The sequence below is a fragment of the Triturus cristatus genome, chromosome 4_2, assembly GCF_964204655.1.
Source record: "Triturus cristatus chromosome 4_2, aTriCri1.1, whole genome shotgun sequence".
In the NCBI taxonomy this organism is placed as follows: domain Eukaryota; kingdom Metazoa; phylum Chordata; class Amphibia; order Caudata; family Salamandridae; genus Triturus; species Triturus cristatus.
Window position 1 is genome coordinate 276,238,768 of NC_140586.1, and position 72,089 is coordinate 276,310,856.

A 72,089-nucleotide genomic window follows, 5' to 3' on the forward strand; every position below is an offset into this window, starting at 1 on the left:
GCCAAATTTGGTGTCATTCCGTTCAGCGGTTCGGGCTGTAGCTGCAACAACAGATCCTATGGGAAATTGCATGGGAAAACCGTGTTTTGGGACACCCCTTTTTTTTCGGCCCCCGCTTGACGAATCACCACGAAACTTTCAGGGTAGGAGCGGAGAGGAGCTGGCCAAAAGTTTGGAACATTTCGCGAGGATTCATCAACCGGCACCAGTCTTATTGGGAATAGAATGTTGCGGATTTCCTATGGAAAATAGGTCCTAACTATAACTATCTACTGGCGACCGCCAGTAGATAATATATATATATATCACACGAAAACTCCTGTATGCCACTCGATCTGACAGAGCCACCAGGCACAGACCTCAGGCACTCCCAAAGAACTTGCGAATCCCACGCAATGTTGGTGGATAAAGCAGTGAAATTTATTAAATAAATAGTCCACAAGAATTGAAACGGGCATAATGCCTGCCATGATGCGTTTCACTCGACACAGCAAGCTTGGTCACATAATGCGTCTCCTTTCCGGGAACTCATTTAAAAACCACAAATGTGCACAATTGCCTGTAAAAACAAGCTCACTTGGTTCATGTGTATAGACAACAGACTACATTGTACTCTAGTAAGTCACGGTTTCTTCATACAATATGTGTCAATTTCAAAGTAAGCTGATGATTAGATTAAAAATAATAATAATACTGTTCAAATTGTAACATAAAAAATAGTAATGTACAATGAAACAACTTACAAATGGTTTTGTGTTTTAAGTCATCAATAACACTCATTGTTGCTATCTTAGCACGAGATTGAGCAAAAATAATGGGGTGACCCGGTGTCCCTCAGAACCTGGGTGGGTGTATTATATAAATACAATGGTTCTGTCGGGAATTTCTAATTTCTTTTAGAAAGTTCAAAAAATATTCATTACATGTAACAGATATCAGATAAATGAGGAAAAAAACACACACCAATAAAAAGTTTGCAATTTGATCATTTAAGGGAATAAAGTATTATGGGCTGTCGTAATACATAAGTTCAAAAGACCAAAATATTGGTGTCTTGTGGTGATAAAGTGAAATGTGATGATAAATAGTATATACAATATATTTCAAATGCGGTAAAAGTGAATAAGTAGAATAGAAAGGTACATTATTTCTTTATATGTCTTTATGGTTTTTCACATATGCTACAAGATCCTAGGTGAATTAATCTGTGATCAGAAGCATTGTGTAGACATATAAGGGTGCGTTGAAGTTTTGACCCCATGTACTGCGCAAAATATAATAAGCGTCACGGCGGGTCTTCCTCAGGACAGTGCAGATGGGTATACAGCCCAAGCGCAGATTTTGGTTAATATCTGCGGGCGAGAAGGTTTTCTCAGTCAAAGTTGTAGTCCTGGTGAATCAGGAGGAGGCCTTGAAGATTTTTGAGGTAAAAGGATGATGTCTTCAATAAATTTGGGGTTTTAAGTCAGTATTCCACCAGACTGAGAGCTGACAAGTCGTGCTGAACTACAGATCGCTTAAATGATGCGACTGGCTTAAAACCCCAAATTTATTGAAGACATCATCCTTTTACCTCAAAAATCTTCAAGGCCTCCTCCTGATTAACCAGGACTACAACTTTGGGCTGGCTCCTCCTCCTTCGTCCTGCTGAGTACATTGCTGGCCCAGAAGTCAGTGGTACCCTCTTCATATAAAAAAGACATGCTGTCATCCTTGGGTCTCTCTAGCCATTCCATGTCCTGTTGAGTGACCATTTCTGTCCCAGCCAAAACTTCATCATCCATTACTTGGAGTGTGGCTCTGGGAGGTTAGTCTTGGAAGCTACACTGTATTTGTCTGAAGTAGCTTTTAGAATGCAACATTCAAGGAGACTAGAAGCTTTAAAATGATATGGGAGGCACTTGTGAAACTGACTAATGATGCTAGGACAAGGAAGGGCAAACAGCTTCCTAAATTGCTTCCTTAACCTAAATATTTTAAGTGATAGGTTCCTTCTAGGCCTTGTAGCATCCACTCTAAAAAGCCAATTGTCATTAAACAAAGTATTTAGAGGAACAGTTTTCTTGACTATTGGTGAGGTAGCTTCTGAACTAGTAAAAAATATCTCCTGAGACGCTCTATAGTACATTGGCTGATTCCTTCATGGAAATTGTTCCTTGTTCTCCAAGCCCTTCAAATGTCCTCCTTTAGCGCCTCTTTGAATGGTAGAGCTCAAATTTCTTTCCGAAAATATATTATTTTAGTAGCTATTTAATCAGGTTGTTGTGTGGGATAACGTGCAGCTCTATTTTTCAAAAAGCCTTAATTAATGTTCTTCCTTGATAATGTTGTTTGACGTCCCTCTCCTGTATTTTGTTTTTTACATAAAATACATTCCTGTTCTACTTTTCTCTTGATTTTCTTTCCTTCTCCATTGTCTACATCAGAACAAAGGTTACACTGTGTGGATGTACGTAGGGCTCTCTCTCATTACATAGAGAAAACTGCTATTTTCAGGAAAACATTTTTTTATTATTCACTCACAGTGCTGCAGTTCTAGGGAAAAGTCCCTTTTCCAAGACACTAAATGGATACGTTTTGCTACCTTTGCAGCCTATCAAGCAAAAGGTGTTCAATCAACAGGTGTAGTCCAGGGTGCTCAACAAGAGGCATGTCAACCTCCTGGGTGACATCTAATGGAAACATTGGTATACGACGTAGAGTGCTTAATTTGAGCCGATGGTTTCTAGTGCTCAGCATTTGTTCTTAATTGTCAACACTGGCCATATGGCTGCTGCCACATGGTGGTGCTGTTTGTGTGATTTAAAGGTGAGTATAACAAGTTGATTATTATCCAAATATGCATTTAAAACAACTAATACCAGCCACAAAGAGTTTTTTATAGCTTTGAGGGCCTCGAACAGTCTGAATTGTCATACTTGCAGCAGGTTGATGGTTAGTAGTTGGGTAGGTACTGTCATTGGCAGTGCTGGCAGGAGCAATGGGTGGTGGAAGCTGTACTGGCCTGCGGAGGAGGGCCCTGGCACTTACTTTGTTTTAAAAAATTAAGCACTGAATATGTAGTGCAGCAACCTGAGCCACCCTCACACATTCATAAACCATTATCATCTACAGAAGGAGCAGGTCCCAGCTGATTTTGCAGCAAATGTTGTGAGTATGACTAACTTTTAATTTCAGATTTGAAGATATTTTTATTATTTATTAATACATTTATCATTATGAATTCATAGCATTTTTTATAGCTCAAGTCAGGGGCGTACAGAACCCCCCGCTTTAGCAGCTTAAGCGGGGGCTCCCACTGGGACTCATAAGCTGGTGAACCGGGTCCACGAAAACATTAATTATTTGTTTATGGTCCTCTTATGTCTGCAGGTTTGCAGACAAAATGATGCTAAATAGCACTGCTACCAAATACCATGATAGAGGGTTGGGAGCTGTCAGCTGGCATGCACAAGGATACAAACACATAAAGCAAAGAGTTAAATAGTAGAAAACACAGAGAGAGGAATAATTAGAAAACAAGGAGTGAATAAGGCAAAGTGAAGATATGAAAGAAAAAGTAAGGATGAGTAAAAAAAGATGAGTGGATTCAATGGGAAAAAAGAATGAAAGGAAAAAAAAGGGTGACAGGAAGTAAGGAAACGTGAAGTAAAAGATGGAAAAAGGTAGGATGAAAGGGTTAATGAATGACTCGATGGAAAAGGCAGAGGATTGACTGGTGAAAGTGTGAATGGATGGGAGAATTGATGAATGCACATATGAAGAAGAGAGAATGAATGGATAGTTAAAAAATGGTGGGATACATGAACAAATTAAAGGGTGGATGGTTGAAAATATGGATGGATGGGGCAATAAGTGGGTATCTGTAAAGGTGAAAGTGTGGACAGATGGATGGATGGATGAATCGATGGAAGGATAAATGGATGGATAAATGAAAGGAGAGTGTAAGGGACCCTTCTTAGGAAGATTGCATTTGTTTGGTATGAGCGCTCAGTCTGATTAGAGGTATATATCAAGGGGTGGGTATTTTAATTTCCTGGCTACTCCATTTGCTCAAGTAATTAAAACAGCAGTGAGGAATACAAGCAAGGAACAATGACCGAGATTCCTACTGGTAATCTTTCTTGCTCAAAGTCAAAGTCTTCATAAAATTCCTCTCCCTATGATTGTCACAATGATGTGGAACATTCAATAAACTTGTTAATGTAAAAAAAAGTGTTAATTTGGGTACACATCGGGTAGTGAATTGGCCTGCACTTGCTCACTCACATCCTCCTCTTCCTGGATGCGGGTGGGTCTTGCAGCCAGAGGTGTACACCGAGCACATATCCTTTTCCAGACTTTGCACACAACACCTCGTCATTCCCCCCACTCCCTTTGGCAGGACTGTTGACGTTTGCTTATGTTTTGTTTGGTTATTTGAGCGCCAATGTGATTGAGATGCGCAGTTCCCAGATTAGGGTGCTTTGATAGTTTGACTTGACTGTGAGGGTGATTGTGTGCATCTGCCTGGTTTGTGGTGACCTGCTGGACTTCTGGGGACTTGTACTCACAAATGTAATGTATATGATATTAATGGTTAAAAAAAGAAGTTTACAAAATAAGGGGCATATTATCAACGGCCAGCGATAATTATCGCTGGCCGTGCTTAGCGATAATGATATTATCGCAGGCTATCTCTGGAATTTATCGCCCTGGTAGTGCGTTATTAACAATGCGTTTCTTCAGTGCGATAAAAATTCCAGAGATAGCGAGGTTATCGCCCTTTTGCAGGGAACATCGCTGGTTTTCCAGCAATGTTCCCTGCAAAACGGCGATAACCTTGCTGGTACGACCCACAGGGTCGTATCAGCATAATCCACCCCTTATGTTAGGGATGGCTAAATCTTGATTTTAGCAGACATTAGATTTTGGCGAAAACTGCAGTTTTTGCCAAAATCTAACGTCTGCTAAAATCATGTGGGCTGCCTTGTAAATATTGCGATGTAAACATCAGCGATATTTGCAAGGTAGTCCATCCGGGGTACGCCCAGTAACACCCACTTTGCATCTCATTGGAGGGAGGCTATTTACTTCCTAGATGCCGTAAGCATTTCTAGGGATGCCATGCCTATTGGTAGTCTAAGGGAGGATATTTCAGATTTACTTAGGCTGAATAATTATTTTGGGAACACAGAATGTGCGAGGAAGACCTGGACTCCAAGTAATGAAGATTAACGGTAAGTAACCAGGTCATGCCTCGCTTTCAATTACTGGAAGCCACAACTATCATCTCTCTGTATTTTTAGCCACTGGCAAACGTCATTTTGGACCTATTTCTAGTCATCGAACCAGCGTCCTTTTGTGCCTTCCATTGCCAAACTGGGCATTCTGTCCCTCCTTTATTTTCCTAATGGGCTGCCAGTTTAGGGACTAGTTGAGAGCTTTGCAGAGTGCCATCGGGGCCAGACTGGCCGTAACGGGCACCGAGCGTTTCCCCGGTGGGTCACCAGGGATGATCCACCCTGGAAAGCACACCTACCTCCATTTTAATATGTCATTCTCAGATTGGTTTTTGGCCGTTTTTACCTGGACGTGATTTTGGTTTGTAGTAATCCAGGCATGACGCCTTCACCACATAGATCAGCAAATGTATGTTGCGGTCGCTTTGGTTTGTTACACGTCAGTTGCTGTCCCTGTCACGCTACTGGAGTAGCGCAACGATCCATTTATCACCGGAGGAGCCGCTGGGACGCCGGCACCAACTGCCCAGCAGCCGAGGAGGGTGAGGCACAGGCCCCGGGACTGCGAGGACCAGCATTCCATAGCTCCAGCTGGTCCTCTTCCCGCGTGAGCCGCGCCCCCTCACAGCGCCACGCCCCCACAACCTACTTCCCTTTAAAGAGCGCGCTTTGGACCGCGTAACGCGGGACGCGCGCGGGACGCAGCCCGGGGCGAAGACCGGGCAAAGAGCGGGCCGTTTAAGGCCGTTCAAGGACGGCTGAGGTCGGCCCTGGCCCTGAACCCCTGCCTTATTGCCTATATTTATCATCTAACGACTAAGGTAGGCGGAACTGTATACTGTTTCTTCGCATATCAACATTAACGGCCACTACCTTGTACATCATTTATTGTTGACTTTGTGCTCAGATGTCGGCCATGCGCAACAGAACTAGAAGTTGTGCGAAAAAAGCTGCGGCGGTCACACAGGTGACAGGACCTATAGACCTCTTTATTTCCCGTGTAAATGAGACTATTGATCAAAGCATTGTTGTACTGGAAAAAAGAGTCTCCATGGATCTTGCAAATGCTAAGCGTTCATCCTTGGGTTCCCTTGCCAATGCCAAATCACCCGCATTGCAGCCTTCGAATGTCTGCTCCCTACCCTTAACCATACCCACCAATAGTGCTCCGATTGTGCCAAATATTGTTGATTTATCGGTTGCCCTATCAGACTTGGACCCGTCTTTTTCGGACCTAGAGGTTACTCCAGACCTAGAGGCCTGTCAGTCTTCCGGCATAGCGGCCCCATGTCTGAGTGGGTCTAATGAGGTGGTAACAGCTCCTGTACCTATAGCTTCTCGGGGAAGGGCCACCAGTCTCCCAAAGGCTATATCTAAGAGAAAAAGCAAAGCTAAAGTTACAGTTAGGAATCATAATTTGATTTCCCCTACCCCACAAATGACTTCAGGTATTCCTTGTTGGGTGCAAAACTTGGTAATAGATTTAAAACTAGACCTTGAAGCTACAATAGCAGCACAAATCAAGCCTCTAATTTCCAAACTGGATAGGCTTACGTCTTTAATACATTCGAAATGGCCACAAAAAACGAATGGGCAAGGGCCTGATCAGCCACAAGGGAGTACAGAAGCAGCCCCTAAATGTTCACCATGTATCCAGCCCCCTAAAGATGTATTAACTAACGTTCAAGTAACTGTAGCCCCCGGGAATCCAGTTATACCTCATTTGTTGCAAACCGGGAGTAATTCTGCTCAATCCACATCAATACCCACTCCGAGGGTGGTGGGACCGATTTCGACTTCTCAACACTTTGTTGTTGGCAATAATACTACCACTACACAAGTAAAAGATGTTGTAGGGAAATCTAATACCCCTTTAGCACCTTCCCTTTCCACGAACATATCTGAAGGTCCTAAGCCAAAGCAGGCACGCTTTAGGTCAATCACTTTACCACCAGAGGTTTCCCCTTTTGTGGTCGTGTTGACAGCAGTCCCCCCGTTGAAGGAGGGAGTAAAAGAAAGTCATGTCGAGCTAAGAAACAAATGTGCCCAATGGTTCCACCTACATAAACCTCTACCCAATGGTATGAATGGTGAAATTCTTACTGTACGTAGAGGGGACTGGGTGGGCAGAAGCAAGAAAACAATAGTAGGGGATGTAATTACAGTTAATTTTAGAGATACAGGGACAGTTAGTTATATATGTAATGTTCCCAACAGTGGTCCTGCGACTCAAATTAACCCACTCCCCCTATCTTACTTTTTACCGATGCCTTCAAGATCAAACCCTCCCTGCTCCACTTTACAAAGTAACAGAGGATCTGTGTATCCCCCGCAGCATACTACCAAACCATGGCAGCAACCACCATATCCCTCTTCTTCTTTTTTTCCACATTTTGTCAATTTTCACCAGCAGCCACTACATGTTCCATCTTTTCCCCAGCACCATGTTAATTCTCATTGGTCACATCCTCCCCATTTTCCACCACCTTCATTTCAGTCTGCCCATCAGTGGCAGCAACCCTTTCAGCCACTACAACCAGTTAAACCCCAGTGGCAGCAAGCATGGCAGAACCTGCCCCCTTCCCAAGACTTATTGTATTCACAATTTGCTCGCCCCAACAGATATGCTGTGTTGGATGAGGTAGATTGACTGAGCTCTACTGAAGCTTTGGATTTAAACATCTCTTTGTCCTGTTCAGATATGGCGAGTGCTTCTCCTGCTACACCTTTAATCGCACTCCCCGAATCCCCAATGGTGTCATCAGTAATACCCCACTCGTGTTTAAAAAACAGGGATAGCTATGATGCATGCACAGATACTGTCATACCCAGATTAAGCCCAGATATCATCTCTCGGGAAGATGGTCCTAATCTATCACGAGCAATTCAGCCAGAGCCATTTGTAGTTGGTGATTCTGGCAAACCAGCAGGTCTCTCCCTTGTTTCCTGGAACATAGCTGGCCTTGCCAGTAAATTAGGTACACCCTTCTGGACCAGTTTTTTTGGGGGAGGGATTGGACCTAATTTTGTTACAGGAAACTTGGTGTCTGGATCCTATTAACATCGAAGGGTACATATCCTACTGTCTTAGAGCCACCAAATCTAGCTCGGGTAGGGCTAAGGGGGGCCTTTTGCTGCTTATATCTACCAAGCTGTGCGATTGTACAGTTAAATACAGCACGACAGTTGGGGCTCATAGCCAAGTTATAAGGTTGGAGTGCAAAAAGAATATCGATTTAGTTGTGATAAATTTTTATAACAATCTCTTTGATGCTACTAGAGGGGATATTCTACCGCCTCTAGAAAGGGAAATAACCAAAGCCCTCGGTATCTCGAAAAGAATGGCCGAGGTTGTCTGGGCAGGGGATTTTAACTTGCAACCCTGCCATTTGTCCAACGGGAACATCTGTGGCTTTGGTGCAGCAATGAGTAGTCATTGGGGGGGTTTGGGCGTGAGGGAGGATTCCCCTCATTTCCAACATTGCAGTTATGGTTCCACCTTAAATAATATGCTAGTCACATTAGACATGACCCTGTTAAATTGTAATACAAACAATCAGGCGAAAATATGCCCTACATTTACAGGCAGAGATGCAGGATCATTTATAGATCATATTCTGTTGTCTAGCAGTGGAGGTTTCACCGATTTGCATGTAAATGAAGAAAGTCTCAGTGACCATAATAGCCTTCGTGTTACCCTTTTGAGGCATGGTACCTCGACGGTTTCAGGTGGGAAATGTTCTACTGACTTAGTACCTATTAGACCGAAGGGTCTAAGGATCAAATGGACTGGTCTAAATTCTAAGGTTAAGCAGAAGGAGGTTATCACCAGATGTAAGAACCAAATTAGTTCCTGCTTGGAGGATGATTGTGACCTAGGCTGTTTATTAGTTCACTTTATCTCCATGAATAGTATTATTGATGGTATTTTTACTAAGACCTCGTTATCCAATAGCGGTCCGAAGCAGGGGTGGTTCGATAAGACCTGTATAGTCGCCCTCCATGATCTAAAGAATGCCTTAGGCACTAACCCACGTGTTAAGACGGACATACAATTTTTTAGGGCAAGATATAAAACAGCAATTAATACCAGGAAAAGGGTATTACAGACCGAAGCATGGGATAAGCTGAAGGAAGCAGCCGAGACCAAAAACTGCAAACTGTACTGGGAAACCATTAACAGCCCATTTCTCAATAAGGAAGATGTTCCAGAATTAACATCTTATGTGGCATGTAGCGATTGGGTCAGTCACTTCTCCAAAATCTTTAATCCAGACGGGTTACCTCTTGAGCTAATGTTACCTGAGTCTATCTCATGGCTACCCCTCTCGTTGGGTATTACATTAGAAGAAAGCCATGAAGCAATTTCTTCAAGCAAAGGAGGTAAGGCCCCTGGCCCCGATGGGGTCCCGCTGGATCTATACAAAGACGAACCAGCTCTATGGGCTCCCATCCTGGCGAGGTTATTTAATTGTGCGGCAGAAACTAATCCCCCGCCCACTTGGGGTCAATCAGTCATTATTCCTCTACACAAGAAAGGTGACAAATCAGAGGCCTCTAACTATCGTCCAATTTCATTATTGGACGCCTCTGTGAAGGTGATGAGTAGGATTTTGCTCAAGAGGCTGGAAGATTGGGCAGCCGATTTTAACATTTTAACTAGAGTCCAATATGGCTTTCGGAAAGGCCTAGGCACATTGGACCAATGTGTAAATTTGAACCTTTTAATTAATAAATACACTGTGGCTAAAAATGGCAACCTTTTTTTATGTTTTGCTGATTTGAGCAGTGCTTTTGATTTGGTTAACCACACTATTCTTTGGGAGGTTTTGCTAGATGCAGGGGCTCCGAGGGAAATAGTCCACTTTTTAGCTAGACTTTACGAAAAACTTTCCTGCAAGGTCCGCTATGGCACCCTCGGCGAATGTACCCCGTTTTTCAAAGTGTCTCGGGGCATACGCCAGGGATGCGTTTTGGCCCCGTTGCTATTTTCCCTCTTTATTAATGACGTCGACCGTTCACTGGTTGACATCCCAGCAGATGCCCCCTTGATTGGTGGTAAACCTGTTCCGTTGTTACTTTACGCGGACGACGCTGTTCTCATATCCCGTACACAGTTGGGCCTTCAGCGCCTAATTGATAATTTTATGCATTTTATTCAAGCTAGGCGGCTACGCGTGAATAAAACTAAGACGTATGTTATGTCATGCGGTCGGGCAGCTAAGCAGGTAAAGCATACCTTTTTTCTGGATAAGGAAAAGTTGACTCCTGTCAAGTCCTTTTGTTATCTAGGAATTACATTTAATAATATCGGGTCTTGGACCTCGGAATTTGATTCCATAAGACTAAAAATGCTGCGATCTACTGGCAGTATTTTTCGTTTTGCCTCTAAACTCGGCTCACGAAGCATTTTAGACATGATGAACATATACAATGTTCGTTGTGTCTCCTCTGCACTGTATGGGGCAGGTGTATGGGGCCATAGTGTGGGTACATCTCTGCAGAAGGAGGAAAATAAGTTCTTAAGAAGGTTGTTATGTGTTCCCCCTTCTGCCTCCACTCTGCTGATTCATGAAGAAGTTGGGATCGAGTTTATCTCTGATTTAGCAGCAGTCCGGCCACTTTTATTGTGGCGTTCTATTTGGGCTAAACCAGAGACTCGATTTACTCAGGATATCATTCTTGATTGTATAGGCCTGGACCACTCCTCACGCATACAGTGGTTGAGATACATCCACCGCTGGTATCTCCTTCTTTTCAATATAGATGCATTTCGCGAGCCAGAGGAGGTTGTTTCTATTTCAAAAAAAGAAATCAAGACAACGTTTTTAAACTTTCGAAAGGCAGAGCGAGATAAAATTTCCGGCAATCTTGTTACCGTGAAATTTTATAAAGATTTAAATTTAACTTCGGGGTTCCAATCCTATCTTGCGTATGTGACCCGTCCCTCCCATCAGTATGTTTTAACACGCGTCAGATTGGGTATTGTTCACCATCTGGTTGCATTTCCAAAAACAAGAACCAGTTCAGATATACCCTGTCCGTGCGATAGTATTTCCCGACAGAATAGTCGCCACTTTTTACTTCTTTGTAAATTTTATCATTCTCTTAGGTTAAAATACCTTAAGCCAATTTTTATCAAATATAATACTCGTAATACAGAAACAGCAATGATACTTTTATCCTCATTAGAGAACGAAGAGATTTGTTTTTTCCTGGCTACTTTTATCTTGAAATGTACAGCTGCCAGGGAAAGTATTGTACTATAAGATTTTTATACTTACCTGTCTGTACTTATGTTATACAGCCGCCAGGCATTGTATTATGCTGCTATTACTGTTTATATTTTTGCTTATATATATAAGTCCCAAGTTTTATATCTTCTTTGTAATTAGGGTATTATTTTTGTTTTTTGACCACAGTATTTTACGACTATTTATAAATTTTGATGTACAGCTGCTAGGATAGGCCCATTGAGTAACTTCCACTGATCACCTGTTTGTTCATTCATTTACGTTTTTCTTTTATAACAGTATGTTGACCCAAACTGGCATGATTTCCTAATTGTTGCACTTTAGCCTTTTGTACAATGTCTTCTCATTGTTTCTTATAAGAGGTCATATGGTGATTTTACACATTTTTAACTATGTATTCTTTTGCTTGTATGATTTGTATGTACAAATCGAATAAAAGCTTTAAATTGTATGTTGCGGTCATAGTTTCCACATAATCCGCACATTCTTTGCGGTATTAATTTCATGACAGACTTGAAAGCGTCTTAAATCAAACTACCACGGTTAATGGAAAATGGACAAGAAGTTAACACTGGATAAGCAGTACGACATGTTAAAAATACATTTAAATATAGCGAATATCCGATTTGCCTGCTTATTGCTATATTCGGGGATGGTGAAGTGGGGGCTGCGTGGGGGAGCAGAATGTGTTGGAACACACAGACGAGGACCCCTCCAAGTCAGAAGCATCTCACAAGCGCTCCTTCGGTGACCTTGCGCAGCGACGCTCGAGGCACATTTTAATTTCACCCGTCTCCGAATGCCTCCGAAGCATACTGTCACTCACACATAAATGTGTGGTAATAGGTTTGTGGGGAAGAGCAGGCCTGCCTTCCCATCTGCACCTTCTGCCGGCTGGAGCCGAGCAGCCCTCGGTGCCATCCCACATAACATTTAATTATTTAGCCTGCTAAATCTTTCTCTTCGGCGCATCTCTGGTCCATCTGTTAATCCGGAGCGCCTCCTTCTGAGGAGCTGTTTGTTGCATCTGCCAGATATGAGATCCCCCCTCAGAACGCTCCTCTCCCCTCCTTCCGTTGCGCCATTGCGCGCCTTTTCTTTATTCATAACCTTCATTGGGATGGCGCGCGGCGGGGGTGGGGCGGTAATGCTTCTGAAACATCTTGTTAAAATAATGTGATGCATCTAAGCGGAAGGTGACATGACTGTGCGACACATGTGACCTTTGCTGCCCGCATGTTCATCCTTCACGGGCCATGCCAAGCGTTGTCTACTTCAGCGCTCGCCCGACAGATTACCGGGAGCAATACATCACAACCATGTATATTTGTATCGACTAAATGGAGCCAGAGAGCATTGTTGGTCGGGGCGATGTGAAAGCAAAATGCCCATTTGTGTATTACATGATGAGAAGTGTGATACTTGTCGCCAGGGGTCAATGTGGCAGTGTAAGTACTGTTAAAGCTTATTTTACTGGGTCGATGTCATTCACTAGGATGTTAATTTTTGAAGTTTGATATCGGGATGAAAAATCGTGCAATCCCATTCCTATTTTTTTTATTTTTATTTTACAAATATTTCAGTCAATTGATTTCAGGAATTTCAAGTTTTATCTCAAACTTTTTTTTGTGTGTTCAAATACTTTATTGTATTTGGATAAAAAAAGATGTACAGTTTCAAAACAGCTGCGATATATAAATAGCAGAAATTGATGCTTACAAGTAAGAAGTTAAAAAGTTAAAAAGGGTTACATGACAAACGGTACCTAAACCGGGATGGAAAAGGTAAAAAGGTATCATAGCAAAAATGGCAATGCATATATCATGAAAATTAGCAGGTATTTGAAGTTCATGGAGTAGAAAACATGGTCCCAAAAAAGATGAGTCAGATAGAAGACCATCATTTATCTTCACTTTTTGTTATTTTATTCTCTACTTGGAGATCGGAAAAACGCCCTCCAGCGTCTCATTTTCTTTTCTAAACCTAACCTTCACCTCTTCCTTTTAGATCATCCATAACCTAGCCATAAACTAACACTCACCTTACTCCTTCCTACACCTTACCCTAGCCCTTACTCCAAGTATCATTCGCCCCAAAAGTAACCCTAAAACAAAGCCCAAAGTTAGTGCTTAATTTGCAAGAAGAATAAAATAAAATAAATAAAAAAAGTGCAGAGGTCCAAAGTCTTTCTGCGGGGTTCACCGCTGGCTCTGCCGAATGTAGGGGTGCTGAATGCAAACACTGTTAGTCTTAATTCTTCCTTTTGCCTCTATCGTCCATCAATATACACTGCATGACTCCTAATCTCACTCTTGCACGTTCTATTTCAGCCCCGCTAACTCCAATTTCACTATTTTCCTTTCTTTTTCTTCCTCCTTATTCCCTTTTTTCCTTCTCTGCCTTTCTCGCTTTTACTCTGGCTCAAAATCTGATGATGAAGCATACATCCTTGTAGGAAGGTCGAGTATTTTGTCATGATGCTGGTTAGGCTTCACCATGCAATACTCACACAATACCCCAAAGACGGTCCCTGGATTCCCAATGTTAAATCCCCAACGCTGCCCTGGTGGCAAAGAGCAGTCAGGCTTTACTAGAGGAACATGTGTTAAGCGTTTCAGAGTATCAACATGGAAGATAAGTAATTGACATGACTCGAAACAAGTTCAACATCAATTTATAAAAATACAGCAGATGTTTATATAATTTTAGACACCAAAGCGAAGTGAATCAGATAAGTATAATCAGAGTTATGGGTTTTAGAAGCAATATTAAATCAGTGCAAAACAGTGCTGCAAATCTTTTATATTGTGGTCAATGGGAAAAAGCACCAGTGACAATCGGTCATTTGCAGGGCAAGTTATGTGGAACCCAAGGAGGGTAAAGGTGATGCAGGTCCCAGGACCAAGCCACAACAGTCAGTTAACTATTACCTGGTTTGGGAAGCCCCAGTGCAGTTGTCCTGGCTGTCTTTGGTGCTGAAGAGGGAGCTACAGGAGAGCTGGTGTTACCACTTACACAGTGCTGGTGAGAAAGAGGGTGCAAAAAGTCATCAACGAAGCCACTGCTGATGTCGGATGAAGGTTTTGTGGCATTCCTTCGAGGTGCAGCATCAAGTAAAGGGGGTGGTTGCCGGACTGGTGACCAACAAGCCTTGGCAGCGGGAACGTCAGCAGAAAGTTATTTCGCCATCCAGTGGAACAAGCAAGCCACCAGAAACTTCATGGAGTTCAGGACTGTGTTTCCCACAATGCACTGGACCATCTACTTTTGGGCAATCCCTCAGAAGGCCCAATGGCCATTGATTCTTTAGGTTTGGTACACGCTTTTTACCTGTGGCGTGCAGAGGACTAGTGCCACTAGTCTATGGGAGTCTGGAGTTGCCTTTGACTCTCAAAGGGGTCCCTCTGTCTGGGGGAACTGAGCTTTGGTCCAGAAGAGTCACCGTTCTGCAGGTCCAGGAAGGTTGTCACAAGTGCAGTATATCACTCCTTTGGTTTGTGAAGCTCCTGTTGTTGCAGACCCGGGTGTCTTCTTGTGTCCTTTGTTGCAAGTCAGATCAGAACTGAGGTTCTGGTGCCAGGGGTAGTTATTAAATTCTAGATTTAGGGGTTTTAGGGATGTGGATGCAAGTGGCCAATGGACAACTGACCCCAACGGCTAATCTGTCCCTGAGGTGACCACATCTGAGGGTGTAGGTCACCTTTTCTGCCCAGAACCCTCTTTTAAAAAATGGCAGAAGTCTTCTTTAGCTGTACAGACCAGATAGCCTTCCCTAGAGGTGTGGTTAGTACTCCCAGGGTGTACACCTCCTGAATCCCTAATGTTCCCACCTGCCTGGGTGAACATTTGCCTGGGGGCCTGGGAATGGCTGTTTCCATCTTTGGGAGGCAGCCTGGTTGCATATCACAGGCGGTGCAGCCTTTGAATCTCACCGCCTTGATGTGCCACTTCACTAGCCATCCTGTGAGGGCGTGAAATGTGCAGCCACGGCCCGTATAGGGCGTGCTAGCGGGGTGGTGACATAGGGCGGGGGAGGGGCAGGGTGGGGGGTTGTAAGATGCGGCATAGGGCCGATTTCAGGTAAGTAATAAAAAAATAAATAAAACGAATTTTGTTGCGTGCACTGCATCGCCAAATGCGATGAAGCGCGTGTAACACATTTTTTTTTCTTTTCGTTACTTTACTGAAATCGGCCGTATGCCGCATCTCACAACCCCCCACCATGCCCCTCCCTGCCCTACGTCACCGCCCCGCTAGCACGCCCTATACAGGCCGTGGCTGGAAATGTGACCTCCTTCCCTCCCAGCTGATTGTTTCTGACTCCTGGGAGAGTTCACGCCTCTTGGCAGGGGTCAGATTCCTGGATTGGTGGCAGCTGCCACGGGCTGGCAGCCACTGCACAAGAAAGGCTGGGGCAACTAGGTGGGCAACCTGTAAGGTAGTCACTTGGATGCATGCCACATCGTCTTCAACACACGATTTGTGTCAGGGGTGATGAGACACATTATTTGATACTAAATATGACATATTTTGGCAATACCATAATGGAGCTGCCAATCTCAGGTTTGCCCAGGGGCCAGACCATGCTATCTTATGGACCCCCTATCCCTTATAGTAGCCTTTAATGGTAAATGCCACTATAGGGACATATAAGCCTGCACTTACATGTCCACACCTTCCATAATGCACCCTGCCTCCTGGGATTAGGAGGCCTTCTTTAGGGTTGACTGGTATATTTTAAAAGTAGTGCATTGACTATACCACACATGGTTAGAGCAAAGTCGAATTTGAGCAGTTTGCACTACTCATGCAGTCTGCAATGACCTGCTGTCCGTATTTTACTTGGATCACTTAGGGTGATACAAACAGTGCTTCAGGCCCTGGTGACCCCTTTAACACCCATGCCCTGGGTACCACAGGTACCATATACCAGGGACTTATAAGGGGGTTAAAGTCATTGCCAATTGAGGTTACCAATTCACACATATCAGTTTTAGGGAGAGAGCACTGGCACTGGGACCTGGGTAGCAGGCTTCAGTGCACTGTCTGAGTCGAACAGCAGCATTTAGTTGTCCACATAGGAGCAAAATATGGGGGAACATCTGTAAAAAAAGACCTGTTTTCTTGCAATCCTGCTCTACAAAAATTAGTGCTGTGGCCACCAGCACAAGTCAAGTACTGGGTAAAACTGATATCTACCCTAAAAGTATCTACCCAAACAGTAACTCAGACCTCAACTCTTTCACAAGACTACTATCTATGCCTTGGGACAGACACATTATGCAATGGTAGCCACATACCATGTGTTTTTGAATGGAGACAGTTTTCCTGTTTAGTGTGACAGTGGTGCTTATCGGCCCCACTCTTGTAAATATTTGTTTGAATATAATACCCAAAGCCTGTGCTGACATCCATAGTGAATGTGCGATGTGATGAAGATCTGGTGCAATGAAACAAAGATGGTGTCTTTTCTTGATGGGACACTATGTGGACGGTAACAGGCCCTGCAACACGCTTTCTGGTGATGCGGCGGCATCTGATGCGACATCGATCCTCTTCTCCGGCGATGCGAGGTGCTTCGGCAACGATGCAAGCCACGGCAGGCCCAGCGACACGCTTCCCGGTGATGCGGCGGTGTCTGATGCGACGTCGAGACTCTTCTCCAGCGATGCGAGGTGCTTCGGCAACGATGCAAGCCACGGCAGGCCCTGCAACACGCTTCCCGGTGATGCGGCAGCGTCTGATGCGACGTCGAACCTCTTCTCCAGCGATGCGAGGCGCATCGGGGACCCTGTGATGACTCAACGGTTCTTCTGGGCCACGACAGGCCCTGCGACACACTTCCCGGGGATGCGGCGGCGTCTGCTGCGACGTCGATCCTCTTCTCTGGTGACGCGAGGCGTTTCTCATTGTGAAGCGACAGCGGCAGTGCGGCGACACACTTCTTGCTCGTGAGTCGCGCTTCCAGCTCCTTGCGACACGCAGTCCCTCAGAAAGCCTCGCAAAACAGGAGGCACTTCCAAAGAACTCTTGGGGAGCTGGTTGGAGAAGTCTGCTGTCCCTGAGACTTCAGCAGGAGGCAAGCTCTTTTCTCAAGCCCTTGGAGATCCTTCACAAGTTGAATAAAGTACACAAAGTTCCTTCCTCCTCTCTTTGGCAGTCAGGCAACCACTGCAGGCCAATCCCTCAAGCTTAGGGATAGTATCTCCTCAGTCTCTCTGGTTCCTCTCCTCAGCAAAGGTTTCTTCTTGTTTCCCGAAGTGATCTAAAATTCTTGGGTTTGGGTCCCAATATTTATACTAAGTTTCTCTTTGTTCTCTGAAGGCAGAGGGGCCTTTGCCTAGTGCAAACCAGTTCTGGTCAGTCCTGGAGCACTTTGTTTACATGACTCCCTCTTTCCTTTCAGAGAACAGGGCAGAGACATCAGACGCACCACAGGAGGTGGAGCCAGCATTGTGGAGGGAAGGCACAGCCCTATTCAAGTCCCAGGTGCAACTCCTCCCACCCATCTGCATGCAGATCTCTCTTTTCAGTCCTGTGCTGACTCACCCTGTCTCCTGGAATCCCCCAGCCCCTGTCACTCAAACTCCACACAAGGAATACACAACCTAGCAGAGGCAGGCTTGGATGGTTAGACAAGAAAATACCTACTTTCTAAAAGTGGTATTTTCAAACACAGAACGTTAAAACCAACTTCACTAAAATATGCATTTTATCATTCTGAGTTCTGGCATACTAAACTCGAATTTCTACCATGTTCCCTGAGTCAGTTAAGATTATAAGATGGAATAATCAAACTGCCCATTCTGGCCTATGGGGAACAGGTAGCCTTGCAATAGTGAAAAATGAAAATGGCTGTAATTCACTATTGGACATGCCACACACACCAGGGCATGTCCTACCTTATACTTACAATGCACCCTTCCCTTGGGCCTACCATAGGGGTGTCTGATATGAAGAAAAGGGAAGGTTTAGGGACTAGCAAGTGGGTGCACTTGCCCAGTCAGCATGGCAGTACCAGACTGCACACAGGCTCAGCAATGGCAAGCCTTAGACACACTTTTACAGGCTGCTTCTGTGGGTGGCACAACCAGTGCTGCAAGCCCACTAGCAGCATTTGGATTACCAGCCCTGGGCACTCCTGGTGCACTGTACTAGGGTCTGACAAGTAAACCAAATCAGTCAATCATGGAATCACTAATCCATACATCAATTTACAATAGGGAGCACCTGCACTGTGGCACTGGATAGCAGTGGCACAGTGCCCAAAGCATCTATTACCAGCAAAAACACATGAGGCAACAGCAAAAAAATGGAAGGGAGACCCACGCCAAGGTGCCAGGTCTAACACTCTGGTATGGAATGGAACACACCTCAGACCAATAGCCTTCCACCCATTGGCATTCCCAGGCGAGGTGAAGGAATGAGGCTCGTGGAGCCGAGCAGTGCACAAAGCGTGCCTTGTCCACCAGCCTCATGTGCAGCCGCGGTCGGTAGTAGGAGTAACTGCAGGGCGGTGACGTGGGAAGGGGGAGGGGCAGGGTGGGGGGGTAGTAAACTATGGATTACGGAGGTTTACAGGTAAGTTAACATATAAATTAATAAAACGGATTTCGTTGCATGCACTGCATCCCCAAATGCGATGCAGTGCACGCAACGAAATTCGTTTTATTAATTTATATGTTAACTTACCTGTAAACCTCCGTAATCCATAGTTTACTACCCCCCACCCTGCCCCTCCCCCTCCCCACGTCACCGCCCTGCAGTTACTCCTACTACCGACCGCGGCTGCTCATGTGCAGCAACTGCAGCAAGGTACAGTATAAATTGCGCAGAAATTTTAAATGGACAAGGCACAACCGGTAATTAGGTGACAGCGCTGCAGTCTGGCCGTAATAGTATGTGCACTGCGCATCTGTGATGGTAGGTACAATGTCAAGATTCCAGGCCGCAGAAGGGCGTATTTGATGATTTATCAAGATAGCTAATTTGGTGGGTCCGAAGCTGCAAAGAAGGGTAAGAATTGACCCTCTGGGTAGAGGTCTGCAAATGTGTTTTGGCTGCGTCTATGTGCGCCTCGTCATCGCCACCATCTTGTTCCGCCAGTGCCGGGGATTTCGCATGAAGGGAATGGAGGGAGCATAAAGGCATGGCAGATGGGCGCAGCACCACAAGCCATTCCAAGCCCATTGAACAAACTACACTGTATTTATTTCAGCTCGTGTGGGACTGAAAGGCTAATAACGTGCAATGGACAGTGGAAAGAGGCCCACCGCTTCTGCCTCCACCTCTGTGTGAGGCTTGGAGGGCATGGGGTAGAGCCTGAAGTGGAGGTATTGAGCCTGAGCGCATACAGCGTAGAGTGTCATGTCGGTTGCATTGATGCCTCCCTGCTGGAAGGACGAGTATGAGCGTCTCCCATGTGATCCATGGCTGCTTCCCAGCTCAGATCAGCAACACCAGATTTGAGCACAGGCACAGTATGAATTGTGAGATGACTGGGATCAGGATATAGAGAAATAGATACAGAAATGTAGGCAGTACAACCATTTTTGTAATTGCAAGGACGAGACAAGTGGATCTTTGGTGGGGACTCCAAGTCCCAGGACTGCTCACCATAGAGGGCGGGGCTGCTGCTGGCCCACATGCTGAAAAGCACGCCATGCCTCCGCTGCGCGGGACGAGACAAGTGGATCTTTGGCGGGGACTCCAAGTCCCAGGTGTTAGGAATTACGCACAAAGCTTAACCAATTCTGGAATCACAGAATGACAGGAAGCAAGACCTTTGAGTTGAGGTTATGGTCCGACACATACACCTTGAAGTTGTGCAAAACATTAGAAAGTGGATATGTAGTTTTGTTTGTTTTATTTTATGGTCCGACACATACGCCTTGAAGTTGGTCAAAACATTAGAAAGTGGGCATGTAGTTTTGTTTGTTTTATTTTTTTTATATACTTAAATATTATTGGTGTATTGGAAGCGAATTGTAAGAATAACTAAAGTCTTGTGTTTTGTAAACCGACTTATTTGTAAGCATGACTAAGGCCTTCAAGTTCCCTCCACATGTCCTGTCACACCCAATTTCCAAGTGCAGCACTCTGTCAGTTGATGATGCCTCATACTCTCTCCACATGTACGGCCACACCTGTTTTCCATGTGCAGCACTCTGTCAGTTGATGATGAGTCATACATCCTGCACAAGCAAACCCCACCCGTCCAAGAGCTATGAAAAGGAACATCTCGCTAGCAGAAATGCTTGGCCTCGTTGTTTCTTCCGCTTACCTACATTTCAAAGTGTGAAGGTCTTCGGCTCCTGTTTTGTCCGGCATCAGTTCCTGGCTTCGTCTTCCCCTACCGGACGTCTCGAGTTCCTGCCTTCGCTCACTTCAGTTTCCTGGAAAACCTTCCGGAGTCCCGCATCATTTCCTGTTTCCCTCGAGAGCTGTATGGAAAAAGAGAAAAGACAAAGTTAATCAAAGTATTTTTCTTTCTGCATTCTCGTCTTGCTGATGCAGTCCCAAGAACAATCAGGTACTTTTTAAACTTCAAATCTTATGCAGAAGAGACTTCTGTGAGCGAACATTAATCCACGGACCAGAACTATTCTTTTGGCATGTAACGCTTGCAGTCTTTAGAAAACAGGAATTCTAATTAAATCAGAACATTGGTTAAGACAGTAAGCAATAATATTTACCCTGTGATAGCTAATAAATGTGAACGAACTTGTTGTTAGTGTAAGAGCTAATTTTTCTTGTTTCTTTCTTTAGTGCATGAGTAAATTAAGAAATCTAATTTATAGAATAATCCCAACAATCCAACAAGACATTTTAATTTTATAAAAACAAGAAAATCTAAAACAAGATATACACGAATGGTTGTCGCATCCTAAAAATACAATTAGTGATAGAATATTATTTCATGACAAATGTCTGTTTGTGCCCACTCCAGTATTACAAAAACAAATCCTGAGTTGAAATCATGACTCTGCTTTAGCAGGTCATCCTGGAAGGCAAAAAACTTTAGTAAATTGCAAAAAACAGTTTTGGTGGCCATCAGTTGCTAAGGATGTTAAAGAATATGTTGAGACATGCCCAGTCTGTGCTAGAAATAAAGTCTTGCATAACACTTCTGCAGGTTTTTTACAACCTTTGGCTACTCACCTCAGTCCCTGGCATACCATTAGTCTAGACTTCATTACAAATCTACCACCAGCTAATGGTCACACTATTATCCTCGTGGTAGTAGATTATTTGTCCAAAATGGCGCATTTTGTTCCATTACGCAAATTGCCTACATCACTTGAATTCAGCAACATCTTTATGAATCATGTAGTGCGACTACACGGTTTACCATCCAAAATGATATCTGATTGCAGGCGGTCAATTTACGTCAAAATTTTGGAAGGAATTGTGTATGAACTTAGACATGGAAGTAGCACTATCTATGGCTTTCCATCCAGAAACTGACGGACAAACAGAACGGATGAACCAAACCCTTATACTGATCCTGTGCTGCCGTTTGGCTGCTATCACTAGTGATTGGGATAAAACCTTACCCATTGCAGAGTTTATTTATAATAACAGTACCTATGTAGCTACTCATTGCACTGAATTTTATTTCCTAACAGGACATCATCCTAAGGTCTTACCAGGTTCCATTGAACCTTCTTTCATTCCTGCCGTCACTGAGCATTTACAACAAGTATTAGATATTCAAGAACAGGCTAAAATCCATTTAAGTAAGTGTAAGGAAAGTATGAAAAAACAATCAGACAACAAAAGAGAACCCACACTAAAATATAAGGTAGGAGACAAAGTCTGGCTTTCCACAAAACACCTAAAAATTGCAGGCCCAAGAAAGTTACAACCTCGATATATTGGAACTTTTTCAATTCTAAAGATTCTTACTCCAGTCATAGTTCAATGAGAATTACCGTCAGAATATCCTGTGCACCCTACCTTCCATGTATCCTTATTAAAATTCTTTAATCCAGAAACCAGAAAAGAGCCCCCTCCTCCACCAATACCTGTAGAAGGTCATTTGGGAATACAAAGTCCAACGTATTCTTGATTCAAAAAGATTGCATGGTCGTTTGTATTATTTGATAGCCTGGAAAGGTTATGATGGTTGTGAGAATTCATGGGAACCAGCATCTTTTGTTAATGCACCAAGATTGATACGCCAGTTTCATCTTAGATGTCCCCACAAACCAGTCCGGTAGGACACTCTTTGAGAGGGGTGACTGTTAGGAATTACGCATGAAGTCTAACCAATTCTGGAACCACAGAATGACAAGAAGCAAGACCTTTGAGTTGAGATTATGGTCCGACACATACAACTTGAAGTTGTGCAAAACATTAGAAAGTGGACATGTTGTTTTGTTTGTTTTATTTTATGGTCCGACACATATGCCTTTAAGTTGTGCAAAACATTAGAAAGTGGACATGTAGTTTTGTTTGGTTTATTTGTTTTATATGCTTAAATACCATTGGTGTAGTGAAAGCGAATTGTAAGAATAACTAAAAGGTCTTGTGTTTTGTAAACAGACTTATTTCTAAGCCTGACTAAGGCCTTCAAGTTCTCTCCACATGTGCTGTCACACCCGTTTCCATGTGCAGCACTCTGTAAATTGATGATGCATCATACTCTCTCCACATGTGCGGCCACACCTGTTTTCCACGTGCAGCACTCTGTCAGTTGATGATGACTCATACATCCTGCACAAATAAACCCCACCCATCCCAGAGCTATAAAAAGGAACATCGCTCTATCAGAAATGCTTGGCCTCGTTGTTTCTTCCGCTTACCTGCATTCCAGCGTGTGAAGGTCTTCGGCTCCTGTCTTGTCCGGCTTCAGTTCATGGCTTTGTCTTCCCCTCCTGGATGTCTCGAATTCCTGCCTTCACTGACTTTGGTTGCCTGGACAACCTTCCGGAGTCCCGCATCATTTCCTGTTTCCCTTAAGAACTGTAAGGAAAAAGAAAAAGGACAAAGTTAAACAAAGGTATTTATTTCTGCATTTGCGTCTTGCTGATGCAGTCCCAAGTACAATCAGGTACTTTTTAAACTTCAAATCTTATGCATAAGAGACTTCTGTGAACGAACATTAATCCACAGACCAGAACTATTCTTTTGGCATGTAACGCTTTTCGTCTTTAGAAAACAGGAATTCTAATTGAATCAGAACATTGGTTAAAGACAGTGAGCAATAATATTTAACCCTGTGATAGTTAATACATGCGAACAAACTGGTTGTTAGTGTAGGGCTAATTTTTCTTGTTGCTTTCTTTAGTGCATGAGTAAATTAAGAAATCTCATTTAAAGAATAATCCCAACAAAATTTGGAAAAGCAGATACAGTCTATAATGGTCATAGACTGTTTTGAGAGGTATACAGAAATCATAGACATTGAATGATTGATGTGTTGTATAATATGATAGCAAATAGAACATGTAACTGAACAGTTGTATGTCATTTGTTGTTTAGATAAACATACCGTGCTGAAGAAAGAAGATGCTTGTCATGTCATCGGAAGTGCACCAAACCAGATATTGCTGTGTTTGTTATCTCTCTTTTTTATTTTATCCAATTCCCCTTTCCCCTGGGATTCTTTCTACACGAAAAGTGTTTTTAATCGCTTTGGTGAAGGTAAGGTCTTGGGGGATTGGGAGCCAGCGTCTCATCTCCCCAAATGAACAACCTGGTTTTCATGTGAGTGATTTCCTAACACCAGGACTGCTCACCATAAAAGGCAGGGCTGCTGCTGGCCCTCAAGCTGAAAAGCACGCTACGCCTCCCGCTGCTCAGGATGAGACAAGTGGATCTTTGGCGGGGACTCCAAGTCCCAGGACTGCTCACCATAGAAGGCAGGACTGCTTCTGGCCCTCACGCTGAAAAGCGCGCTATGAATCCCAATATGCGGGACGCATGTGGGCCACTCCCGGGCGAAGCCTGGGACAAAGATGGGCCCATCCTTGCCCACCATTACCAGGAAGAGGCAGGGCTGGGACTCCCCCATTTCATCCACACTCTGGAACTCATCTGGGTCCTGCTGCTCTAAATGCAAGGTACTGTGTTTATGTGTGCACTTCTATTTCATCACGACTCTTGAGACTGGACTGCATCACTCCTGCACCTGAAGCTTGCCTGTCCAGGACACTAACAGATTTTTAACTGTTTTTATACTTGCTCATTTGTCCAGCACGTTAGATGTTTTTGCCCCCAAGCCCACAGAACCTCTAGGGCTACTTTTTGACCTTTATACTATCTGCTCTTAATCTCCTGATGAATTAAAGACTAGTAGCACATCGAGATAGACTGAGGGTGTGAGTATAAGGCGGCGTCAGTTGGGGTGGGTGCCCTAGGCAGTCTATTCGCTCTTTAACGCGCTAGGGGCCAATAGACCCCCACAAACCTAGTTTCACCTTTTCTGGAAAAGCTACCTATGGGGAAATGAACATCTGTGGAGGGGGGAGCCTCAAGTAAAAACGATCAAAGCTAAGCTCCCCCGAAAGACTGCTGGGAACAATTGTGTGCTAGATCGTATTGATGACCTTTTGGTTGAGTGCGAGGAGATACTAACCCCTTCTGTGATTGCTCCAGTTCGCACACCAGAGGTCATTCCAACTGACTCCAAACCCAAGGCCCATGAACATATTCCTTCAATGTTTAAGAAGCCCACCACAAGTAGCACTAAACATACCTAACCAACCCCTACTGGTCCCGCCTCGGATGTTGATAACGAGTCCAATCACCTAGTATTGCTCGAAATCCAAACAGTTCCAGATACTCGGACCACTAACCTTATACTTACTACCACTATTGGACCTAAGTAACGATCAAGAGGGAAGCAATGTATCTGACAGATTGAGAAGGGGATGGAAGACCCAATAGGAGGGGGGGGACAATTGGGGAAGATGATAATGACCGACAAATTGAAGGCTCATCACTGACTAACCTATCTATTTTCAAAACTATTACTGATCTAAGGTCTGAAGTTAGCTTGCTGAAATCAACAATCAAAGACCTTCCCGATCAGGTCAATCTACTCATAGCTAGTAGTGCAAGTAGAATTCAGCCCCCTCCCTGCCTTGCAGGCACTGTGCCACTTCACCTTCCCTAGTGCATACAATTTCGAATCAATGAGCATTGTGCCTGTTATCTCCAAGCCAAATTCCATTGCTGCACCCAGGCAAAGTAACCTTCTTGGGCCAAATAGAATCAATCTTCAACCCAGGCAGGGCCCAGCCCCAAAAAGGGTCTCCCCGCCTAAGTTTGAACATCTCCCCAGACCTCATAGCAATGCTTATTCACCTAATAATCCAAAAGGGCAGTTTATGCGTCCTATCACACTCCCTAAATCCATCTTTATGACTAATGTCCCAAAACTCTTGCCAAACCAAAAATTTGAAGGGGAAGAGTCGCTCATGAATAAAATTGTACACCGGACTTGTCACGTGAGGGTCTGCCGCTCAGTAATTAGAGAAAACATTGTAGAAGCAAGAAAGCTCACCCGCCTCAGCAACCATATGGTTTGCATCAAAATGCGCTTGGCTGATGAGATGGTAGCCCATAACTTGATAGCCTTAGAAGACAGATTTAGAGCTCCTACATCCTCTATCATCGAATTCAAGTACAGCTTACCACAGAACCCCCTGCCTGTTAGAGCCCAACCTTCAGCTACTTACCTAGGTATCGATTCCAATCTGGCTGCAAACAACTGACTCGCACATTCCAGCAATCATCTGCGCTCAAAGCCTTCGCCGCCATATCCCCGAAATTCCCAGCATTCATGTATAGATATGAGCTTACTTACCTCTAACTGCCCCACACATGCTTCAAACAATGTTATCCGGCACCCCAATGAGTTCTTGTATACCTGCGAGAGGGTGACCACTGGAGTGCCTGGTACTACTACTGCACAGTTACTTGTGCACACAGGGAATTCCCTTGCTATACCACAACTAAATTGCACCAGCAGGCAGGAAGTATGTAGTAAGCTTAATGTGGTATCCTGGAATGTGGCTGGGGTAAGACCGAAATTGAACCTCCCACATTGGATACAATTTATTGAATCTTTTGACATATGCATACTTATCTTAAGATCAAATCCTAGCCCGCCAATTGTTTGTGCCTTGCCAAGTTCTTGGGTCACATGTGGGCAATAAGAAGGCATTTGTTGAAAGTGTGAAACTCTTACAGAGATTACTAACCCTTTATCCAATCTACTGTATCCATATGGTTTTAAAACACCCCTGCGTCATTGTTTTAGGTCCACTGGGTAATCTCTTATTGCCTTTGAGTGTGTGAAAAGCATAGAAACCAGCCAGCATAGCGGGCCATTGTCATCTGAGTGGTTTAGTCAAAGGCTTTTGTTGTCATGGTTCTTACCCCATACCCATGTCCACCTAAATCACAATGGACTTTTAGATTGCATCCCTATGGATATTTGTATTCCCTGTCTTAGCCTACTGTGTTTTTTATCTTCCAATTGGTTACCAATGTACAAACATTCAATTTACTGTATTTCATGCTGTGACTCATGTACTCCTCCATTTGGTTCCCAATGTATAGGTCGGGTTTTAATAATTGTTTGTATGTTGTACTCTGCACTTGTACTTTTATGGTCTATGACCAAAATAAAGTAGAATGATGCTGATGATGTAATTGCAATCCGGCCAGTGAAAGTCGGGATTTGCTCCTTTCAATGCACCATAGCTCTACCGTAATTGGCCACCAGAACTCATTTATGTGGCGACTTATCCAGATACCCAGGAAGCACAAGAGTTCTGAGGCCCATTGCACTGAACATTCTGAGTTGAACAGCTGTGAGCCCTCTGTGAGGGGGAATAGGATGGATTTGGCCCCGTTAGTGTGGATGTCAGAGTAGTCACGAAATCTGATGGCCTCATGAATGACTGGGTCAAAGTTCGTTTGAGGTTCTTGGATACATAGCGTGACATCGTGCGTGTACATGGATACCAAAATCCTACCAGCTGTAAAGTTGAGCCCCCGGTGCTCATGGTGTTGCCTAACTGGGAAGGCAGTGGCTCTATTGCAATCGCAAAAAGAATTGGGGATAGTGGGCATCCTAGCCAAGTGCCACACATAACCAGAAACAGATGAGAGATCATTCCATGTAGGCGCAGCCTGGCCATCAAGAGTGTATATAAAAGCCTGATCAGCCTCAAACCATGAGCTGAGACCCTCTGTGGGGGGAATAGGATGGATTTGGCCCAGTTATTGTAGATGCCAGAGTAGCCACAAAATCTGATGGCCTCACAAATGACCAGGTCAAGGTTCATTTGAGGTTCTCAGATAAATAAAGTGATGTCCTCCACGTACATGGATACCAAAATCCTATGAGCTATAAAGTTGAGCCCCGATGCACGTGGTGTTGCCATAACTGGGCAGCCAGCGGCTCTATTGCAATTTCAAAAGAATTGGGGATAGTGGGCATCCCTGCTGAGTGCCACATGTAACCAGGAATGGATTTGAGATCATTCCATTTTGGTGCAGCCTGGCCGTCAGGAGTGTATATAAAAGCTGGATCAGGTGCACAAAGTGTGGGCTGAGACCAAGGCACATCAAGAAGGGGAAAAGAAATACCCACTCCAGTGAATCAAACGCCTTTGTGGCATCCAGGAGGGCGGCTACTGCAGCGTGGTGGGGGTCCAAGATGTTCATGAGGTCAAGCATCTTGCACTGTTTTATGCGCCGGTGAATGTTCCGGTACGAACCCCTGGTCCGGTCAGACTATGTTTGGCAGCATTGGGAGCAGGCGATTCGCTAATAGCTTGGTGAAAATTTCAATTTTAATAATTGGCAGTGGCCAGTACGAGTTGCAGCGGTTCGCCGGCTTGTCCAGTTTAAATATTGTGACAATTACTGCCTCATGGAATGATGGCGGTAACTCCCCGGATTTCAGGGCATCACCGTACATTGCTAGGAGGTGTGGGGTCAAGAGGCATCCATGCTCCTTATAGAAGAATGTGGCAAGCCCATCAAGGCTGGGTGCTTTGTCACTAGGGAGGCTCTGTATGACCTGGAGCACATCTTCCTCTTTAAAAGGGGAATCTAGGAATGGCAATCCTCCCCTGCCCAAGTCAAATTGAATGTTGCTTTTATGGAAATACAACTTTTAGAAAGTTAGCGCTCTGCGATCAAGTTTGTCCAGTGGCCTCACAAAGTCACTGGCCACCAGAGAGCTTTCCGCCCTCCTGGTGTGTCATGTGCATGAATTGCAGGATCAGGAACAACAGCAGCCTGCTACAGTGAGATATTACCTTTCCTTTGCAGGAAGCCACTGAAAGTGTTAGCTCAAAAAGCAAGCTTCATAGATGAAGGTGCCCTTTGGTGGGAAAATAGTGATCACAGCCCTGAAAGGTTGCCCTTTGTTCAGGCAGACAGGCTGGTGGCAGGAACTGAGAGGGGAGACCAGTGCCCAACCTGTTTTTTCTAGTGGTGTGTTGCCCACAGGTAGCCACACCTCTAGGGTGGGCTAATAGGCTCTTAACACTTGAGGAAGGGTCAGACATTTTGAGAGTGGGCAGAATAATGCACTCTGGGATTTATAGCTGCCACACCTAGCCGAAAGTAATCACAGGACAGTAGGGATCCTGTTAGCCCATTGGCTAGTGACTGCATCATCTCCCCAGGGCACTTCTGGGCATACATATGGCACTTCTGGCACCCTGAATCTCAGATTACACAAAATCTGGAGAAAGGACCAAAGAAGGACTGATCTGCTGACCCTTGGACCTGGCAAAGAGAGGCTGCACTATCTGCTGGACTGCACCTTCCACACTCTGGGCTAGCGAAACAAGGACAGTCTAGGGGCGCCGAGCTTGAGGAAAAGTCTCTCCCAGACCAAAGAAATGTCTCCAAGGGTCAGTTGGCTGACCCTCTGGAACCACCACCAGTGTCATTAAATCTAAAGTAGCCCAACTCGGCAAGTCAGTTGCCACTTCTGCTGAATTGATGCTGACCGCCGCTGTGCATCCCAAGAGACCGATCTCTGATGGCCAAAAGCTGCACCCTAGTTTGCCAGATCCTAGATTGTCATCTGAGCCCAGATTGGTCGCCCAGGAGAGACATCAGCCTCCAACAAAGGATATAGCTGGGACAGCTGCTGACCTTATACTGGTTCAAAGAAGACGTTGAGGGACCCTGACATCTAAGGCCAAAGTTGCTCCACCTGACCTGTGAACAGAGGAGTAACTGCAAGGACCCCCCCATTGACCGCATAGCTCCAAAAGCAAACTTGAGCATCCTCCATCCCCTGTATCTGCATCATCAGGACCACTCCATTGAAATCTATGGCAGTCTTGCTGTAAAGTTGAGAACTGGACTGGAGAAAACTTTGGTGGCCAGGTAACTGTCCAAATACACCTTATTCCCCCCGACCTCCTTCTGTTGGAGTTGGGCAGGAGTAGCCTCTTACAAATTTTTCAAAAGCTAACGAACTTAACAGCTTGTTTTCACTTGCCCTCAGAATCACGTTTTCTTTAAGAATCTGTATCTGAGATGAATTATGTTCATCTTGGTTTCTAAAAATTCATTAAAATATAATCTATTTTTATAAATTGGTGTTGGATTTCTTTCTAGTTGTGTGGCTTTCTTGTTTTGTTGTTTGGTACTGTTAAATGCTTTACACTAGTTCCTTTGTTTAAGCCTTGCTGCTCAAAGCCACAGCTAGCCACAGCAATCCAAACGTATTACATAGTAAGATCACACAACCATACCATATAACACACCCAAATCCTCACAGAGGATACTTTTACAACTCTCAATGTAGGCCCATATTATCATGTGATTGAGAAGGCATTTTGCTAAATATGTTAAGTTATGTTGTTATTTTATGTTATGTTATGTTGTGCAGACTAGTAGAGTGCACTATCACCCAGGAAGTTATGCTGGGTGTCTTGTCTGTGAGGGAGGGATGAGTTGTCTGTCATCGGAGTAAGAAAGGACGTTGATGTTGTGAGAGTGGATGATGCTGGCTAAAGGGATCATGTATGTGTTGAAGAGGGTCGGGCTCAGGGAGGCTCCTTGCAGGACTGCGCAGATGAGGTCGCGGGCAGCTTAGGTGTAGGGTGCAAGGCTGACTGACTGGGTACTTCCAGTCAGGAAGGAGCAGATCCATCGGAGTGCATGTCCTTGGATTCAGATGTGGTATAGGTATTGGATGAGACTGAGGTGGGGGACTGTGACAAACCTGTGCAGAGGTCCAAGAGAATGAGGGCTGCCAAATCTCCTGTGCCCAGAGTCATGAGGATGTCATATGTGGCAATGATGAGGGCTGTTTCCATGCTGTGGTTGGGTCTGAAACCAGACTGAGTAGTGTTGTGGAGTTGGTGGTCATTGTGGTATTTGGTGAGGTGTCTGCTTATGATTTTGTCTAAGATCTTGGCTGCGAATAATAGCAGTGAGATGGGTCTGTAGTTGGTGAGCGTTGAAGGAGCCACAGAGGGTTTCTTCAGCAATGGGAGGATAGTTGCATGTTTCCAAGCATCTGGGGAGGTCATAGAAGAGGTAGAAGCATATAGAATGGGTGTGAGGATAGTGCTGATGGGTTGCAGTCCTATGAAGTAGGCATCGCGTGGGCATGGGTTCAATGGGGCCATTAAGCGGATGAACTTCATGGTGGCTGCAGTTTCTTCTGGGTTGATGGCAGGCCATGTGATTAGCAGTAGTTCTTTGGATAAGATCTGGATGAATTTGGCTAGGTCTGTCAGGTCTGGCTTTGGGGTTGAAATTGATGTATATGGCAGTGATTTGTTTGCTGAAAGAATTGGGTGAGATTGTTGCAGAGGTCCTGCTAGGGGGTGATTGAGTTGAAGGCGGTCAATGGTGAGGTAAAATCTTTCACAATGGCAAAGATTTATTTGCTTCTCTTGTTGCTGGCATCGATGATGCTGGCCAGAGTGGCATGTTTGATGGTACTGATCATTTGGTGGTAGCATCTTATTCTTATGGCAGATTTGAACATGCTCCTGGCTCATTCTCAATTTGCACTGCAATTGTTTGCAGTGGTGTTTCATCATTCTGAGTTCCTCTGTGTACCAACTGTCCTGGGGTCTGGATCTTGTCGTATTGCTCTGGTTGATAGGAGCAAGGGAGTCGGAGCAGGAGATGATTCAATTGTTGACATTCTTGATGGCTTTGGGGATGCTGTTGCTGCGTTTGGCTTAATGGGGAGCAAATGTGAAGAGGTGAATGTAGGATACCAATAGACCCAAGCTCAGGAAGGAGTAGTGTTCAAGACAGCAACCTCTGTGATTGGGAGGGAGACCCATGGTGAGAGTAACAGAATAGCTACATTTATTGTTCCAGATATGGAGGAGCAAACTCACTTGCCTGGGAAGCGAGAACTGGCAGGTTTCAGGGAATGGGAATAATGCCCACAGTAGAGAAACATCAGAAAACTAAGAACAGCATGGACTGTTGGTGAAGAGAAGGGGGCAGGTCCTGGAGTTTTTCAGGGAGTAGAGCCACAAGTGAGAAGGACCAATAGCAGAGGGGGAAGGAGGGGCAAAACATTGCCATAAAGTTCCTCCACCCTCCAGTGAAAGAGAGAAGAGGGAAGGGAGATTAGTTACAAGGCATCACCCTTTCTAATCATAGATCTTTCTTCTTTCCAGGTGGAAGGCTCTAGAGCCTGCCAGGAATTAAAGAAGTACTGAGAGTGAGAAGCCAGGAGGTAAAGCCTGACTCCTGTGGTTAAGGGGAAGTCGGAGGCTATTCAAGAAAAGGATAAAAGTTAACCTCAAGGAAGCCCAAGAGGAGAGTATGTGAGTTATGAACTGGGACTTATAAGGAAGGCTACAGACACACCCCAGACTGAGAATAATAACAGTGTGAGGAATAGACTCAGGAACAGGGAATATGCCATGAAGAGGGTTAAATCTGTGCATGGACATTAATAAACCTGTTTATCAAAACACACAGCCTGTCTCCCGATATGTATTTGGCCAGTTGACAGTGGTAAAAAGTAAAGTAAGTTAGAAAATACAACCCTAGCTTAGATGGGCACTGGGCACAGTAATATAAAATTCTTTCATCTGCCCTTGCTGAACACAAACTAACATTGCCCATATGCATGACTCTTTTTGCTTTCTTGCTCGAATTCAGTTGGCAAAGTGCCAACTTTGCTGCCTTGAATTGTGCTCCAAAACAGATAAATTAGAGGCTATTGCTTTTATAACATTAGGACTATCAATACCGGTCAACTAAAAGTCAAGCAACAACAGCAGTCTTCCTGTGGCAGTCTGTCGATAGACAACATGCGTACTGTTTGTTGTCAACTGGATCCTTTGGATAGGCTACTTCTTATAACGTGTGTGAGTTTTTCACTCAAAATATGTGGGTAAGTTGCTGAACATTTTTATGCATTCCACTATTGTACTTGTTGTAATCAAGTATAAAGTTGGGCTGTTCTCCTTCTGCCATTTGATATCAAACCATCACTGGAAACATGCTCTGATTATGAATTGTAGTGAATATATAAACTTGCCACCTAAATGAAAATTTCACAGTGAGGAGTTTGTTACAACACAACACAATGCTTTGGCCTTTTTGGAGCTTAATATAAACATGCTTGTGAGGGAATCCTTTGCGGTGACTTTGTAGCACAAGCCAGATTGCCAGCGTTGTACAGCTCACTGAATACCTAGCCACCTGCATAGAAAGTGTCATAGAGGTTATAAACTTTATGAAGAACTATAATGTATAATTTTATGATTAATTCCCAATGTGGAGGATTTCTAGTAGGGCGCTTTCAAGGATATACTATCCGGCTTTATACATAAACAGTGGAGCTCTCACACAACATGTACATCTTGTTGCACAGCTTGTTACCATAATAAACTCTTTTCCTTGGTATGCACTGGCGTTTGTACAGTATCAACAATTTATTGAAACAATATTCTTCCCAGGAGAAAACATCTCTGGAACCTTGGCAGAGAAATGTTCCACAACAGACCAAATTTTGAACAACGTGTAATTTTCTGGATTGACACAGAGCAATTCTGCAGAATTATCAAATGCAGTGCACGCTGCAGAGTAAAAAAACATGGCAAAATATGTGTGAGCAGCTCAGTGTTACCTAAACCATTCTAGTTGACCATTATGTCTGTGCTATTAGTTCGCACACCATTCCCATGAGGAGTGCAAGGTCCAGAAATATTTTCAGCTTGACAAGTGAAGTGGGAGTCCATAGGTGTGCCCTAGAATGAAGAAGCTACAGTGCCTCCATTCTTCACTTAGGGGCCGATTCCGATCCGGGTCGGAAGGGCACCGAACGCGATCCGGCCGGAAAAACGACAAGCCGTACACGTGTTTTCCGGCCGACTCGTACAGCTGTACGAGCGAGCAAGTACGATGCGAGCTACGTGAAATTCACCGACCGAGTCGACTCCAGGTTCGAACCACTCCGTACGTCTCGGTCGGAAGCTAACCCTGGCGTGCAATGGATGCGATTTACAACTGAGCCAGTACGATGCATGCATCGGACAGCCTGTGCGAGCCGGAGTGTCCGGCTCACAAAACATCCGGGTGGTTGCCTTTGAGGGTCCGCGTCGGAACCCCTGTCAACTGCAGCACTACGACTCGGACACATGGGGAGACCCAAGGGTCCCCCCAACACAGGCATGTACGGTGCGGATGGCACCGACGCGTACCCACTGTAGGGGGTGCCCTTGCGCGAGACGTACCCATTCAGTCAATGGGAGCCCATGTACGCGTCGTACGACCGGCTCCCATTGACTGCTATGGGAGTCCGACCGAACCGAGTCTGGCAGCATACGGCCACATCGTACTCGCTCGGTCGGACTGCAGGACTCCGGGTTGGTCGGAAAACACTCCAGATCCGGCTCGGTCAGAGTGCTTTCCGACCCAGATCGGAATCGGCCCTTAATGGGGAAATTTGTGTCTGAAATCTAGTAGGGGGCTGACAAGTGAGCACTCTTCTTGTACTCTAGGTGGTACCTACCTGAATGCCAGATTGGGCTATGCTGCCACTGTATCTCAGCTGCACAGATTGTGCTTGCAAAGGGACATTAGAACTGTCTTCACTATGTTCTTCAAAATCACTTTAAGACGAGTCTTTATCAGAAGGAAATCCAACAAATGAAAAATCTCTTTCAAATTCTGGTCCATGATCCTCTCCCTCAGATGTAGTCTCAGTATCAGAAGGAACCTGTCCCAGAACTCTCCTACATTATTTGAGTTAGGGCCTTGGTAGCAGTCATCCAACATGACACCATCTCAGTTAACTATTTAAAACTCTCTTTCTCAAACACTGTGTGTTAGGTAGAATGCAGACATACTCATATAAACATTAGTGCACTGAGATTATTGTGTGTGTGATACAAGCTGATAATGCGCATGCAATGCAAGCTGTAAAAGGAAGAGGGTACTACAAAAGTAATAGCGACAAGAACAACAATTGCCTCAATAAAAGACGAAAAACACTTAGGGCCCCATTAGGATGGCGGACCCGCCACCCTAGCGGTGTTGGGACCGGCTGCCAGTGGTGCGGCAGTCCCGCACAGCAAATTAGGATGCGACAGCCACAGTGGCGGTCGCAGTCCGTATCTTTGACATTGCTGCAGGTGCTGCTGTAAGCAGCACCCGCCGCAAAGCCAAAGAGGCACGCCGTGCATTGCCATGCACAACGTGGCAGGCACCGCGCGGTGCCTGCCACCTTGAGCATGGCAATGTAGGGGGGTACGATAGGCACCCCCCAACTGCAGACCCCCACCCACCCACCCCCCCGGGGGCCCGCAACAGGCCACCAAAGCAATTCCCGCCAGCCTTACCATGGCGCCATGGAAAGACCCTGAAAACACGGCATCATGATATCGATGGCGGTGCCTTCCAGGCACCGCCACCCATATCATGCCCCAGTTCCGCCCGGACGGCAATCGTAACGATTGCCGACCGGTGGAAAAGCGGCGGACGGACTTTCCGTCCACCGCGGTACCCCCGGCCATGGTAATATGGCGGGGGGTTAAATGATGTTGTGATGGCGGGTGGATCGCAACCACCGGCTGGGCAGTGGCAATCTGCCCGGCATCATAATGGCCCCCTTAGCTTTTAGGATACCGCAACACCACAATAAAGCCTGAAAGAGAAAAAATTACTACAGCTTGCAACTCACACAATAAGGCAAACTAAAAGACAACTCCAATTTCCCATTTTTCCTTTCTAGGGGATGAGGCCATGGCCTGATTAGGCCTCCAGGGAAGCGAAAATGCAGAAAATTAATTATTCCCCCCCTGTTACCCGAACTGCCCAAGCAAAATCATGGTTTGGGTAAACAAATGCGTTCCACAACCTATATTAGGTGAAAGGAAGCATTTCACTCTAGAAAAAATAGCACCAAAACACAAGTAATGGAAATCACAGTCACTTGTGTTCTGGTCATTTACATTGTTCTGATGCACCCATGCTATAATTTTGCTGTGAATGCAGTATAAGTATATGACATGGCACACTAGTGTAAGTTTGAGAACTTTAGGAAGTAACAAGCCCAATGCAAAATTCCCAAAATCAAGTGAAGTTATTGTTGGGGAAGCTACCGAGTTCTCGTAAGTCAGAAAAAATATAATTGACTAAAAGCAAAAATACTTTTTTGGCCCCAAAAAGCATATATTGCAAGGTTGTACCTCACACTAAAGGGATCTAGTTTGCATGAGGATGTGCTCCTTGTGAAAGGGCATAATGCCATCACTTACAGTCAAATTAGTCAATGGCTGAAGTGAGCTAACCGATTGCCCCATGCTGTAAGCTGAAGTGGGTCAAAGGCAAATGTGAATGATTGAATAAAAGATGAGCAGATGAAGAGGGCTGGTTGAAAGCCCCTGTAATATACATACATTGCCCTCAATCACAATTAATTAGTTAGTAGTTGAAATGGGCTGACCAACTGCCCTATGCTGCGGGCTGTAGTAGGCAGAAGAAATATAAATTGTGCCCCGCCAGGGCGGGTGTGGGGTTAGCCCCTATGTCAAGTGGGATATCTGGCCTGGGATTGAGGTCCCTGCTATCTCTGAGCAGCAATCCACTGCAGAGGGGCACCATTGGTAGAGAGAAACTCTCCCCTTTCCAACGGTGCCACTCATGTCAGGTTTACTGCGGGAAACATCGGTTACATAACGGTGTTTACACCGCAATACATTTACAACACGGGTATTACAACGCAAGTCATTACAACGACTTGCTCTGGATGGCGCTCTAAGCTAAGGAATAGTATGATTTACTATTCTAACACCTTCCCTACTGTAATATAGGCTGGAGTTGGAATAGTAAATCATATTATTCCTAAGTCCAGAGCACTACAGCGCAAGTCGTTGTAAAGACTTGCGTTGTAATGCCTGCATTGTAAACACTGCAATGTAACGCTGTATATTTGTTTACTGCTCGGGGCATCCAAAAATCCCAGGGCAGGAGAGCTGAAAAAACAAAATTAATGCCATATTCTCATTTCTCCGAGGTGGTGAACATGCCCTGCAAGGCAGCCCTATTAGTACCCCCAGGGAAAGGAAAATACTTAAGTGTCATTTTCGCCCCTCATGGTGACCCCATGCACTTGAGGGGCCAACTTCCCCAAAAAAGATTTCCTGATGGCCTATTGGCGATTCCTGCTCATGGATAATGGCACAGAAACAAGCCAAGATCTGGAATCATTTTGGAAAAGGAATTGCTGGAAAGGGGAGATTCTCCCATGCATCTCCTGTGGTCAGGAGCAACCTTGTATGGAACGAAATCCCACCAGATGTGTGGAGTTTGCCTTACCTACTTCTGGTTGCGCACAGTCCAGTGGGCTACTGATGTTAGCTGCACCTCTATCGAGAATACATCTAGACCCGTTAAAATTCATAGCCTGTTAGCAATCCAATTTTTGGATGTTTTCTCACGGGTGGTGACCTCGAGGGCCCATGTGGCCAATAAACAATTGTGGTATACTCCTGAGTGTAGGAAACTAAAGGGCGAGTTGATCCTGGCAATCAAAGATAAGGATAAAACCAGGACTAAACTACTGAGGGCTCAGTATAAGCTAATGACACAAAGGGCAAGGAAGTCATGGGAAGATGACAAGTGGGAGGAGTTAAGATTAGCTCTGCAGAACAAAGATTTTAAAACTTTTTGGGCTATTGTCAGCAATGGTAAGAAAGACCCTAATATTATCACTTGCTCCAACATAGCCCCTGCAGTTTGGGAAGAACACTTTGGGGGTTTATATTCAGATACGAACTGTAATATTCCCTCTTTAACTGTTTGCCCTCTCAACATAGTTTGTCGAGCTGAGGATATCCCAATAATTACGAACAAAGAGGCTGAAAACGCTATACATTTGCTCATACCGAATAAAGCGCCAGGTCTGGACAAAATTCCAGGAGACCTTTTCAGGTCAGAACCTAAGGTATGGGCACCGTACTTGTGTGTCTTGTTCAATTCCATCTTGCTTGGCGCTGAACCACCAGAATCATGGCGAGGCGCCGAGATTGTGCCAATTCACAAAAAAGGCTGCCCACTCCAGCCTTCGAACTACCGGCCGATTAGTCTAATCGACACGACCCAAAAATTATTCGGGCGCATAGTTTTGGATAGATTGCAGGCGTGGGAAGTAGAAAATAATATTCTAAGTACCTTACAGGCGGGCTTCAGGAAGGGTATTTCAACCCTTGATCAGATCTTTCGTCTCCAGGTCATATGTTGGAAGACTGTGAGTGTGGAGGGTGGCAGCCTCTACCTCATTTTTGTCGACCTAAGATCTGCATTTGATCTGGTCCCGCGCGAGAACCTGTGGAGAGTTCTTCAAACACTCAATATTCCTACCTATCTTTTGGATGTTTTGAAGAGCCTCCACAAGGGTAATTTCGCACAGGTCAGATGCGGGAAATATGGTGAATTATCTGAACGTTTCCCTGTTAATAGAGGAGTCCGTCAAGGATGTGTACTAGCGCCCACGCTCTTTTGTTTATATATTAATGGGCTCATAAAACACCTAGTAGGCATAAAAGACACTGATGTCCCTAGATTAGCCACGGGTAAGGTACCAGCTTTAACCTCTTCTATGCCCATGACGAGATAGTCTCGTCATGGAGCACGGTTGCGCTGTGCCCATGACGAGACTATCTCGTCATGAACCCCGCCCGCTAATGTAATGCCCGGCACAGGAGGGGGAAAGGGCGGGGCACTGAAGGGGTTAATGTTTGCTGATGATACCTTGTTGTTGTCATGAACCCCTATGGGAATCCAGCGTATCCTAGATGGTTTTGTAGACTTCTGTGGGGAAAGGGGTCTCGAGATCAATCTAGCAAAAACGAAATTCATGATCCTTAATCCTCCCAAACACACTTGCCCCAACCCAGTATTGAATGGTATCCCCCTCGAACGGGTCAAGACATTTGGATACTTGGGGATTACACTTCAAGAAGATCTGGGATGGGGGGGTCAAGTTGCCAATTCCACTCTAAAGTTGACCAAAACTACAGGCGGCATGGCTAGATTGTTCAAAGGTTCGGTTTTTAAACCAGCTGCACCAGTGATAGAAATTTTTAAATCGCAGGCAAGAGCTGCTACTACCTACGGAGCGGAACTATGGGGCCATTCTAAAACTGACAGTTTATCGAGGGTTGAAAATTCCTTTATAAGGAATTTGTTGAGCTTACCATCTAGTTCCCCGTTGGTCCCTATCAGGTTTGACCCGGGTCTGCTCCCCATGGAAGAGGTGGTGGCCGTGCGGCCTGTCTACTACTGGAAGAGACTTTGGTCTAACCCGGACTTGGAATCCTACAAAAATGAATTTATGGGGGTCTGGCCTACAATTAAAAACAAGAACATCCCTTGGTTAATGTATGTTAGGGACACCTGTGCTAAGATTGGCTTTCCGGAATTATGGGGTACTCCGGAAAGTTCATGCCTGGCTGTTCCTAAAACCTACGTGGCTGAACAGTTTAGGTATTTTTATCTATTACGTTTGCACACGAACCCGAATGTTGGTAGGTTCACTGCCCAGTTTCTTCAGATCAAACTGAATTACGGGAGGGAGATATTTTTAGATTTGATTTTCCCTCCTGTTGCTAGGAAGTTGTATCTTCAGTTGAGAATGGGCACTCTACTGCTCAGGTCCTTCACTTCAAGATGGGATTCTAACAAAAGCGTCTCATGTCCTGCATGTGGTTATAAATTGGAGGATGAAAATCATGTGTTCTTTTTTTGCCCAACGTATCATCTGCAAAGAAAACGCTGGGTAATACCTATCTGCAGAAACTTTGACTTCAGAGAGTGTGAAAAAGCTCTGCGAGTTTTGAAATTTGACACCCATCCTCCAATTGATTTTGCAGTTTCACGCTTATTAAATACTATGTGGTTACAACGTAGGAAATTCTGCACTAACTTGTAATCAATCGATTTAGTTTAATTCCAGTTATTTATCCTTTATTTGATCTTGCTGGTCTTATATTTGTGATCTGACTTCGATGTGATCTTTTTCTTTACCAACACTGTATGCAAAATGTTGTTGCTTTTATGGCCCTAGTGGCCGAAATAAAGTTTTAATGATGATGATGTTAGCTTGCTGTATGGCTCTCTGATGTAATTGATGTGGGTCGTGGCTGATGTGGAAGTGATTCTGCCTCAGCCTCCATAAATAATCAAATTGTGGGAATCCTCTGGTGCAAACACAGGAGGTTCTCCTGAATCGTTCCAGGTGGATGAACCATTGATGTCCACCGCACTTTGGGGGTAGTGGAGTGAACCTGAATGGTTTATCTACCACAGCCAAGGGGCTAATTGGAAGTAGGATATGCTTGACCAGACCTCTGGGATCCATTTGGATGATCCAATATACAACAAAGCATATAACAGGGGTTGTGACGTAGCCTCTCCAGAAATGGAAGTGCTTTGTTTGCACTTCTGGCACAAAGGGAACTGCTCCAGGCACTGAACTGTGAGAGGATGAGACAGGAATGCTTTAGAAATTCAGCATTGACCATCTGGTGGAGGGCTTGCGGGGGGTGGGGTGAGTGAGCAAGTTCTATTCAGGTATGAATGGAATCTTTCAGACACGACCTGCCTTTTGTCTTTCCCCAAATACTACTCCTAAAAGGGCTTTTAACAGCTAGGGCCTCTCCTTCAGCCTGATTGTACTGCTGTTGTGGGTGGTCCAGTTGGAGAAGCATCTTGTCACTACTACAGGTGTGCAAAATTTGCATAATTTGCTTTAGCGCAATTACACAAAATTTCAGGAAAGTTAGATGAAAAATAAATATGGCATGTATCACTATATTTTAGCACATCCACTTTGGATGCGAAGATGCAATTCATGCTAAAAAAATAGCAGCAATAACACAAGTACGGTGAATCACAGCCACATTATTCTGATGCACCCATGCTTTAACTTTGCTGTTAATGCTGTGCAATTACATGGCATGGTGCACTGGTATAATTTAAAGAATTTAGTAAGATGTACTAAGCATAATGAAAATGTCCCAATATTAATTGAGTTAAACTTGTGTCATTTTATTTTCAGCTGCAATTAAACACTACCTGCTGAGAAGAGCCTCACCAGAAACAAAGACTGTGTTTGTTCCACAGAGCTTGAATCCCCAAAGAAGAGAAACTGCTCCATACTAGTTCCAGGCCTTTGACACCAGAATCCACATCCCTGGTCTAGAATATGACAATAAAAGTTGTACTCAAACTTTTCCAATTGATTTGAGTTTCTTTATCGACCAAGGGAGAGGGTACTCCACAGAGTACTCAAAGAAATCCTGAGATCCAGGTTTGATAACTTGCACAATTACTCTTTTCAAAGAAAAGGGGACATCACTTGAAACTTGCAATATCTACCGATAGGATCTCTGGGTCTGCCTGTGATTTTGGTGGAGCTGCAGGCCTGCAGAAAATGGGGGCGGTGAGCCTGACCCCTGCAGGTAGATAACTGCCTAGAAGGAGAAGTCCAACTGCTGTGCCCAGGACTGTGAAGGAGGCTCAGAAATTGGAGACTGGAGTGAGAAGTATAATCTGCTCCAACTCAGGGCCATATTTATCAAGGGTTGCTTCGCTTTTGCAAATAGCTGAGTTGTGTTACTCTGCCCCAAGGAGGCATTCCATGGGTGGTGCATGACCACACAGAAAATCATGGATTTCGACACTTCCCAGTTTTACCTTAAGTGGTAGACCTTGGAATGCACGAAACCTGCCACACCTCCCCAGGTGAGGTGTAATGAGGAGAAATACATTTATTTCTCCTCCTTTTGTTACTCTTTATATGTGTGCTGCATTCTCCACCCATGCTATAATTTTCTGCAGCACACATAGAAAGAGGAAAGTGCCTCAGGGGATGTTTTAGTGCAGGAAGGTGCCCCTTCCTGCACAAAAACAATCCTGCTAACAATGCAGGCACCCTTGCACCATGATGCAAGAGGGCCTGCATGGGTGCTAGGCAGCACATTGTGGGCCAGCGCTGGAAAGAGGCAGGAATGCGCCGTACAAGGTTAAGTACAGCACATTCCTGCCCTTTCCCCATCACACAGCCGAGTGCAGCAAGGTGACCTGCTGCGTTGTGCTGCATGGTACGATGATGAATATGACCCTCAATTCAAAGTGGGTTTCCCGGGCTCCTGGACCTAACCACAAGTCAACTGTTCATTCTAACACAGTGTAGGACTACGCTTTGGATGAAGAAATCAACAGCTTTTTTTGTCAAGCAGGTGTTACAATTAAGAATGAGGCAAACTGCTCCAGTTATATGAGTTGGTTGTTGAAAATGAATTTTAAAATTAGATGCTCGTTGAACCCGAGCAAATAATGGTCACCCCTTGCCCCGCTTAACCATCTCGTAATGTGCCATCTTCGAAACTGCTGGAAGACTTCAGATATATTTGGCCATGCATATTATTGGAAAATGCAAGCAAAGCCATGCAGGTGTCATTGATCAAGTAGTGATGCCATGCTTCTGTGTAATGTAGGATTTTTGGGTAATGCAACTGTTGTATTGAATCTGTGTCGTGTTCAGAAAAATGCAAGCATTTCAATCATCTGCAAACTTTGAGATGCTCTAAAGCAGAATTTAACAAGATAGTAGCATACAACATTTATATATGTCCCTCCTTATTTTCATTCTAAACACTTGTTCATGACAGAAATTTGTTTAGTTAAAACTTTTCATGTCTATGCTCATAAACACATTTTACAGGGCAATTTAGTTTACTGTTTGCTGTTACTATATTTTTTTAACTAGTTGATTTGTATTATCACCATCTGGTTGCCTTCCTTGTCACATTCCATCCCTTTAAGGTCTTCACGCAGCAGATGAGCAATCATTTTGCCATAACTTAAACAAAAAAAGAAAAATCTTACCAAATAAAAGCTCTTCCTTGGTAGTTATACCTGAGCCTTTCTGAGGCAGATCAGCTTTGGCTCGGAGGCGGATGGTTCGGTTGTATAAGAGAACAAAGATACAGGTGGAGATAAAAATACGTAAATAAGTAATCATGGAGGTAAAGTCTGGAGAGGGGAGGTTTCTGATCCTTTTGTAATGCAAAGAGATTGGGATTCAGTCTAGTGTGATTATGGGCGCAGTTCCACCTTCTGGGAGCTCAGTAGCAGAAGGGTCGTGTTCAGGTGTTGTTTCTTCTAGCTTTTCTTATTTCCAGAATTAGGCAACTTCTGTTTCTGAGATTTCTCAGACCACTTTTGAATTGGAACTTATTGTTCAGGTAGGATTGCAGATAGGTGTGTACTGCTATATGTATTATACATGCTGTCCTGAATTTAATTACAGCTCTAAGTAGCTACTGGAGATGATGTGGTTTGATTTTTTGGCTGCTACAACCAGTCATGTAGCAGCATAGAGGATAACGTTTTAAAGTGCACCAGTGGGGTTGGGAGCCCATCCAGGACTATGGGGGTTATTATGATGGTGGAAGACCCGCCACCGCCAGCCGTGCGGTGGCGGGCCCTCCGCCATCTGACAAAGTATTTCCCCCCGCCAAATTACAATGGCAGGGGGAATCGTGTTTGGTCCGCGGCGGTCACAAAGACCGCCCATCATGCTTTCGCCACAGGAAATCGTACCGATTGCCTGGCAGAGCGGTCAGAATCTTCAAAATGGTGGCGGTGCCTAGCAGGAACCATCCGCCAGATTACAATGCCGGCAGCAGCCAGCCTTTCCGTGGCTTATAAACCGCCATTGAAAGGCTGGCGGAGAATGCATTTGGGGCCCCCCTTGTGTTGATGGGAGGTGGTGGTGCACTGGAAGGGGATCCCCATGGTACCCCACTACATTTCCATGCACTAAGTGGCAGGCACCACATGGTGCTTGCCACGTAGTGCAGGAAAACACACTACATACATTTTCAACATTGCGGTGGGTGCTGCAGCCAGCAGCACCTGCCGCAATGGTAAAGATGCAAGTTGCGACCACCATGTTGGCGGTCGCATCATAATATGTGGTGCGGGACCACTACGATGGCGGGCTGCCCGCCATCATAATCACCCCCTGTGTTTCCTCCCTCAGGATGGGAGCGTATAAGCTCTTGATTTAAAGTCACTGTAAGGGTTAGATGGTTGGAGACTTTTAGGCAGGTTGAGTTGATTTAAAGCAGATGTAGTCAGCCTGACAATATAGTCAGACTAGGGTGTGATAAACCCAAGAGATCTGGTGTGCGAGTCTAAAGGAGAGATGTCCGGAGATGGCAGAGGGTTAGGGTGTAAAGCCATTTTTTTTGAATGGTGGTTGAAAAGCAGTGGGAAAAATTTGTAAGAATAGCAATTTTTAGGTTTCATTTTTAGAAAGAAGAGTACATCCAATACATTAAACTTCAAGGAACGATTTTGGGTGTGGAACCTTGGTCAGGGTTGAAGATCCCAGATATATCTGAGGTTCATCAGGGTTTGATTTATGTAGATACATTTATCTAGGTGTATGGTGACCAGGGGTTCCATAGCTATGTTGAAAGGATATGGTGAAAAGAAAGATTTCATTGGAAGTGTTGCTGATTCAAAAGAGTCCAGTTTCACAAACTGAGATCTTGAGTAGAGGAATGATAAAAACCAGTTCAAAACAGTGCCATATATTCCCATTCTATAGGAGATAATATGGAGAGGTGATTGGTTTCTAGAGTATTGAACACTAATGAAAGGTCAACAAGAATGTAAGGGATTGGAGTATTAGATGAGGGGGTGAGAACCCACTGCAAAAACCTAATCACCATCCTGGTCTGGGTGAACCCAAAAAGTCATTATATAAATCTGTTCATAGCGGTCTGGTAACCTGGAAAACAAGTAGTCAGGCCAAATTTAGAGGCAATATGTAAAGTATTTATGCTGTACTCAAACAGTAAGAATGTGACAACTCAACCCAAGAAAGCTCAAACCATTTAGAAAAAAAAAGTTTGAATTTAAAATAGTGCCAAAAAAACACAAAGCGCCAACCACAGTTATCCGGTCACGGTAGACCAGGTCAAAGATAAAAGTTAATGCTGACCGCGATGGACTACAGGTCAGATACATGGACTAGGTTCGTCCAGGTGGAAAGTTCGCCTTCTGACTTAGAAACTTTACTGAAGCAAAAGTGGTCATTGACGGGTCGATGGCGGGGCGAGCTGCAAGCTGGATCTGAAGCAGGACTCAATGATGGCAGGTTACTGAAGAGTGGGCCCCTGGTGTACTAGTCAACGAAGACGGTATAGCTCTCTGCAGGCAATGTCCGGAGAATGTGCCCAGGAAGGCCTCCATATTAACAGGTTGCTGATGGAGCCCTCTAGGTGCAAAATTTTGAAACTTATCTGGAAATCAAATCTCCTTCAGCAAAGCAAGCCAGCAATTTGATTCTGACTGGCAATTTGATGTTGACAGCTTCAGCTTGTTGGTGAAGCAGGTGTCCCACCGCCGTAGTCATGGTGGTGGTGGAAGCACCGCCACACCGGCGCTCCGACTGACTTGGGCGGTCAGACCTCATTGGCACTGCCACAACAACCAGAGATCCCTGGAGGTATTACGGCAGTCTTGAGACCGCAATATGCTTGGCGTGGCCGCTGTGGCCCTGCCAAGCATATTACGAGTGGCCTCCCTGCCACGGTTTTCATGGAGGTGAGACCACCATAAAAACTGTGGCAGAGAGAAAACAAAGGGCCCCCTGTTTCCTAAGCAGCAGGGGATGCATGCCTGACTGCATTCACTACTAGTTCCTACAGGGGAGGACTTGACCTTCCATGTCTGCAGGAAGCGGAAATGGCGTTTCCATTGCATGCCCTGTTATGGCTTTCCTATGAGCCTTTAAACAGGCACTGCCATGGGCCAGCCGCTGCAGGACCACTTGACCTGGATTCCAGTTAAAAATCCATCGGTCAGTCTAATCATGGCTTTGGCGGTGCGGTAGTGAGACGCTGGTGTGGCGGCCTGCTCCTGCATCGCCAAAGTCATAATAAGGCCCTTAGTCCCAGCTTTTGCAGTGTGGGCAGTAGGAGAACACTTTAACACCAGCAAAGGGTCCAGATCCTGGGGGTTAGGGATCACTGCAGCATAGGCCAGCAGCATGGTTTAGGGCGGGTCCAGTTTGAACCATTCATCTGGACAGGTCCAGGGAGGGAGGCCTCTGGAACCTTGTTGCATCCCTGTAGCTCAAATGCGAGGCCTGCCAACTGACCCTTGGAGCCATTTTTGGGGTCCTGGATTTAAGGCAAGCAGGTCCAGTCTTCATTTAGGTTCTTCAGACAACAGGGCAGTCCTTTTTCTGAACCACACAGATACATTAGTGTTCCGAGAGGGGGTCTGTGGAGTCCTCAGTGGCAGCCTGTGGTTGGACAGCAAGCCTTTGCCTACTCCCTAAACCAGTTCTAGTCAGTTCTTCTACACAAACTGGGGTTGGTGTATGCCTAACTAGAGGGACAAAGGACAGGCAGACCCAGGTGTGAGCTGCACCTGCCAGTGATAGGGAAGGCCTCCTTTGAAGTCAGGAAGGGTTTGGATATGACCCCCAGACTACCCGTTGGAGCTCAACCAGGGGCTGGGTACAGCCCTCTGGCCATCATGCTAAGGAGAAGAATACCCCTCCCACACCTAAGGCCGTTTCTCCATTGTCTGGTAGAAAAACACATAACACTCCAGGGGAGTCATAAGGGGTCAAGTGACACTAGACCCTGGACACTGGCTGTAAGGAACATTTGGCTTAGGCAGGAAAATGTGAACTTTCTAGAAATATAAATTAAACTTACCTTAACCGATGCGACACAGCTTCCAACCACGAGCTTCTCCCCTCAGAAATGACCTAAAACAAAACAGATAGCCTACAAAATAGAACTTATAAAAATGGCTGCCTTAAATAAAAAAGAATAATAGTTTTCTTTATTAAACTCAATGTACATTAGCAATGTATGACTAAAAAATGTTGTAAAAATAGTGCAAAAAAATAGTGATGTATAAAAAATTGTTTCACATATTATTTCAAATGTTAAATTATAATAATAAATATTATAAAACAAATAATAATTATTATAATTTTAAAAATATATATTGAATTACTAATGTATATAACATTTTTTTTACTGTTTGTACATAAAGTGAAAAAATGTATAAATGTTTAAAAAATAATTTTGGTTGCAAATTGCCTTATTTACTTGATAATATTATTTATATAAAATATAAATAATATTGCAAAAAAAATAACATTATGGGCCCGATTCCAATCTCGTCCGAAAGGGCTCCGAATCATATTTGGTTTTACCTAAACCGATCCAGAGCCCTTGTTTCTGACCTACTCCTTCCCAATTCTGACCGACCAAGTACAATGCCTGGAAACCCTTAGTGTTGACCAAATCATTTCCTGGAGGCATACTGAGAGCTAGAGCCCTCCGGAGCCGAATCGTACAGCTCTATTTTTTTTTTTTACAGAGTTTTATATAGCGCGAACTTGACCCGAATCGGGTATCAGAGCACTTTGCATAGCACCAGTTGCATTACATGAGGACACATTCATTTTTGTTAGGCACGGGGAGATTAAGTGCTTTGCCCAGAATCACAGGATGTTCAGCATCATTGCCGAGACTCGAATCCAGTTTCCCATATTCGAGGTTGGCCGCCCTAGCCATTAGGCCAACTTCTCTCCCCTCTATGGAAGTCTATGGAGTGGGTTTTCCAAGCAAGCAAGTGCGATGAATGATTCGGACAACCTTTATGAGTCGTTGTACCCGGATCAAAAAGGCTGCTGGAATCGGTCTTTGGGGGCCAATATCAGACCCCCTTTCAACCGGGGCCCTCCGTATCATGACTGTGGGGGTACCCATGGGTCCCCCCTTTCAGACCATGCACAGTGTGGCAGGCACTAATGGGTGCCCGCCAGAGGGTGCACGATTTTCTTCTGTCACCCCTTTCTTCAATGCGAGCCTGTGTGCGTGTTCGGTAAACGGGCTCCCATTGAAGTCAATGGGAAGCCGACCGAATCGTATCCGGATGCATTCAAACACATTGTAATTGTTCGATTGGACTCCCCTGACACGTGTCGTACGGAAAGCATTCCGGACACGAGTCATTCGGTTTGCTTTCCGAATGAGATCGCAATCAGGTCCTATGTGTTAAAACATACAATTTAGGGGCCGATTCCGATTCCGGCCGCAAAACGTACCGATTGACATGGACCCGGAACGGAGACCGACTGACACAGACTGGTACCGTATGACCCGTGCAGTACGATGCAACGCGTGTGAATTACAACCGACACGTACGCAATACAAGCCGTAAGACCGAGCCATAGGGAAAACAGTGATTCGCCCGGAAAACCGACACGAGTTGCACTGACCGACACGTACCAGGAATGAACCCGACCGACATGTACCCGCGATGTCCGATCCAAACAGTACGATGCAATGCATGTAAACCCAGACCGATTTGCACGGAGCTCAAGCCGCATGACGACACGCACAGAAAACAGGGACCTCAAGCAATAGAGATCTCCACAACCGACGCGTATGAAACACAGAAGAAAGTCAGCCCGCACGAGCCAACATCAGCGTTCGTCTCGGTCAGAAGAAAGTCTCCTTCATGCCTAGAAAACCCAAAGGAAAAAATACAAAAAAAGGACCAAACAAACAATGACAAAGTCAATAAATATAAAAAAAAAACCTGGAACAAAGACACATCCACAACTCCACCTATATAAAGGACATCAATCACTACCATGATCCTTTGCAAATAGGAGACAACAGCCAGCAGAAAACACCATCACACAGCAACCACAGACACACTCACAACTCACCCATCACACAACTTTCACATCATTAGCACCTCACCAAAAGCACACACACATACAGCTAGCAAAACCAACACTAACCCACCCTCACTTGCACCCTCACACACACATCACTCACCACCACCACCACCACCCATCACCATGCCCCCAAAGAAGAATCCAAAGTTCACAGATGAGTTAGAAGTGCTGGTAGGCGAGATCATCAGAGTAGAGCCACATTTGTTTGGTACATTGGTCCAAAGGACCCCCATGTCACAGAAAACAAAGATGTGGGCGAGGATTGTGGACAAGGTGAACGCACAAGCACCAACGTTGCGCACAAAGGACAATATCCAGAACAGGTGGTATGACGCGCGCAGGAGGGTCAAGAAACTCATCAAGAAAGATCACGCCTTGAGTCAGCGCAATGGCGGTGGCCCTCCTGCCAAACCAGTATACTTCAGGACCTGGGAGGAGAAGGTGCGGGACATCCTACCACCAGAGACCGTCCATGGTCTAGCAGACATACCAGAGCCTGGTGAGTACACAAACAACATACTCAATATTGTGTGGCAAGGGGACAGTGAAACAATGCACCGTTAGCAAAGCCACAGTAACGAATAGATAATCATCCCAAGATGTGTTTGCTTGTCAGACAAACACAATACCTGCCATCTCATAGTGACTTGTAACTGTATCATGACATGTACAAACCTACCAACAAATAGAGCAAGGCAGTGGCACAAAGACAAATAAACACTGCCAGACAGTTTGCCACCACAAACACACTACCTCACAGTGCAGCTGACTGACAGGAAGGAATATTGGGTATGCAGGTGAAGTGAGTGTATCCAAAAGCATGATGGGGTTTGTAGTCACAGATAATGCTCCCCCTCCAAATTGGCCCATCAAGACCTCTCTGAACCATGCCCACACCACAGGGAGTGGAAAATGACTGACAAGATGGCTGACACTGAGTCCTGCTGTGGGGAGCACAAGGCCCTGGTAGGGCTTGTGCGCCAATCAGAAGCAGGACACCACTGACTAACATCATGAAAGACAACTTGCACGCCCTCCAATGGAAGCACGTTTCATGGTGGGATGTCTGGCCGGGTGGGAAGGAGGACTGACAGCTCTGACCATACTTACCAGCATGTGGAGACACACACACCCCTCAACACAAACTCCACACAACTCACCTTGTAGAATGCATTGACTCACACCGTAGTGAAATATCAGCCAAAGATACACCGTACTGGGAGCTGCTGTGTGAAGCACAGGGGCTCTCTTTGGACTTGTAGCCAAACAAACACAAGGACTTCACAGTCAGCCATCTTGCCATTGCTGTCACACCCCCTCACAGGAAAGCAGAGTCAAGAGGAAGGAAGTATGGGCATGCTGGGAAGGGGGGTGTAGCCAAGAGCATGATGGGAGTTGCAGTCACAGACAATCCCCACCCACCCACATGGCCCATCAAGCTCACACTGAACCATGTTCGCCTCACAGGGAGTCGGAATGGACTGACAAGATGTCTGACACTGGGCTCTGTTGTGGGGAGCACAAGGCCATGCTGGGAACTGGGCACCAACAAACACCAGGACTGCACAGTCAGCCATCTGCCATTGCTGTCACACCCCCGCACAGGGAAGCAAAGTCAAAAGGAAGGAAGTATGGGCATGCTGGGAAGGGGGGTGTAGCCAACAGCATGATGGGAGTTGCAGTCACAGACAATCCGCACCCACCCACATGGCCCATCAAGCTCACACTGAACCATGCTCGCCTCACAGGGAGTGGGAATGGACTGACAAGATATCTGACACTGGGCCTGAGAAATTATGTGGCTGACAATCACACATATGCACTGGCCAAACAAAACACGGTCGCACACACAGCCATTGCAACCATATGTTCAAACTCATTGTCTGGGGATGCAGTGTCCTGGGGTGCCCCCTGGCCAGGCTGGGGAGGTGTGTCTTGCAGATGACAAGTGTGGAGAGCCATGTATGGTACATTACACAAACCACACAGGAACTCACGTATACATCATTGACAGGGGACATCTAACAGTGAATGGAATGGACACACCAATATAGCCGACACCATGCATGGTCTCATTCACACTTGGTGCTGTTGTGAGCTGCATTCCACTCCTACATCGTGCTGAAACATATGCATCCTTCACACAACACACCACTCACTGACATAGACACTGTATACACAAGGTCTAACCTGGACTGCATTGAAGGAGACATGCTACTCACATCAGCCAAACTGCAACACACACACCACCGGCCCTCACTGTCATGAGCATTGAAAAGCCAGAGTGCTACCTTGCCCAATCCATGTCACCATGGAGAACATTGACAAGTCAAATCACATATGCACGTACAAAACTCAGCACCAGACTCATTAACAGTGGTGACATCATCACTTGTATGAAATGAGATGGGAACTAGGAACACTGTAAAAAATACACTTCCTCCAAAGAGATCACAGGCATACCGGACTGTGACCATGTCTTACCAGTACACCAATGTGGCACACAAAACCTAGCAAAATCTGCTACCCCACATGCCCCAATCTTACAACATATCCTCAGTGGAATAGCACGTATGTCCTTGTTAAAGCTCTCATGTGTACAGGGATGACACACCTGTGTCAGAAACGTAATGGGCCTTGAGTAGTAATGGTCATGTACAGACAAATCTATACATGAGCTGGGCATGCACACACTTCAACAAGCACATTGAAATGTTTCATTTTGGCTGAGCAATGTGCAACAACAATATCAATCTCTGTCCGTGACAACCCTGGACAAAGCAGTGTACAGGCTGGCATCCGGACGTACAGTAGAAAATGTCATGCATGTGAACCATTGATGCCTGTGGAAACCTAACTTACATTGTGTGTCTCTTCCAAACACAGGTGATGCTGGGGACACAGCACCAAATGTCCCGGTCCCAGACTCTGGTGGACCCTCGGCTCTTTGGTGTGGATCTGTCTCTGTCCTCTTTGGATGACGACAAACAATCTGGCACCTCTGGTCATCATGCAGCACCAGCACCACCAACATCTGCACTCCCTGTACCCACGTCTCCAGCATCTGGAAAAAGACAGGGCACCCCCGCCAACACGGACAGACCAAGGCCACAGAACACCAACAGCACAGGGACACAGGACCCCCAGGAAGCTACAGACAACACCACCAGCAACAACACCCAAGGGGTCCCAGTGTCACCTGTGCGTGCCGCCACAGGTCCTGCCCGTGTGGATAGGGGTGCTGGGAGGGGTGGGAGGCAGAGGGCGTGCCTTGCAGAGGGGTCTGGACTGTATGATGACTCCCAACTGGCACGCATCATAGATGCGTACCAGGATAGCACCGGAGGATTTGGCAAGGTAGTGGGGATCCTCAAAGACATTCAACAGGAGCAGGCTGCCCACCATGCCTGCATGGAGACAAAGTGGGATGTACTTACTGCGGTGCATTGGGACATACTCCTATGCCTCCGCCAGATCAGCACAAACATGTCCACACCTCCCTGTGTGGCCACAACATGTGTTCGCACACCATCTGCCAGTGTCACAGGGAAGGAGGATGACTCTGGCGAAGAGTCCCCAGCACCGCAGACACCTGCACCTGAGGATCCCCCCCAAGAAGAAGAGGGGTCATCCGAAGAAGGACAAGTGAGACACAGATGTCCCTGCACATCCCCCAGGGCCTCTAAACCTGTTCTGGACAATGTTCTTTGTGCGCAACCCGTTCACCTTGTCGTATCTGACACAACTCGCCTACATGACATGGAGGGTTCATGTTGGTCCAAAGTAGCAGATGACTATGGACTTTACTCTGGAGATTTCAGCTACCAACACTTCCAACTCTACTGTGAACTTTGGATTAAAAACATAATGTACGGCACCCACCATCCTGTGCACTATCCTCACACATGTTTGTAAATAAACTTACCAGTACACCATACTTGCCTCTGTTGTGATTCCAACTTCTCATGTGTCATGGAGATGTTGATCTGCTAAACAACACAGTGCATGGCAAATACTACAGCAATGTGACCACCGTTATGTGAGTCATGGTGATGTGACACATGTGAGGGAGACACAACACTATGGTACCACAACACATACTCACCATGTCCATGTAACTCATCCCACACAATGATGTTGACCTGAAATACATTGCAAATCAGGATCTCCCTTCGACCCATGTCCCCCTCTGGTTTTACATATTGCGGTAGAACTCATGAATCCTATCATTAATAGTATTATTAATTCATCCCTAGCCACTGCAGAGGTCCCCAATGATTGGAAGCTTGCCGCTGTTAAACCACTTAAAAAAAAAGCCCTTGCCGATCCCACCACTCTTTCAAATTTACGCCCGATCTCCTTATTGCCAGTGATGTCCAAGCTGACCGAAAGGTTCGTAACTAAACAACTTATGAGCTTCCTGGAAGTAAATAATATCTTACATCCACATCAGTCAGGGTTTCGCTCAAGTCATTCCACCGAGTCTGCTCTGCTGTATACAGCAGAAACCCTTCGCATGGCCATGGACCAAGGAAAGGAGGCGGTCTTAATTTTACTTGACCTGTCGGCAGCCTTCGATACGGTCTCACACTCCATCTTAGTGGACCGGTTGGCTGCCGCAGGAGTGGCTGGGATGGCTCTGGCTTGGCTGGTTAACTTTCTCAGAGACAGGCGTCAAATTACAGTGCTGGGCCCCTATCAATCTGAAGCAAAGGCACTCAGTTTTGGAGTTCACCAGGGATCAAGTTTGAGCCCTATACTTTTTAATTTGTATATGGTTCCCCTGGTAAAACTGATTACCTCATTCCAGATCAGTACTATTTCGTATGCTGACGACACTCAGCTTATTTTAGTACTGGATAGGGAGCAACCCGATGCTGAGAAAAATCTCAAAGAGTGTCTAACAGCAACATTTAAGTGGATGACTGACAATCACCTTAAGAGTAATGCCGATAAGACTGAGATTTTGCCATTTGGAAAGCACAAGTTGTTTTCCCCAAAGAGCTGTTGGCCTGAGGATGCTGTGGCTCCCCCTAATACCATCACCTCAGCTCGGAATCTAGGCATCAAATTTGACAATCAACTGTCTTTTAAGCAGCAAGCGGTTGCCGTAGCTGGCACCTGTTTCCATATTATAAAAGCGCTGAGGACATTTTTTGATCTTTTGCCTCTGTCAGCTAGGAAAACAGTTGCTGTAGCACTAATAAACTCTAGGCTCGACTATTGCAATAGCTTATATGCTGGAACAAATAAGTCGGTTCTCCATAGATTGCAAATAGTCCAGCATGTAGCAGCTCGGTTAGTCTTACGTCTGCCGCGTAAGTCGTCAGCCTCAGCAGCACTGAATGCGCTTCACTGGCTTCCCGTTGTTAAGAGGATACTTTTTAAGATCCTCCTAATTACTTTTAGGGCTTTTCACCACCAAGGACCTAAATACCTACAAAATGGTTTTAAACGCTACCATCCAGCACGCTGCCTAAGGTCTGTAGGGCAGAACCTGCTTGTAACCCCCAGATTTAAGCTGGTGACTAGAGGGGGTAAATCCCTCTTTGTACTGGGGACCAAAGCGTGGAATAAGCTTCCTTTTGCTATACGCTCTATGTCCCAGGAAACCCAATACAGGAAGGCATTAAAAACCTGGCTTTTTTTACGAACTGACGCTGCATGTATGGCAATGGTTTAAGAATGTGATGTTTAGCGTGAAGTGTGTTCTCTCCCACCAACCCCCTTCATCTGGGTTGGATGAGCGCCATGATACTCTCTGAGTGATAATGGCGCTATAGAAATACATTTTACATTACATTACACAACACCTATCCACAGTCAGTGGTAACAAGTCCACAGGTGAGGTAAGCAAATGTCAGTCAGATGTGCGAAGACAGACAACGCACCTAACAAAGCATAGCACAGGTTCATTATACATCAGCAACATGTTTATTCCACAATAGTTGCAAGGTAATTGTACGTTACAGTGGACACACAGTCACAAAGTGTCGGAGAATTGAAGTCCAGGGGTGTGTGGCACATCACTTGATGGGAATTGACAACTCCCACACTGGTGTTGGATTCTGGGTGTTGGGGGTCAGTGTTGACCAAACAACAGGCAAAGTACCCTGGGAAGGACAGACACAAGACACAGTTAAAAGCACAGCAGAGCAGGAGAGAAATGCAATACACATGCACAAAACATGTCACAAGAAACCTACACAGAAACAAGTTAGCAGTTCTACACTATTGTGGAGTACAGACAACCTGGATGGACACTTTACTGCACACATCCATTCAAGTGGCACACAGACACATTCAAACTGCAACAGAGCAGCCACAACACATTTCAGGCTAACTCCATACATTGACATAACAACCCTGTAAACTCACATTCAGGTGAAGAAGTTGTTGAGCTGTGTGCGGATGTCACCCTCATCATCATCATCACTGGCATTGTGTTCACAAACAATTGAACAATTAGCAGAGTTTTGAAAGAGGGTTGGAATACAACATTGCCAAACACACACAATGGTAAACAGTCAGTACACACCGACAAGCAAGGCACGCTGGTCTGGCATCTGTGACATCACCGTTGCAATGCGACTACTCCTCATGATGTAGGCATTGTGCGCAGAAACGGGGAAACATGCACACACATGTGTGAGACACATGTCTACAAGACATACCACCAGAGCATTGATGGAGTGGAAATGTTTCCTGTTCCGGTATGCATGCTCATGTGCCTGTGATGGTATCAGGGCTACATGTGTACCATCAATAGATCTGATGACGTTCGGCATCCAATCCAGTGTATGAAAAGCATCCTTTTTTCAGTGAGTTGACCTGGGCTATGAAACTTGATGTACAGGTCAAGGAAATGCAACATCCCCTCCAAGACATCGCGTAGCACATGACTAAATATAGTTTGCGACATACCACCAGCAGTAGCCACAGTGTACTGGAAGGTACCAGTAGCAAAGAAGTGCAGGGCTGCCATCACCTTCACCTCTGGGGTCAGTGCTGTAGGGTATGTTCGGCCAGGTAGCAGATGTGGCGCCAACTGCTCCGCCAACTCCTCAATGAGTGGCCTGGTGAAGCGGTACCGTCGGATGTAGTCCTGCATGGTTTCAAGGTCTGGGAACGGTCTATGGACAGCTGGTGCCCTGCAGCACAGAGATGCACAAAGGAAGATTGTCGGTTCATCCACCCATGTGGCTATGACCAAGCAAAATATCACATGATACATCATGACAATACACAATGTACTGAGATGTGTGCTGTTGGGCATGGACACATATGTCACCTAAATGGCCATCACCTCACATCTCAAGTCCACATGTCCACATATGTCCCATGTAGTGCAATGGCCAATCATTGGGCTGTGTCACCCTACCTATGTACTGTTGTGATGTTACAAACACACACCACAGTGACAAGTGAGGCCTGATGTCTCACAGGCATCAAAGATCTTTGCCATGCAGATATCCAGGGTCCCTGTATTGCCACATGGACACTGGCATGACATGGCGTATCATGTACGTGAGTCCCACAGAGAGTGGCCACTGTTATCTCTGCAGGCCCTACATGTACGTCTCTTAGACACACACACAACATAAATGTTGATGCACAAACCATATGGATGTGGAGACTGTCTCCCATTGGGCACATTTGATCAGCCACATCTGAGACACAACATGCACACAGACTGTGGGTGTACATCGGAATTGTGGCTACAGGTCTCACTGTGACCTACATGCCATCACCCCCAGGACTCAGGGTGTATGTGACATGTCCTAAACATATCCAACATGAAACTGTGTCCATGACTCATGCCCATAACTGTACAGTTGCACATCACAGTGGTAATGTGCACATCACACAAAGGATTCTGTCCCCATGAACACGTGCACAGCCTGGGAGTGGCTGCACAAAAGTGCCACACAACAAACCAAATGTTGCTCCCCCAAACACACAGGGAATGAAGCCTTACATGCCATGGGACACTGTGTGGCCAATGCTGTAGTGTGGTAGGAGTGCACCTGAGTCCCTGGCAAGTAATTATGTGTTGAAGCCATCAAATAGTCACACCAATGAGGCCCGACGCGGGTGACAATGCGTATGCATTGCACAGTTCAGGACTGAGCCGTGCGTACACTTAGCCATTGACTGCAATGAGGTCCGACGCGGGTGACAATGCGTATTCATTGCACAGTTCAGGACTGAGCCGAGCGTACACTTAGCCATTGACTGCAATGCGGTCCGACGCGTGTGACAATGCATACGCATTGCACAGTTCAGGACCGAGCCATGCGTACGCTTAGCCATTGACTGCAATGAGTTCCGAAGCAGGTGACAATGCGTATGCATTGCCCAGTTCAGGACCGAGCCGTGCGTACGCTTAGCCATTGACTGCAATGAGGTCCGACGCTGGTGACTATCATGCATACGCGTCGGGCAGGCATGGTCCGAGACTCGCGTACGCCTTAGCCATTGAATCGTATGGAGATGGGTGCATGTGTATTTTCAAACTACGCGTTGTACAGTCAGTTGACCGAGCCGGGCGCACCCATTGGCTTTGGACTGTCATGGAGACGGATGCAGATTCAAAACTTGTACGAGTCGTGCGCTGGAAATTCAGTTTGATGCCTACAACAATGTTGTAATTACTAGGGTTTTATGAAGGTGAAGATTTGAACGATGCGAAAGACGTGTACGAGTCGTACATTTCCATGGATTGGCCAGATTCATAGAATGCAACTGTGTTGGACCTATCACTTGGGACACATGGCACAGAGTATGCCTCTGCAGCATAGATATAAGGCTGGCTGGCCCCCAGCGAGCTCACTTGCCTGCACTACATGCTACTGGACCACATCCCTGCTACCACTGCTGCTGTCTCTGCATCCTCTGGCTACTGCTATGGCACGCACTCTGGAGACGGCCCCAGCCTTCACTGAGGAGGAGAACCAGGCCCTGCTGGACTTTTAACTTTGCATCCTCACAGGTTGATGCCCACCAGAAGCAGGAGATATGGCTGACCATCGCCCGGGCAGTTCGATCGGTGGGGGTCTACAAGCACCGGATCCGCAACTGCCAGAAGAGGTGGCAGGACCTTTGGGGCTGTACCCGGAGGATCGCAAGGGTCCAGCTGAAGCTGTCGCCTCCTCGCAGGAGGGGTGGACACCGGACCCTGACCCCCCACATGCACAGGATCCTGGCGGTGGTCTTCCCGGACCTGGATGGGCAGCTGAAGGCCAGACAGAAGCAAGGAGGGGGTAAGTCCATGCCTAATCTGTGTACTATGTCTGACATGCTAATTGCAGTCTTTTGGCCTGGTCACACTTCCAAATTACATAGGTCTTGTAGTCTAATACTCATGTTCCTCAATTGTGTGATGCACCCTCTTCGTCTGATCCACAGGTGTGGACCCTACACTCTGTTGCTTGTGTCACTAGGGCACTGTGTCCCTGCAGTCAGCTATGCTTCAACTTCCGAACAGAATATGTTACCGTGACGCTGTTGTGGGTTTCATGGGTGGGTCAATTGTTTACACAATGCCTGAAATCTGACATGTGATCTGTGTGTGCCCTTGATATGTGTTACAATTGCTGACTTGACTTGCCACATGTGGCTGGGGTATTGCAAACAAACACATGCAGCAGGGGACTCCAATTTGTGTGCCTCAGGAGTATGTATATCAAGTGTGTCACACTTGCTTAGCCACCTGACTACTGTCCAGGGCTAAACACTGTTTCACATAGACCTGGGCAGTCATGCCTACTCAAGGGCATTTAGAAACACTCTGTAATCCCACTCCTGTGTATCAACTTACAGGTTGTGCTTAGTGACATGTGCCTTCAGGTGTCTGCCTCTGTGTCATTGTGGTGTGGCTTCCTTTTCCGTACAACTGTGGTGTTCATGAGTTTGAGGGTCAGCAGGACATCTGAGATGTGACTATGAGAGACAAGACCTGTGTGACATATAGGTGTGTGATAATTTGACAGTGCACAATGGTGTATGCAACTGTGCACTTCAGCCAGCTGTATTACATGCACAGCAGATTATGATGTGCTAATGTACAGGGAGTTGTGTTCACAGAGACTCATATGTCTGTTTTGTATGATGTGGGGTCTTTTGGGTCCGGGATATGTTGTTTGCAGGGGATGGGCAAGTGCACTTGTCAGCTGCAGAGTTTGCTTTACCCATGCCCTATGATTGTGACACAGTGCATACTGTTGTTGTCTGGATGCCCTGACCCTGTGACAGGAGACAGTGTTGACTGACTTTCCAGGCATGCCAGTGCCATGGCATTTAACTTGCTATGAGTGATACTGCATTGTGTTAAAATGTGCTCCATGCACCCCATTATGGCATTGACTATCAGGACATGAGAACATCATAGTGTGTGTTGCTGGCATGCATCACAAGCATGTGAAATAATACTCTGCCCATCCCTTCATCCTGACATCTGTACTGAGTCAGTGGCAAGACATGTGCTGTGTGTATAGTGACATACTCCTACATGTTCACTTGCATGTCCAACAAATATGTAGGTGGTGCTTGTCGTCACATTGGGGTATTAGCATCCAACATGCAACAGACATATGGGTGCAAGTCCAGGAGGGATATAAGTGCCATGGTTGATGGTGAGACTGACAATTGGCTTATTCTAAACAGTGTGAGCACTTTGAGCAGTGTTCACCTGATGATGCCAGGGCTTGCCCTGTGATGTGATGTACTCACTGTGGTGTGTGCAGTCAGTGCAGGTGACTGATGTTGTTCTCTTTTTTCCTAATTCTATCCAGATACATCCACGGCCACGGGAGGGGACAGCTCCACGGACCAGGAGGAGCCACAGAGCCTGACTGGGACAGAAGACGAGGAGTTGGAGGGACCCAGTGGCACGGAGGGCGAGTGGAGCCACACAGAGGAGTCCTCAGCAACATCCACCCCAGCTGAGGGCCACAGCAGCTCGGAGGATGACTCCCTTGTGGAGGCAGGTGTCAGCAGCCACCAAACCCCAGCTAGTGAGGCTGTCCCCATCACCGCCCCCACCACCATCATCCCCACCCTCACATCGGCTCCCATCCCAGAGGTCCGTGGAGGCTCTCGTGTTTGGGAGCATGTCTGCTTTGTGCCAGGCGCTGCACCCCCTGCCTCTGTGTCCCCTGCTCCCACTGAGTGAGGAGTCTGTGGACTTGCTTCGACAGATCCATGTAGGGCAGACATCAATGCTGAGTGTCCTCCATGCACACACCAGTCTGTTGACACAACTGGTGTCGTTCATGGAGGGCATTTCATCAGGCATGTCTGCCCTACAGAGGACCAATCAGTCCGTGGCCTCCTCCCTGACGGCAGCAGTGTCCCTCCTCCAACAGTCCCGCACAACTCCTACCCCTGCACTACCCACGATTCCTAGTACCCTACCTGTCCCAAGCACACGCACACCTGCACATTCTCACAAACCCACAGACACAGGCAGCACACAAACACCCAAACCAAGCGCTTAACGTGTACACAAGCAAGCGCAGGGGACTGATACCACACTCACAGGGGATGGTTTGCAGACACACACACAGTCATCCACAACCACTCCACAGTCCTCCAATACCTCTCCCTCCCAGCCCCCTGCCCTTGCCTCACCTGCAACCCCATCTCCACAGAAGCTCTTCCTCTGTGACCTTGGCCTCTTCCCCATCGACCTAGCAGATACATCTTACAAGGGGAAGAGGAAGTCCCCACACACAGAGGGGAGTGCCCCGGACACCCTCCCCCAGGCGCAGTCAGACTGAGGCCCCCACCCGCAACTTAAGTCCCCTCGGAGCCGGAAGAGCAAGACCCGAACCCCGCCCCGCAGCTCCACGACGAAGTCTCTGTCCTCCATCCCCCAGGCCACCACTCCAAAGCTTCCCCCACCACACCCTGCCCCAGGATCCCCTACCCACAGATACACCATCCCCAAAATGCTGAGGCCCTCCCCTCCTACCACTTGCTCTTCCACCCCCGGTCAGACAGTTTGTGCCACTGATTTGGGGACCGTGTCCCCCCCTCTGTCCTGCCAACCTCACCTGAACCCCATTCCGCTCCCATTGAGTTAGGCACTGCAGTGGAGTCCACGACCACCTGTCTGAGTTGGGCACTGCAGTGGGGACCCAGTCCACTCCATCTGACCTGCCCACTGCAGTTGTGCCGGCACACACACCACCTGACTTGTGCCCCACAGTTGTGACTGCACCCACTACTTCAGTCAGCTCCACTGCAGTTGCCAGTGACTCTCCTGCATCCACCACCCCTTCACTGCCTCCTTCTGCTGCGCACTGATCCTGTCCCTGCAGTGCCTGGCCTGCCCCCATGTATGCCCCTCCGAGGGGATGTCCCCTGTCCTTACCAGTGCAGGCAAGCAACGTGTGACAGTTGTCACTCAAGTTAACTTTTTGTCATTTGGATATGGACTGGCCATTGCCCTTTGTTTTGAAAGGACTTTGCATTTTAAAATTGCAGAATAAAGCTTTTTTCTTTATCCTTGTGAATTTGATTTAGCTGTACATTATGTTGATGATGTTTAGCATGACCTTGCAGTTTTAATGCTGGATTTCAAATGTTGAATACTGAGGTGTTGATGTGAGGTACTCCATGTGGTCCATGATATATGTATCCTATTCTGGTCGTTATCCATATCATCCTTTTCAGCTAAATGGGTGTGTCATGATTAACAATTTGTGGACATCTCTGTAAACATTTCATTTGCATGGTCACATCTGTGGCTTGCACACTTGCACATATGATGTGCTTCCCATTGTCCAATTTGTCTATTTCCCTGACTGTGGGCGCATCTCCACTGGACATGTAAGTGTGGGCATCATTGGTGTAGGAGCAACTGGGTCCTCTGTGCAACTTGTTAGACATATGTATTGAGTATGTGCAGATGACTTAAGGGAGACTCCCGTACCCAGGCTGTTGTGACCAGAGCCTTCATTGTGTGGTAACTGATGGCTGACTGACCAAGTGTTCTACTGACATGACTGAGACCTGCTGGGACTATGTTTGGCACAGCTAAGCTTCCACAGGAGTTGAGTCCCCTCAAGTAAGTGTGTTGTTCCGTGACATTGCCTGGGCCCATGTTGTGTGTTGTGTGGGCATGTGTGTGTGTGTCCATCCACATCCCTTTTCATACACAGGCAGTGTTCCCTTGATATGTTCCTGTTGTTGATGCTTGCTGAGTGGTACTGTGCTCATCCCACAACTTTGCCATGGGCTACCAGATGTGTGGGTGCATGACACACTACTGTTAATTGGTGTTTCATCATTGGGATTTGTCTGTTCTTAGTGGTGATGATGTGGTCAGACGCAGATGGGACACAGTCAGGGGTCACCAAGGCACTTGTTTGTTCGCAATATCATGTAGTGGTCCCTAGGTGGCACCTTTCAGTGATTGAGACATGTATATGTGTGTGTGACTGATACCACTTGTCCGGATCAGGGCTGCAATGTTTGCAGGTGTCAGCATGTGTGCCTTGTGGTTCTCCTTGGCTTCTGCATCGTCCTGGGACTGTGGCAGTTATTCGGAAGGTTACGTGAGCTTTGACGTCATGACCATGTACCGCATACTGTGCAGTATGTCTGTCATTCACCAGGGTTGTAAACTGTCCTTGTGTGATGAGTCTGTGCACCTTAGTTCCTCCCAACATTACTGTGTTTGTCATGGGTGCATGTGCAATATCACCTGTCCATGTGGGCTTCACAGATGCACATCCGTGCAGTTCAGGGTGTGTGGTGTTGAGGGTGGACTGATGTAAATGTTTGCATGGATGGGCCCCTAGCTCCCGTTTGTCCATGGATGACGGGCCATGCTGACTGATTTGTGTTTGTGTAGGTGTAATGTACGTTTGTGGCATAGGACACATGTCTGGGTTTCACAGTTTGTACGACATCTACCTTTGTCAGCACAGTGGACGTGTCATGCATGCTTGTGTCACCCCAATGTCTGGTCCCTGGGGGTAGTGTTGTTGTGTGTCAGTCTCTTGTTGCTGTTCATTCCAGCTTGTGTCACATGTGTCTGTTTTGCTCCCTCTCATCTCACAATGCCTGATTGCCCACTAAGGGGGGGCCCATTGATGGTTTACTTTTGTATGGCACTGTGTCCACATCTGTCTCACTGTGGTTCAGCCCCCCTCATGTGTTGTGTAGTTGCCTGGGGATACTGAGACACACACACACACACACATGTTGTGTCAGATGTGCAGTGTGAAGTTGCCTGTTTGTGTTTGTGCATCTGCACCAGTGCATTGGTATTGCTGTTGTGGGCCATTGTCTGGATGTTGTTTTCGTGATTTACCCTGCTGTCCCTGTGAGTCATATCACATCATTCTGCACATTCATCCTGGTTGTTAGATCCCATTGCTGGCATGGAATGGGAGTTTGTGACCTGACACCTACAGTCTACACAGGTTGTTTTGATATGTGTGTCTATTTTCGAGATGTGTGTATGCTTTGTGATGGTCACTTCTGCTTTTGTGTCCTTGTACACTGTATGCATTGTCAGCACCCATGGGTGGTGCTTGTCTTCACATGGCCGAGAGTATGTTAGGTTTTCACAGCACTGTTAGCCTCACCACATCTCTGTGGGTATGTGACACAACCACTACTTTGCCCCAAAAGTGTTTCATGTGTTGGGACCAGAAATCATCCATGCTGTTTGGCATTTGCAGCTTTGACCATGATGACACTTATCTTTTGGTCACTGTGATGAGGGGGTTGTCGACCCTATTACCACAATGCTCAACATTTGCTGCAGTTTGGAACCACACACTTAACTTTTGTTCTACACAGTGAGGGGGTGTTATTTTTGCATTGACTCAGTGCTAGTGATGCTTGCCTTGTGTAGGCCACACTCAGTTTTTGGTCCCACATGTGATGGTGGTTACATTGTATGTTCGAAGTCATAATCACTGTTGTGGGCATTTCTCACAGACTACACACTGTTGTCATGATGTTAGGGGGGATGTATTTTGCTGACATACCTAATGTTGGTGTATGATGGATGTGTGGTGCATCACCCATCCTATGAGTGGGGGTGGCAGTAGTGATGGGCAACATGAGCCCTATGCATGGGGGTGGCAGTAGTGATGGGCAACATAAGCCCTATGGGTGGGGATGGCAGGAGTGCTGGGCAACATAAGTCCTATGAGTGGGGGTTGCAGGAGTGCTGGGCAACAGGTCCCCTATGGGTGGGGGCGGCAGTAGTGATGGGCAACATAAGCTCTATGGGTGGGGGTGGCAGGAGTGCTGGGCAACATAAGACCTATGGGTGGGGGTGGCAGGAGTGCTGGGCAACAGGTCCCCTATGGGTGGGGGTGGCAGTAGTGATGGGCAACAGGTCCCCTATGGGTGGGGGTGGCAGTAGTGATGGGCAACATAAGCCCTATGGGTGGGGGTGGCAGGAGTGCTGGGCAACAGGTCCCCTATGGGTGGGGGTGGCAGGAGTGATGGGCAACAGGTCCCCTGTGGGTGGGAGTGGCAGTAGTTATGGGCAACAGGTCCCCTATGGGTGGGGGTGGCAGAAGTGCTGGGCAACATAAGTCCTATATGTGGGGGTGGCAGGAGTGCTGGGCAAAAGGTCCCCTATGGGTGGGGGTGGCAGGAGTGCTGGGCAACCGGTCCCCTATGGGTGGGGGTGGCAGGAGTGCTGGGCAACATAAGTCCTATGAGTGGGGGTGGCAGCAGTGCTGGGCAACAGGTCCCATATGGGTGGGGGTGGCAGGAGTGCTGGACAACAGGTCACCTATGGGTGGGGTTGGCAGGAGTGCTGGGCAACATAAGTCCCATGAGTGGGGGTGGCAGGAGTGCTGGACAACAGGTCACTTATGGGTGGGGGTGGCAGGAGTGCTGGGCAACATAAGTCCTATGAGTGAGGGTGGCAGAAGTGCTGGGCAACAGGTCCCCTATGGGTGGGGGTGGCAGTAGTGATGGGCAACATAAGCCTTATGAGTGGGGGTGGCAGTAGTGATGGGCAACATAAGCCCTATGAGTGGGGGTGACAGGAGTGCTGGGCAACAGGTCCCCTATGGGTGGGGATGGCAGGAGTGCTGGGCAACAGTTCCCCTATGGGTGGGGGTGGGGGTGGCAGTAGTGATGGGCAACATAGGGCCTATGAGTGGGGGTGGTAGTGGTGCTGGCCATGCAACCCCTATGGTGGCCTGTTGCTAGTGGCCAGGATATGGATCCCCTGTGTGTGTGTGACATTTTGCGGGTATATGCCGTTTGTTTGTGTGGTGGGTGTCTGACTTACCGTCTGCGCCGTCCATGTCGGTTCCTGATCTGGTCATAGATATACAGTACTGGTATGACCTGCGCAATGATGTGTCCGTCTCGTAGCCGTGGATTGAGTTCTGGCGCGACTCGTACCCGATATGCTTCTTTTCCGGATGCTGTGACATACAGTACGCGGCGACCCATCCGGCGCATATGATGTGCGCATCGTACTTGTCCGGCCAAAAACTGCTATGGATACTGCTTCCGGGCGACTCAGTTCGGCGTTCGGAGGAACGGCTCGGACGGAGAATGAAGCTTGAATCACAGCCTACGTGTCGGTCGGATTTGTGGCAGTTATGCGCATCGTACTTCATCACCAGGACGGACCGGCTCCGGGTATGAGTCAGTCGCAAGGTAATGCTACGGACAGCTCTCGGAGAGCTGTCCGACCCGGATCGGAATCGACCCCTAATTGTGAAAACTTTTGCAATGAAAAAATTGTTAACAAATATATGTTATGAAAAGTGTACACTATAGTGAATAATGTAATCGATATTTACATTATAAATAAATAATGTATTACTGTTAAACAAACATGATATGTTGAAAAAATATAAAAACCAATGTCTAACTATATCCTTTTTTTTAAAATGTGCATCACAATTATATAAAACAAAAAAAGTTCAATACTGACGTTTAAAAATAATTATATATTAATTTATAAATATCTACAAAATATATCATATATCTCAAAATAAAAAATGTATTTTATTTTCTCTGAATAACAATATATATATATATATATATATATATCAAATATTGTAAATAAAATAAAATGCATATTCTTTCTTTTTTCGAGTGTTTGAATCAAAATATAAATAAAATATTAAAATGTTTCTGTGTTTAATTTATATTGTTTTAATTCCTGTATGCCTAATAAAATAATTTTGTAACATTAATTAACTTGAATAATTGTTTTGTTTTAATACACATGTATAATTCTAACAGTCACCGAAATAAAGTATTTAGCTTTACTATTCCCAGTATACACTATCTTAACTCAGGGAAGGTGCTTGACACTAAGGGGTCCATTAGGATGTTGGGTGGTGGGACCACCGCCACGCTGGCGGTGTGGAAAAATGCCTTTTTCCGCCCGCTAGCAGCGGACATCACGCCCGCCATATTAGTATGGTCAAACATAGGCCAATTTCCGACCGCCGCGGTGCGACTCGCACCGCCATCAAAGTGCGCCCACCACCGCGGCGGTGGGAGCCAATGGAGACCCTCTGCCGTGCGGAATGAAGTCCGCCCCGGTCCACAAATTAGGATGACTCAAGCAAGCAGACGCACCGCAGCAGGGACACCGCCCAACCAGAGACGGTGGAAACTCGACAGCGAAGCGTGAGACAAGAATCCTGGTCCACACCACCCGGACACAACCGCAATGGACCCAGCTCTACAGGTCTTTCCGGTGCTGTTCCTGCTACATCACCAGGAACTCATGGACCGCCACGGACGCCGCTGCAGGTTCGCAATAACACAACACACAACCCACGGCCTGACACAGGGTCCAAATCCACATCAGACACCCTAGGGGGATAGGGACACTTCCCCAAGGGCACCTACACATCACCCACCTGCCACAAATGCACCCCGCTGCATCCTGGACACACAGATACCGCCACCATGCAGCAATGTCCCGGTCACGTCACCTCAGCGGCGAACACAAGCAAATATATGCACAATGCAGAAGGCAGGGCCAGTGCCAGGCATGGGCAGGGCACAAAGACCACAGGGCCACACCCACACACTAGCACACCCCATGAAGGCACATGCCATGTACCCCCCCTGTGCACCCCATGCACAACAAAAAGCCAGGGCAATACATACCCTGCACCACACAACAAACAATCATGGAGACACACAATGCAGGAGTGGCTGCACAGGAACACACAACACACAGCACAGTAGCACAGGGCCAGGGAAACACACACTACACCACACTCAGGAAAAAAGCAATGAGGACAAGCAACAAATGAACACACACAAGGAATCAACATCCAAATGGACACACAGCCTGCACAGTCACACGTACATATCACAGACTGACACAGACACACACATGCACACCCCAGATCCCAACAGCAATTGAGCACAACAAATAGGGAAACCAAAGTGGGCTGCACACAAATGGAAGGCCATGGAGACACACAACAAGCATGTGTACATCACATCAACACAAGGAACAGATCACAACACCCTCACACCATCAACGCACACATGGCTGGCACAGTCAGTGAAATCAAACTACAGACAGCTCAGTGCAACCACACAGGGAGACAGCAAGGCAAACCATGTATAGGCACAAGGATGAAAGGAAGGCCCTGAAGTCAAACTGGGAACAGCCACACATCCATATAACTACTTCACAGGAGTACACAAGCAGCACTACACACAGGGACCATCTACACACCTCAGGACTGACAAACACCAGTAAGAATCTACACACATACCCCCCTCACACCAGCACCACACAACACCAGTGCCAAACACACAGAAGGCTGGCAATACTTGACAGGCAATACACACACAAACAACCACACACCCTGGGCTCAGCCACAAACATCACACACAGACACACAGGGATGCCACCACAAATGTGGAAACAAATACATCAGACAAACAAATAACCCAACTGAAACACACACAGAGCCACAACAACGGACATGCCTTGTGCAGCTAAACTGGGGAAAGGCAATGGGAGCACAGACACAACAGGAATGCACAACTTCATCACTCAGGAACAATGCACAGACAACATTCCACAACACACACACAAAGTGCACCATCACAACACAGCCACAGCAAACAAACAACAGATGCACAGGCAGAACAATCACATAGCAAACATAGCACAACATCAGGGGATGCACAACAGGCAATCACAAGGCAACATACACACAGCACAGCAAGCACAGCAAGCTGTGTGTGCACACCAAGCATATCAGACACACACAGACATCAGTGACAGAACAGCAACCCACACAACACCATACAGCACAGCATAAAGACAACAGCACACCCAGGAAGTGAATCAATAACACAAACAGCACACATACATCTAATACAACACCAAATAGATGCACAAGTCTGGGACACAAAGGTGGAAACAACTTGACCACAGGACTGGGCAGCACACACAGTTGAACTGCATTGCAGCAACCATGACTTACAAACAGTACCAGAACATCACACATGACCCATTGGGGAAATGCACTGAGTGACACATTGACCCTGGACAAAAAACTGCACCACAAAGCACAGTGGCACAAATGAAGTCATGGGGAGGCACACACACATACAAACCAAGGGGACAGTTCACACCAAAGTGAAGTGTACTGCATGTCAGTAGGGGACATGGCAGGAGTGTACCATACACAAAGAGAAGGAGTGCAGACCCACAATGGGTAGGCAGCTGAAGCACAGATAGGGGATGGCATGACAATACACACGCACAACGTGCCACACTGGAGGCAAGAGGGCACCATGGGACAGCAAGCCATGATAAAACACAACCACAATGGCAGTGTGGAGCAGCAGGTCTGCACAGACCCCACAAACAGCCACCAGACACAGGGATGTGCAACAAAACACAACACTGAATTGCCAGTAACACCCTCTGCATACTCACAAGTGACAAAAACAACAAGTAGGAGTCAGACAGAACTGCAAGGACACACCAACACTCTGCACAGTGCACAACATACAACTCACACATGAGCATACAACCACATCCACAGGGATGAACAATCAAAACAACAAGCACACAACTCCTCGGTGACACGTGTGTAGTTGACATTGCAGAGGCATGCACACATCAACACTCCCCACAAACTCACCCCCTTCACACTGCACAATACCTGGCCATCCAAGAGCACACATGGAAAGTAAGCCTTGGGACTAGGATGACTGGCCATCACAAGATGACCACACACATACACCACTGGGCACACATATAGGAAGAACACACACATGATGACCCTGGACAGCCTGCCTGCAATACTGTGTGCAGAAACCCACCCTGTGCTGGCAGTGCCCCCAACCTGACATGTGTACAATAGAGCCAACATGAACTAACCCAGTAAATGACTACTGCTAAACATTCAAAATTGCCACCATTGCCACCACAAGTATCTGGGCCAAGAAGAACTGAAGACCCTGTCACCCCTGAAAAAAAGAGAGCAAGTGAGTCCAAACATTGAGCATGTTGAAGTGCCACACATATCATGTGGCACAGTAAACCATTTACACACAGCAAAATAACTTTTTCAGTAAGAACACTGACAAAATAGACAACTGGAGCAACTGTCTTTATTCACAAATTGAACAGATAGGCACCATGAGAAGAGAAGAGTAAGGCACAAAATGCAAAGCATGTCCATGAAAAGCTGCACAGGCAAGGGCAAAACAGCAGCGAACAACGAGGCCAGTGGCCAGGGCAGAGTGCAGAGTATGTCCATGAGAAGCTGCACAGGCAAGGGCAAAACAGCAAGGCCAGTGGCCAGGGGAGAGTGCAGAGTATGTCCATGAGAAGCTGCACAGGCAAGGGTGCAACACAGCAGTGAACAACAAGGCCAGTGGCGAGGGCAGAGTGCAGAGCATGTCCATGAGAAGCTGCACAGGCAAGGGCAAAACAGCAAGGCCAGTGGCCAGGGCAGAGTGCAGAGTATGTCCATGAGAAGCTGCACAGGCAAGGGTCCAACACAGCAGTGAAAGGCAAGGACAGTGGGCATGACAAAGTGCATACTGAGTTCATGAGAAGCTGCACAGCGAATGTGTGCGACTCTACCTTCCCATGGCCAGCTACACAGTCAGGGGGGCAACAATGTGCAGTACAGGCCCTCCTGTGTGAGACACAGGTGTGTGAGGGTGACTTCCACTCAGACTTGGCTGTCAGGCAGACTGGGAGCTGGCTGTGCCTCGGGACTGTCGGGGCACTTAAAGGGGGAGAGAGCGGAACAGCTGAGGTAGAGCGATTAGTGTCTTGGTGGGCTGGAGGGCTGCTTGGACCAGGTGGTGTAGTGGTATGTGGAGGTGGAGTCATGCAGACGGGAGTCACGGTGTGGCTGGGAGATTGTGGAGGGGTGGCCTTCCACTTCTTGGGGATCCTAAATGGCTTGACTGACTGTGGATCAATGGGAAGTGGTGTGGGTACAACAGGCACACTCACCACCACTACTGCAGCAGGTGCAGGCGCTGGCAGCCCCTCTGGTGATGTGCTGGACCCAGCTGAACGGTTTGGCTTCCTTCGCCTCTGCCCCCCCCCCTCCCCTGTTTACTAGGTGTCACCCCTACAGTCCCCTCCAGACCCTGCTTCTCTGGGCTTGGAATGGGAGTCAAGGTGGTTGGTGATACTGCCTTTGAGCGCTTCCCAGGTGTACCCTTGGCATGCACCATCTCCTTGGTAGGCACAGACACTGTACGATTATCTTTGCGCGATGCCTTTGGGGCAGGAGAGTCCTTGGATGGGGATGTGTTAGAAATGGGATTTCTGGTTGGCTAAGGCTTGCGCCAAAGTCAGGCAGAAACCACCACTCTAGTCAGGGCAAGGAAGTTACACGCCAAAGATAACCCCTGCTCACCCCCTTGGTAGCTTGGCACGAGCAGTCAGGCTTATCTCTGAGGCGATGTGTAAAGCGTTTGCGCGTGCACCCAGCAACAACACCCAAGGCCCACCACAAAGGAAACTCCACACAAGGTATTCTATAAAAATAGCCTTTGTATTATACACAACACATTAGATAAAAACACACACTCTACAATGTGCCAACAGGCACGGGCAGAATTTACAAGGGATTATATGTACAGGGGACAGGGCCACGTGGACCGCTGTCCGGAATTAGCACTCTTAGAACATAGGAATAATACTGTAGTACAAAATAACATATGTAGCACACAACCAGTAACTACTGGTTTCAGGTAAGTACCACCTACGCAACCCTAACCACCTTAGGAAAATATTGCGCAGGGAATCAGGACCTCACTAGCACCACCTGTACTAGGGAGAAAACAACCACCTAAGTATCACAATACCTGTAGGGGTCTAAGCACATAAACACATGATGCATAACATTCAGAGGTGTAAAGCAAAGCACATGACGCATAAACACATTCAGAGGTGCAGAAAAGGTACAATGGCGCCAAAACTCACATTAGCCACTACTGTGGCAGTCCCTGGGCCAACTGGCCTAGTAGGGGCAAGGACGCCCTGCGTCCAGAAAAGTCAGGGCGCGCCGGTGCAGGCTGCGCAAGCCAGAACACCGAGGCCACAACCTAAACGTTGCAGCTGCCCACTAAGTGCTGGGCAGCTGGGAAGACGCTGGGGCCAACGTTGGAGCCTTCCAGGGCTCTGAATACCCAATCCTCGTGGCCCCCTGAGCCCCTCTGGGCTCTACAACAAGAAATGCCCCCCTAGAGCCTCCGCGGCTCTGAACAACTCTGTGGGGCAAGGTGGGAGCGGCCCGCTGCCATCTGGGGCCGCTCTATCACTGAAGAAATGCCCCCTGAGCCTCGCAGGCTCTAAACAATAATGCGCCCCGCGTTGGAGCCTCAACCGGCTCTTAAACAAGCAATGCGGCCCCAACAAGGTCAGCTTGGAGCCCCACTCACCGGATTCAGCTGCGCGCGGGCCCTCTTCTCGGCATGCGGCGCCTCCTTTACGGCAGTGGGGCAGTCACCGCGCTCACTTGCCTTCGCCCGGGCCCCCTCCTGGGACACGGGACTTTCTCCTGTCTGCTGTGGGAGAAGGGGGTGGGCTCCCGTACTCCTCCGAATCAGGCAGGGACACGCGGGGCTCCACCTTCCGCACAGGAGACCCGCCTGGAGGCTTCTTTGGTCGGGAGAGCGGGGTGGGCTCCCGCCTCTCTTTGGCAGTATCCCGGGTCTCCCCCAGCTCACGGGAGGCCCGTCTACTTCCGGGGGGCGCGTCACCAAAAGCCCCGCCCACAATCAGGGTTTCCCTGACACCTTCCGGGTCCTGGGTGTCCCGGAGGCCCGCCCTCGGCCGCCTGACTTCCTGTGAGCCCGGCCGCGGCGGTG